We start from the raw sequence: 70,775 nt of genomic DNA on the forward strand, positions 1-70,775 counted from the left end.
AGATGTTGGCGAGGATGCAGGGAAAGGGGAACCCTCTTACACTGTTGGTGGGAATGCAAACTGGTGCAGCCACTCTAGGAAACAGTATGGAGTTTCCCAAAAAAAAAGTTAAAAATAGAGCTACTCTATGACCCAGCAATTGCACCACTAGGTGTTTACCCAAAGGATAATTAACCCGAACAGTGATTCAAACGGGCACAAGCACCTCAATGTTTATAGCAACAATATCCACAACCAGGGAAAGAGCCCTGATGTCCATCAGCAGATGAGTGGATAAAGAAGATGTGGTATATACATCAAAGAAGAATGAAATCTTCTCATTTGCAAGCTAAGTGAAATAAATCAAAGAAAGACAAGTACCATATGATTCCACTCATATGTGGAATTTAAGAAACAAAACAGATGAACATAGGGGTAGGGAAGGAAAAATAAAATAAGATGAAAAGAGAGAGGGAGTCAAACCGTAAGAGACTCTTAACTACAGGAAACAAACTGAGGCTTATGGAGGGGAGGTGGGGAGGAAATGGGGTAACTGGGTAACAGGCATTAAAGATGGCACTTGATGGAATGAGCACTGAGTGTTCTATGCAACTGAAGCATCACTAAATTCTACGCCTGAAACTAATACTACACTTTTTGTGAACTAACTTGAATTTAAATTCAAAATTTTTTTAAAAAGAATGATCCTTTCATATTACTGTCCAAGCTCAGTCATTTTCATATGCATACATTCTACACTTTGAGCCCCAGGATGGATGACAAATGTGCCAAGTGCCCCCCAACACACACACACACACACACACACACACACACCCTACTTTGCCTCTTATGTCCTGTTAACTTGCTGGGATCTGGGACTTGGTCAACAGGTAAGGCTTCCATCTTCATGACTTGCACATGACCCTGGCCAGGCAAAGGCTTCCCTGGAAGCTCCCACCCTCTCTGTTCTTTTTTAAAGGCAGGCAGAGTAGCCAGCATTGCAGACAGGCTGAGACCAATCCAGAAACCCCTAGCTGGCACACAGAAGCTGGCATCCTCACTCTCCTATATGCAGCACTCCTGCACCGCCTTCAGCACCTCAGCCGCCTTCAGCACCCAGATGCTTGCCCAGCCAGGCAAGCCCCTCTCTCCCTTATGGAAAAGCTGACCACGCCCAGAACTATCAGATCAGCAAGAATCTGTAAAGACTTGCTGCAAGCCCTGCATTATAAAAGTGGGAAAAAAACAAGTCCCATGAGTGGACAAGATGTGCCCTGATCTCATGATCAGTGAAGAGCCAGAGCTAGAAATCCAGGCCACTGAGGCTAGTCCCCACATTCTTTCCTGACAGGAGTATTGCGAAAGGTGCTTTGTGCATCCATGATCCGACTGCTCTTGGAGTGCTCAGGGGTGGCGCCCCCAAAAGAATGACCCTCTCTTACTGTGGCAGAGAGCACATTTTTGTCAGTAGCGGAGGGAAAAAATTATTTTGATTGTAGACTCAAAATGTTTACTGAACCCTAAGACAGCTTTCACAAGCAATGGTTAGAAGAGGGGAAGGAGGGCAGCCTTGATGGCTCAGTGGTTTAGCGCCGCCTTCCACCCAGGGTGTGATCCTAGAGACCCGGGATCGCGTCCCAGGTCAGGCACCTGGCATGGAGCCTGCTTCTCCCTCTGCCTGTGTCTCTGCCTCTCTCTCTCTCTCTCTCTGTGTGTGTGTGTGTGTGTCTCTCATGAATAAATAAATAAAATCTTTGAAAAACAAAAGAGGGGAAGGAGGTCCTAGTGGAATCTCAGGGTGACATATTTTGACTCTGTTCAGGAAAATGGCCTAGGTGTTTGTATCACAAATCATTTTTCCATCCTGTGATGACTTAGATTTCTTGTACCTGTCAGTCCAAATAAGATAATGCATGCTACGGTAGCAAACTGTTATTGGTGGCTTAAAACAACAAAGGTTAGTGTCTCACTGTACTAAATAGCTATAGCATATTGGCTAGAGTGTTAGCCTCATATACTCGGGATTCTAGATTGAGAGCAGTTGCCCTAGGGAATATTGCTGCTTACTGTGATAAAGGAAAAAGAAAGTTCTCCTGAGTTTTTCATGGACAGTTACAAACTCTGGCTCAGAAATGACCCCTACCACTTTTTTTTTTCTCATTTATTAGCCAAAACTAGTTAATGGTTCCAACCAACAAAAAGTGACCAAGAAATGCAAGTCTGCCAAGTGTCCAGAAGGCAGAGAATGGAGAGTATTTGGTGAACAATACTATGACTATCACGTAGCCACATAGCTCCTCATAATGACAGAACTAGAGCTTATTGCCTTGACCAAGATTTTCCCATATCGTTGCTGGTGGGGATGGACCCCAGCTGGGGACAATGAATCAAAGGCAGAGACACAGGACCTCAGAGCAGATGAATTCCACCTGCATCCCTTACATTTTCTTACCTTCTCTGAAATATTCTTCTTCTCTTGCAAAGTCATGCTTTCAAATATCTACATGTCATCAGTGGCTCATTCTTTCTTTCTATTTCTCTGCACAACCTTCCCCCACAATTCAGCTTCTTTCCCAACCATCTGCTACTTTAGTGTGGCCAGTAGGAAGTTCTCCATTCAGTGACCATAGAACTACACAATAATCACCAGTAGCAGAGAGCTGTGATATAAAGTAGAAAACCCCACTCTCTCCCCGTTCCAAAATTCATTTCTCAGCCGCAAAAGTACAAAGATCGTGTCAAAGTTATTCGGACTCATGGACTCCGAGAATTCTATCTCTATAACCCAATCCATGAATTTTCACAACAGAAAATTTTCACTCCTAGTTCCCTGCCTGGAGGCTTGTTCAGTTTACACTAGTTTCTCTGAGTCATGAGCAAGGATGGCTTTACTGAGCCATCAAGAGGGCAAGCTAACCCCCAGATTCCTCTTCTTTCTCTGTCCCCTTCCTCCTCTCCCATGGCAACCCTGTCCCATGGCAGATGGTCCTGAAAGGTTTAGAGCTAGATGAACACAATTTTTGAAGAGGTTCTCTCTCATTGTTCTCCCTCTCTCTCACCAAACAGGCCAAGGAAGTGGTCCCAGGGAGAAATATGTCTAGGATGCCATGAAGTACTTGGCTCAAGACTCCAAACTTCAAAACCATAAATATTCACCTTTTTGAAGCCAAACCAGAGCCTGAGAAATGCTTGATTCATTTTCCCTGGTCCCCCTAAGATTCATTCCATGATAATCTAATCACCATTTCAAAGGGAATAGCTTTTGTTTAATCATTTTAATGAAACACATTGCATTTAAGCTACTGACATTTTAAAACTTCTCTGCCATAAATATCAGTCATTTTTAAAATATAAAGCTTTGGTCAGCTCCCTCCTCCTCTGTGAGCCCCAACTTAATCCTTACAAAGTATGAGTAATGTGACTTCTTTCCTCCCTACCTCCCTAAAATCTTGTATAAGTCCTGGCGAGGATCATCCATATGAAGATGTTTTGTATTTTTAAGAAAACACCACTCTTATAAACCAAGGATATGATTCATAAAATTAAATTAAAGTAAATGTTATTTTAGGAATACAAAAAGATAGGTATTTTTCATTACAGTCAGCAATTATAATATTTGTGGAGAATCTATATTGAGCTGAGAGGGAGAAAGGTGGAAGTAGGGGTGAGTAATATGGTTATGGGGTTGGGAGGACTGTCCCCCAAAAGGGACTGGCCTTTTGGATCAGCTGGTCTTCAATGAAATTCAGGGTAAAACTGATAGGGTAAGACACACCCTTTCCATCCCTCTGACTGTGGTCCCCAAGACTGATTTCCCAGACTCCAAGTACTTGAGCCACTTATTCAGCAGGACCCTCCTCACAATGCCTTCCTTAGCCAACCTCACACTTGTCCCGAGCCCCTCCAGTGGCCCATTGCTGCAACCTGTGACATTCTCTCTGTGCCTGAGCTTCCTCTCATCACCCCCCAGCCCCAAATACACAGATAAAACAAACATTGGGAAACCAGAGTAAGGCTAGATGGCTCTTGGCAAGAGGTTTATTGAGACTTAGGATTTACAGGCACTGAGAGAGGCTTTGTCCTGGGACTTAAGCCAGGTCTTGATGGATGGACAAGTGCAGGGATTTTTTTTAAATATTTATTTAAAGGGTATTTCAGGCTGTTAGGTGTTAGGGTCAGGGTATGTGTAGAGCACTGGGGGAATTTGGGAAGGAAGATTGAAGCCAGTATAGGAAGATGAAGGGTTTGAGCTCCATTCATATAGTAATAACATGAATATGTCATATAAACATGTAATTTGTATCACCCAAATTAGGACACTTTTGAGAGTAAAAGGAAGCACCATTAAAAATTATGCTGGGTCAACATATGTAAATTAACACTGTCCCAAAGCATCTGGTCACCCTAGCAGAAAAGGGCGATAGGTACCCTCCTGCTGTAACTTCACATGATCTGAGGCTGCCAATCTGGAGGGCCAATGGCCCACTCCATCGTGCTCCAGTAGAGTCACTGCATTGCGTAGCTCCGAAGGGCGCCATTCACACCAAAGTCAACCTTGGGCCACTATGTATCACTACTCTCTTTCAGACTGAGCCTTTCTCAGAAGCTTCTCTATGAGAGCCTCAGGCACAAGCATGTACCCCAGGAGCGAGTAGAAAGGTTCAAGGGACTACTGCATTCAACGTAATCACTGGACCTCACTTCAGGTACTACAAGCCTTCCTGCCTTTCTGGCAATCTAGCAGACTTCAGCCCCAAACTCCAACCAGGGAGGCACCTCCCAATGTCAGCATGTCCAGGAGGGAGGCTCCAGTGGACTGCCAGTGGCATGGCCATAGGACAGCTCACTAGAGTCAGCAGACCCACTGATGCCAGACAAATCTTAAAGAGGATATCAAGAAGGGAGAGCAGGTGGGAAGAAGTACCTTCCATTTGTGAAAGACTAAATAGAATTTGCTCACATCCTTGATGCCAAACCCTCTATCTATTCTTTCAAGGAATCCTAAACCCAACTCATTTCTAACTGGGCACAGCATCACCTACCACTTGAGTATGAAAGTGTGGGCACAAAGCATTGGGGATCTTTAATTCTTCTGATGGCACACAGATGCCCAACCCAGAACCAGAGATGTCAGCAAATGGTTTCTCTGGAGAACAAACTCTTTGATGACAGCTGTCACACAGACTGTACTAGAAGGTATAGCAAGCAGGACCCAACAGAGAGAATCTGTATTGTAGAGGTCATTATGCAGGTCTTGGCCAATCCCACAGGGATCTTTAGAACTGGGATATCCCAAATGGGCAAGAGGACCCAGGCTTTTATAGCCCATATTAATCTGTTATTGAGGCAGGCTGCTCTCAGAAAAGGGCATGAGTCCAGGGAATACAGCTCTCATCAGCCAAGGGCAGTTCCTACAAGGAAACAGCTTAGCGCATTTGGCTGCCAACATGCTCAGTAGTGGGGAAAGGAGCACACCAGTCCTGGGTGGGAGGATCTGGCAACCCACCAGGGAATCCACCACGCCCCAGCCTTTGTACTGTGCATCCATTCAGTCATACAATAGGTCCTAGAAAACTCCTCTGGGAATCTGATGAAACTCTTCTTCTCATGAAACTTGTAAGAGGGAGGCTAGTAAGGGCGAACTAGCACCCCTCCTCATTGCTGCAGCAGGTCTTGAGGCTGTAAATAATACTGTGATATTGTGATTTATAATAAAAAATATACATCTGATGCTCAACTCTATTTTTGGCACAGAGCTCCTAAAACCCTCAGAATTTCCTGTAATGAGAACTATAAAGGTGTCCTTTGCTTTGTTAATGAGCAGGCTTTTGGAAACCACCCAAGAATGGGTTGCTAGAGGAACCAACCATGTGATTAGAAGGTTAGAACTTTTAGTTCCAACCCAGAACCCTCCAAGAAAGGGAGAAGGGATGGAAATTGATTGAGGCATCACCAATGGCCAGTGACTTCATCAATTATGACTATGTAATGAAGCCTCCATAAAACCTCAGAAGGACAGGGTTCACAGAGCGTCTGGTTGTTGAACACGTTGAGATTTGGGGAGAATGGTGCCCTACAAGACATCATGAAGCCCCATGCCTTTTCCCCATACCCTGCCCTATGACTGTCTTCCATCTTGCTGTTCCTGAATGAAATCCTTTTATAATAAACCAGTAATCTCATAAGTAAAATGTTTATCTGACTTCTGTGAGGGGCTCTAGCAAGTTAATCAAATCTGAGGAGGGAGTGGTTGGAATCTCTGGTCTACAGCCAGTCAGTCAGAAGCATAGGTGACAAACCTGGACTTGAAATTGGTGTCTGAAGTGTTGGGTTGGGGAGGGTGGGTGGTGTGTGCAGTCTTGTAGGACTGAGCGCTTAACCTGTGAAATCTAATGCCAGAAGACATTGGTAGACAAAGTCAGAAGTGAGTTGAATTGTAGGACACCAAGGTAAGTGTTGGAGAACTGCGTGGAACATGCACACACACACACACACACACATTGAAATTAAGATCAGAATCTTAGATATTTATTACTCTTTCCTCAAACACTCATTCTAGGTTTCCTTCAACCTCAATCAATACCTCCACTGGTCTAGGTACCTTGACTCCAGGGTTGACTCAGACCCTCCTTCCTAAGGAGTTCAGTCCCTTGTCATCATGCCGTTTTCAGGCTGTGACACCAACAAAATTGGGTGAAGGTATACCAAGAGGTATCCAAGTGGATCACCTGATAGCCAAACATAGTTTTCTCTGCCCCCTTCAGGTAAAAGCAGCTCCACCTCCTCTTTTTTTTTAATATTCTATTTATTTATTCATAGAGAAGGGGGGTGGGGGGCAGAGACACAGGCAGAAGGAGAAGCAAGCTCCATGTAGGGACTCGATCCCGGAACTCCAGGATCAGGCCCTGGACAGAAGGCAGGCGCTAAACCACTGAGCCATCCAGGCTGCCCCTCACCTTCTCTTGATGGCCTGGGTTAATTGCGCCACCAAGATGGTGATGCCTCTCTCTCTTTGCTGTGGATCTCTCAACCAGCAAGTCTAAAGAGACAGAGGGTAGCCACAGCTTGACGTTTAACAAGACTCTTGCTATAAATCTTGGTTTTTCTTTTTTAGGAAACTGGGACTTCTGAACCCACAGAGCTCTCAGTTGCAGGAATGGGAAACACGAAGTCCCCCAAGTGGGTCATTGGAAATGATGGTAAGTAGGGTCATTCCTACTTCCACTACTTGATACCTGGATCTGTGACTTTTACCTATTGGGCATATTGCAGTATTTATTAGTTGATTTAGAGTATATATCTTCCCCAAAGACTCTAGTTCAATGTGTTAAGAGTCAGGGGCAGGTGGACCTGGGGCCCCTATTCTACTCCCTAGACTTGCTTCAGCTCTGGTTTGCCCTGGACTGGCTATGTATTCTCTGGCAAATTGCTTGATCTTGCTGCTAAAGTGGAGACTGACACACTTGCTACTGGGTAAAGAGCACCAAAGGCATGTGGGTGTGTGTTCAGCATAGTTCAAAGGAATGTCTGCACAGAGGCAGCTCTCACTTTCACAAGCTTTGCCCCACATGAGGAAAGCATTTAGCTTCTCTAAGCCTCCGTTCTTTTATCTATATAATGAGCATCGTAAGAGCACTTATCTCAGATGCTGATCAGGAGGATTAAATTAGAGAACACACACACACACACTCCACAGTCCCTGGCATGGAGCACAAATGCACCAGAAACAGCCATCATTGTTGACTGTTTGCCACACGGCAGTTGCAGTGCTGAACTCTGCAGGAAAATGAGTTTGTAGAATGTTTCTTCCAAGCAGTTTCAAGCAACTTTGGGAACGGCTGGGAGCAAACGTCAGCTGGTTCTCCTCTGTACAGCGAGAACAGAGGCCCTGGGATGGAGAGAGCACAATGCAGCAGAAGACGTGGGCTCTGGGATGCAGAGGCCTCTCATGCCCTGTGTGGCCTGAGGATTTCATTTCTATCTTTGGGCCTCGATTTTTCCATCTGAGAAAGGAGAGAGTGGAAGACATGTTCTCAGGACCTATTTAATTTTTCCTCTGTTTATGTGGTCTCAGAGGAAAGCTGGGAGTCTGGATTCCCAGGTAGCACATCCACCTAATCATTCTTGCTCCTTAGGGACCAGACAGGGAGCCAGGAGTTCTGTTTCCACAGAGGACGGGGGATTCATCTCCTGCCAGAGTCATTCCTGATCACAGACTTCCATCCAAGCAACCTGCAACAGTGGGAATTTTATCTGCCTTAGGTGAGTCCTGGCCAAGAGGTCGATGAGGGAGAACACAGAAGAAAGCTAGACAGCTCCTCCTCACGTCATAAGGCAGCTGAGCCAGATGGAACAGCTGCCAACCCCAGATGGTTGGACGGATGGGGTTAACATTTCACACAGAATCTCCCCAGAAAGCATAGAGCTGGTCTTGGGGGGGATGCCATGAAATGAAAATAACAGGTAGACCGACTGCCTGGCATCACTGAACACTGGCCCAGCTGTGACGCTGGCATCATTCCTTCATCCCCAGACCCTCTAGGACCCCCTCCCCCTCCCTGGCATTCCTCGTGGTTCCTTTTCCACAACACAGGCATTCCTGGAAAACCTTGCCCACAGCAACATGTCTCACTTTGCAACCATGAGTCAGTTGATAGGGAGGAATTATGAAAATTCCTTTATCTTACACTTTGAGTCCCTTCCCACAAACGCCTTCTGAAGTCTCTAAAAGTCATGACTGATAAACTTATCAAGAACCTACTTGGGGCACCTGAGTGGTTTGATGGGTTAATCACCTGACTCCTGGGTTTGGCTCAGGTCATGATCTCAGGGTTCTGGGATCCAGCCGCATGCCAGGGTCCATGCTCAGCGGGGAGTCTGCTTGAGATTCTCTCTCTCCTCTCTTGCTGCCCCTCTCCCCGCTCTCTCTCTCTCTCTCATAAATAAATAAATAAATAAATAAATAAATAAATAAATAAATCTTAAAAAGGAAGGGGGCATCTGGATGGCTCAGTTGTTGAGTGTCTGCCTTGGGTTCAGGGTGTGATCCAGAGATCAAGTCCCACACCTGGCTCCTTGCAGTGAGCCTGCTTCTCCCTCTGCCTGTGTCTCTGTCTCTCTGTGTGTCTCTCATGAATAAATACATAAAATCTTAAAAAAAAAAAAAACTTACTCTCCCTCCACACATACATAATGTGGTGGAGAAGCCTATACTCACAGCTGGGTGGCGAACACAGCCCAGCCTGGCTTTTAGGGTCTGAGGATTGGCCCCCTCTAGTGGATGGTCAGAGCAGACGCGGGAAACGGTGTATGATAGAAGTCTCTCTTTAAAACACTTTTCATGCATCAATCCATTTAACCCTCAGAATTTGTATTAGCCTCATCTCCAGAAGGGGAATCTGAGCTCCAGCTTCTTACTCCTCATCCTTTCTTACATCCCATGGTTGAGGAGCACAAGCTTTTATCTAGTAGACACAGTAGGCATTTCCCCTGGTCCCAGGACAGGAGCGCCCTGGGCCTTCACCTTGAGGAAGCTCCTAGAAGGAAGGGGCTGCATTATTTGAAGACCATAACCCTTGACCTATTGATGTGACATCCACAAGAGGTGTCCAGTCCCCTCTACGCAGAGCCCCTTTGCAGTTTCCACATCCATGTGGCATTCATAGATCTCTGATGAAGACTGTCCACTGGGGCAGAGGAACCCCTAGTCAAAAGCAGAAATGAGCACAGAATGCAGGGGCATCTGGACAAATGTCCCTACAATGCTCCGGAGCCAGTATTTGCAGTGGTGCTCTGGTACCCTGGAGCAATTTCCCGCGTCTGCACAACGGTCCACTAGAGGGAACCAAGCCTCAGCACCTGGAAAGCATGTGGGGCTGTCTTCACAGTTGGTCCATCACAGGGGCCTCCTAAACCGTGACTTGGTGTGCATGCCGGGGAAGAGGAGTTTAACTGGATCAGCTCATCTCACACGTGCAGCTCGCTGGAGCACTGGGTGTGAGGGACAGGGACCTCCAACTTCTGCATCCTACAGATGGCCCTACTTGCCCTGGCTGATGGATTGGGGCTCCCCCTACAGTCTCACCTGGGGAAAGACTTTGTCAGCTACACCCAGGTTGGAAAACCACAGTACTCCAAAATCTGTCTGCCACCCAGCTCCATGTCCTCTGATGCTAGGATCCAAGACCCTTATAACTGCAGGATTTCTGGAGTCCTTCATCCAGCCAAAGTTCTAACTGATATCGTCCCTGAGTTCTATGAGAGTCGTCAGCAGGGTTTAGGAACATACAGGTATCTTGCACCTCTGGTTGGGATCCTGCCTCAGCATTGAGCACCTGCCAGGATGCTGCCAGAAGGTGGAAACAGGAGTGGCTCCTCTCTCCTGTGACCATTTTCCCCTCTTCTTCTTTTCTGTAGCAGAGGCTTTCAGTGAAGAGGAAGTGGAACCCTGATGATGAGCCAACACCACACATCTCCTGTTCTTAGATTGGTCCTGACTACACCCTCCTTTCTATCACACCCCTGACACTGGGTGGAAAATGTGCTGCGTCCCAGCCCACTGCTTCCCTTTCTTGCATCCTGAAGCCATCCCAGGGCCCAGAGCCTACTCTGCAGATTTCAGATCTCATTTCATCATTCCATGACTGTGACTCGGCCAAGAGAAAGGCTTCCCCTTCTTCCCTCTAACTCTCCCCTTCTTATAAAATAATGGATTGCAACTCTATAAAAAATGGTCAGAGCAGCCAGAGGAGCGGAGAGGCTGAGATAAACCCAGACACCTTCACAGGCTTAGGAAGTGGGGGCCATGCTCTGATGAGTGGCCTTGTGACTTGGCTGGTCTCCACACAGGCTCAAGACAGGCAGGGCTGTTCTGGCACCAGGGTTCCAATGCCCAGCACCAGCTCGTACCCATCCCTTCCTTTGGCTACTGGCCACTTCATCCTCCTGCCAGAGAAAGTGTCCCACTCAATCAACTGCAATAGTCTTCGGAATGTCCTCCTTACCTCGAGCCCTCCCACCCATCCATCCTCAGCCCTGAAGAAATGCTGATCTGCAAACTGAGACTCAGAGGATGACTAAAGGACAATAGACTTAATAATCAAGTGACACGGGACACCTGGGTGGCTCAGTTGGTTAAGCGTCTGCCTTTGGCTCAGGTAATGATCTCGAGGTCCTGGGATGGAGCCCTGTATTGGGCTTCCTGCTCAGTGGGGAGTCTGTTTCTCCCTCTGCCCCTCCCCCAGCTCTCCTCTCTCTTGCTTCACTCTCTCTCTCTTTCAAATAAATAAATAAAATCTTTCAAAAAAAATCAAGTGACACTTTTCACTGAAAAAGAGGGGATAGCAGGATCTGCCTTAACGAAGGGATGAGGTGAGAGGAGAATGTTCTTCAGCATTGGCTCAGGATGGACAATGAGAAGAGGAGATGAGAAGCAGAATTTGGCTGGGATTTGGTCCAGGAGTAGGAGAAAGCTCTAGAAAGTTTAGGATGCAAGCTTGGAGTCCTGTTTTAGAGGATCTTGAAAGTCAAGATGGACAGTTTGGGCGCAATTCTGCAAGTGGGAGGAAAAGTGTTCCACCAGCAGGGAAGGGAAATGCTGTAATCAGAAGTGTATCTGATCAAGAGGAAGTGGCGGTGGCTGTGGGCAGGATGGAGTAGGGAAAGGAGGGCCCAATTCAGGCAAGAAGTACTGGGAGGGTGGGAGAGAGGAGGCAGTTTTAGGAAGGATTGGATACTTACTGAAGACATTTAGTAGGGAACGGACAGAGGGAAAGCTAGGGGCTCAGGTCCTAGAACCTGCTCCCCAATATCATAAAGTGCTCTTTAGGAGCATGCTCACCTAAGACCCAAATTTCTTCCATCACTATACCCTGGACCCCAACTACAGAAGTTTAGGGACATGCATTTTAAGAGACAGAGTCTGCCTTTCTGGGATGGCGCCCTAGATTCCATTGTAGTACATGAGCTTTGCCAACTCTTATTTCCAGAATGGGACCTGCTTGTATGGACGCCTTCTCACCAAAGGTAAAGACCAACTAGTAGGACTCATGCCTGCCAGTCTCAGGGAGAGATGGTTGCTGTGGGTAACAGCACACTCAGAAGCCTGGGGCACTGGAAAAGTCCAGGCCTGAGAGGCAGGACACCTCGGTGCTGATTACGGAAGCAGCACTGACTCCCCCCGACTTAAGCATATCAGGTTCTCCTTCCAGGGCTCAGTTTCCCTCTCCATTAAATGGGAATGATATTGTGTCACAGGCAGGAAGTTAGGGAATCTGGCGGATGATTTTACAAGCTCTGAAAACCATGTCTCTTGGCAGAACATTATCACGTGCATTTGCTGGGGAAGAGATGGAAGAAAGAGTGTTTCAAATGTATTCTCAGGGCCTGGGTCACCCATTCCCAACTCAGCCATTGCCAGCCCAGACAGAGTTTTTATCAAAGCCCCCCAAAGACACCCAAAGTCCTGGGAGCATTTAGTAACTAGACAACTTCTTTCATCCTCACACCAGGTCCAGTAGTCCTGTGTGCCTTCTGCCACCAAGATTTCAACTTTGAATGCCAATCAAGAGGGACCTTGAAGCTGCAAATGTAGGAGCACACAGTGAGTTGAAATACAAATGACTAAGATGTCACCATGTGTACTGATACTCAGAAATCACTCTGGCCTTGGGCAGAAGGTAAGGCATGGTAAGGGTGGGGAGCTGTGAGCTGGGCTCCGTGTGCACAACTGCAAACAGAATTCACATGCATCCCCCCTTGTAAAGCCAGGCCTCTTCATTTGGAAATAGTCCTCAGCCCACTGTCCTCCTGCTCCTGTTCATGAACCTGTAAACTCAATGTATTGGGGATGTTGGGGCCTCTGATAGAGCAGAGCTCCTACCAGGTAGCAGGGACCAAACATGAATGCATGGCCCGTAATTGAACATTGAAACCTCGGCTTTTCCTATATATGGTGTCCCTGCACTTAACTGCCAGGTGAGCTTGTACAAATCATTTTCCTTCCACAAGACTCAACTTACCAAGACATTACTGAGCTTTTGCTCTAGATTGATGGCTTCCAAATTGGCTATAAATCAGAACGGCTGGGATTACTTCTAAAAACACAGATTTCCGGGCCTTACTCCAAGATCCCGAGTCAGGACACGGGCTTATGGAAAAGTGCTTCTTTCAGGCTTTTAATCAGTTTAACCTGCGGCACAGACTGGTCTGGGACAAGGCACTGGATGCTCTCTGAGGTTCCTCTGTCCTGTCACCTTTCAATCCTGCCTGCTGCGTGTTGAACTTGCACCCAAGTCTTTGTAATGAACTGCTTGACTCTCCCATATGTCACTGGTCATTGCTGCTCCTGACTCACCATGGGCCGGCTAGCTTTGTAATCTGCCGGAAGGTACTTCACCTTTTTCTTTTAACTCCCCTCCCCATTGTTTTTATGATGTGACCTCAGGATAAATCTGGGGTAAAGCTGTAAAACGGTAGCCAGGGCCTTAATTCCAGGATGCTCTTCCACCTGACCCTGTCCCTGACGTTCCTTGGGAGTCACGTAAGAAGATGGGGATGAGCTTCCAGTGTAGGATACTCCTGTCTTTCCTACGCTCATCTGTCCCTGTCTGCTACTGCCCTACTGTCTGGACCGCAGTCTCCCCGTCCAACTTCTAGGGTACAAGCATGTGGCTGTGCATGCTTCTGCTAACTACAAAATAGGAGGACAGAGAGGAAGGACCTCCCTGGGAACAGGGCAGCTGCAGAACTTGGGAAATCCTGAGTTTCATTTTAGCTTTTCACACTAAGATTTCCCAAATCCAAATTAAAAACCAAACCCAAGGAGGAAAATTGCGAAGTCAAAGGGATTTACTGTTCGCAGTCTTTGATGTCTCAGTGGCTATGGTGACTCTCGGTGTCTGTGCTACCTGGGGATCCATCTCCCATTCCTTCTGTATCCAGAGCATTCTGTGCTTCTGGTTCATGTGAGGACCCAGGGCCCTCATTCTTCCCTGCAACTGGGAAACACGTTATTGCCTCATCAATAGCACAGGTCTTGCTGAGGGTCTGCTTCTGCCACCTGTCCTCATCAGAAAACATGAAAAGAGCAAAGGGAACACTCCTGTCTGGTAGTCCAGCCCGAGGCCCCTCCTCTGATCACTGCACCCACTTGTTATGAATATGCATAACAGCTAACTTATTGAATACCTACCATATGCTAACAAGTCACTATGCAATGCTCTTTTCCTGTGTCAACTTGCTTAACTCAAACTCATCTTACTGATGAGGAAACTGAGACACAGAGGTGGAAATAAGCATCCAACATCTGTCAGTCTGGCTGCAGAGTTCATTACCTTAACCACTATCCTGCTGGTCCTTGAGCAAAGCAGCAAAGAACTCTTTCCAGCCAATATCCAGGTCTCAGGCTGGACTCAATTCAAGAAGATAATCATGGAAGAATAAAATAGAGGGGAGCATAGGTATCCCCTGGCCTAGAAATGGACCACATGTAATCAAGCTGGGGTCTTCCAGCCCAGGGAGGACTTGCAGTAAAGAAATCATGTCACTATTTCTCATAGAGCAGGGTGAGACCTCACTGTTTTTCCAACTGCCCTCTTGGGTTGACACTTGAAACTCTTTGCCATCCCTGATCTTGTGCATCCCCACATTTTATAGATGTGTCACAGTGGGCCTACCATAATCTAGTTGGGTCACATAGCTACTTAGCAGGCAGGCCAGGATTATGCCTGCTTGACATCAACCCCTTGCATTTCTACAGACTCACTTGCCATCCTCATAATGGACTTTCACTCTCTCTGTTTCTATTTCTTGCTTCCAGATACACCTTTTGTATCAAACCACATCACTGGAGAATAAATACATCGGGACTTTTTCAGTGGAACAGTGACCTTGCGTGTTCAGTGTGGGCTAGTGCTGTGTGATGCAATCGGCAGGGACTGTCCCAGAAGCTTAAAAAAGCTGCCCTCTCAGAAGGACTCAAGTTCCGTCTTCTTCGAAAAGGAAATCCTGAGGTCAGGGATATATGTCCAGTTCTAGAACTTCTGTATCATTGAGAGGTGATACTGTGTTTACAACACATGGAGTACACAAAAGGTAGAAGTTTTCCTTTCTCGTATAAATAAATAAAATAATCGAACTAAACTAAGAAGACTATCAGGTAATTTACAAGGTAAGAACATAAGCCACTGAACATGCGCATAAGCATACCAACTAATAATAAACATTTGAACAACCAGACACTGAAATGGTTCCTTTTCACTTCCTTCTTACCGAAATAATACTTTCCTACCATAAAACTCAATAAAGTTAAGTCAATTTTGCACATGCAGATACTCCACATATCCACCACCCAGATCAACATTTGTACAACTTTTCCAAACTCCAGTGTCTTCCCTGTGCCCTCCTGCCCCTGCCTGTTCATATCCACAGAAGGAAACCCCTAGGCTGAATCTTATCACTGTAGGTTAGTTTTGCCTATATCCACAATAATATTTTACTAACAAAATCTCATACATTAAAAAAAAATAAGGTATTAGTTTTCTATTACCGTCACTATACAGTAGCACAAAAGTAGCGGATTGCACAACATAAAATTATCTTATAGCACTAGAGGTCAGAGGTGGGTTGTGGGTCTCATCACACAAAACTCCAGATGTTGGCAGAGCTGTGCTGCTTTCCAGAAGCTCTAGAGAAGGATCAGTTTTTCTGATCATTTGCGTTATTGGCAGAATTCAGTTCCTTTGGGTCATTAGACTGAGATCCTTGTTTTCTTGATGGCTGTCAGGTAAGGGCTATTTCCAGCTTCTAGAAGCTGTTATAATCCTTCCTCCATCTTCGAAGCTAGCAATGTGGGCCAAGCTCCCCCCAATATGAATCTCTTCTTCCATTTTCCTATCACTGAAGCAGCAGGAAAGGGTGTCCACACTTTTTAAGGACTCGTGTGAGTAGACCAGGCCCAGGTGGAGAATGCAGGGTACTCTTTCACCTCCCAGGTCCATACTCTGATGCACATCTGCAAAGATTCTTTTGCTATGTAAGGTGACATATTCCCAGGTTCCAAAGAATTGCAAGGGAGAGGAAGGCAGAGTCCCTTGTTCTGCTTACTTATAATACTTACTTACTTACAAATAATAAATGCTATCCAGGGTAAAACATTCTAGAAAGTGATTTGACAATATGCAAATCTTTGGCATTTCATACCTTGTGATATATTAATTCCACAGCTATAGAAATAAATAAAGACATGGGTCAAGATTTTTACACTGACCTTTTCATCATAATGTTAATTAAAAATTTTTTAAAGATTTTATTCATTTATTCATGAAAGACAGAAGAGAGAGAGAGACACAGGCAGAGGGAGAAGCAGGCTCCATGCAGGAAGCCTGAAGTGGGACTCGATCCAGATTCCAGGATCACACCCTGAGTCAAAGGCAGACGCTCAACTGCTGAGCCACCCAGGTGTCCCTAAAATTATTTTAAAAGTGAAAACATATATAATATATATACCTAACTATAATGAAATGCTTTATTACATATACGTTGCACACACACACACACACACACACACATATGACCAGTATGAAGTCTTTAAAATTTCTTTTTTTTTGTATATTTTTTAATTGGAGTTCGATTTGCCAACATATAGTATAACACCCAGTGCTCATACCCATCAAGTGCCCCCCTCAGTGCCCATCACCCAGTCACCCCAGCCCCCAGCCCACCTCCCCTTCCACCACCCCCTCTTTTTTTCCCAGAGTTAGGAGTCTCTCCTGTTCTGTCACCCTCACTGGTATTTCCCACTCATTTTCTCTCCTTTCCCCTTTATATTCCCTTTCACTATTTTTTTATATTCCCCGAATGAATGAGACCATATAATATTTGTCTTTCTCCGATTGACCTACTTCACTCAGCATAATACCCTCCAGTTCCATCCACGTTGAAGCAAATGGTGGGTATTTGTCATTTCTAATGGCTGAGTAATATTCCATTTGTATACATAAACCACATCTTTATCCATTTATTTTTTGATGGACACAGAGGCTCCTTCCACAGTTTGGCTATTGTGGACATTGCTGCTAGAAACATTGGGGTGCAGGTGTCCTGCCGTTTCACTGCATCTGTATCTTTGGGGTAAATCCCCAGCAGTGCAATTGCTGGGTCGTAGGGCAGCTCTATTTTTAACTCTTTGAGGAACCTCCACACAGTTTTCCAGAGTGGCTGTACCAGTTCACATTTCCACCAACAGTACAAGACGGTTCCCCCTTCTCCACATGCTCTCCAACATTTGTTGTTTCCTGTCTTGTTAATTTTCCCCATTCTCACTGGTATCTCATTGTGGTTTTGATTTGTATTTCCCTGATGGCAAAGGATGCAGAGCATTTCCTCATGTGCTTGTTGGCCATGTCTATGTCTTCTTTGGTGAAATTTCTGTTCATGTTTTTTGCCCATTTCATGATTGGATTGTTTGTTTCTTTGCTGTTGAGTTTAACAAGTTCTTTATAGATCTTGGATACTAGCCATTTGTCTGATAGGTCATTTGCAAATATCTTCTTCCATTCTGTATATTGTCTTTTAGTTTTGTTGACTGTTTCTTTTGCTGTGCAGAAGCTTCTTATCTTGATGAAGTCCCAATAGTTCAATTTTGCTTTTGTTTCTCTCGCCTTCATAGATGTATCTTGCAAGAAGTTGTTGTGGCCAAGTTCAAAAAGGGTGTTGCCTGTGTTCTCCTCTATGATTTTGATGGATTCTTGTCTCACATTTAGATCTTTCATCCATTTTGAGTTATCTTTGTGTATGGTGTAAGAGAATGGTCCAGTTTCATTCTTCTGCATGTGGCTGTCCAATTTTCCCAGCACCATTTATTGAAGAGACTGTCCTTTTTCCAATGGATAGTCTTTCCTGCTTTGTCAAATATTAGTTGACCATACAGTAGAGGGCCCATTTCTGGGTTCTCTATTCTGTTCCATTGATCTATGTGTCTGTTTTTATGCCAGTACCACACTGTCTTGATGACCACAGCTTTGTAGTACAACTTGAAATCTGGCATTGTGATGCCCCCAGCTCTGTTTTTCTTTTTTAATATTTCCCTGACTATTCAGGGTCTTTTCTGATTCCACACAAATCTTAAGATGATTTGTTCCATCTCTCTGAAGAAAGTCCATAGTATTTTGATAGGGATTGCATTCAATGTGTAAATTGCCCTGGGTAGCATAGACATTTTCACAGTATAAATTCTTCCAATCCATGAGCATGGAATATTTTTCCATCTCTTTGTGTCTTCCTCGATTTCTTTCAGAAGTGTTCTGTAGTTTTTAGGGTATAGATCCTTTACCTCTTTGGTTAGGTTTATTCCTAGGTATCTTATGCTTTTGGATGCAACTGTAAATGGAATTGATTCCCTAATTTCTCTTTCTTCAGTTTCATTGTTAGTGTATAGAAATGCCACTGATTTCTGGACATTGATTTTGTATCCGGCCACACTACCGAATAGCTGTATGAGTTCTAGCAATCTTGGGGTGGAGTCTTTTGGGTTTTCTATGTAAAGTATCATGTCATCTGCAAAGAGGGAGAGTTTGACTTCTTCTTTGCCAATTTGAATGCCTTTTATTTCTTTTCATTCTGATTGCTGAGGCTAGGACTTCTAGTACTATGTTGAATAGCACTGGTGAGAGTGGACATCCCTGTTGTGTTCCTGATCTTAGGGGAAAGGCTCCCAGTGCTTCCCCATTGAGAATGATATTGGCTGTGGGCTTTTCGTAGATGGCTTTTAAGATGTTGAGGAATGTTCCCTCTATCCCTATACTCTGAAGAGTTTTGATCAGGAATGGATGCTGTGTTTTGTCAAATGCTTTCTCCGCATCTATTGAGAGGATCCTATGGTTCTTGTTTTTTCTCTTGTTGATATGATCTATCACATTGATTGCTTTACGAATGTTGAACCAGCCTTGCATCCCAGGGATAAATCTCACTTGCTCATGGTGAATAATCTTCTTAATGTACTGTTGGATCCTATTGGCTAGTATCTTGTTGAGAATTTTTGCATCTGTGTTCATCAGGGATATTGGCCTATAATTCTCCTTTTTGGTAGGGTCTTTGTCTGGTTTTGGAATTAAGGTGATGCTGGCCTCATAAAATGAGTTTGGAAGTATTCCATCCCTTTCTATCTTTTGGAACAGCTTTAGTAGAATAGGTATTGTTTCTTCTTTAAACGTTTGATAGAATTCCCCTGGGAAGCCATCTGACTCTGGACTTTTGTGTCTACGAAGGTTTTTGATGACTGCTTCAATTTCCTCCCTGGTTACTGTCCTGTTTGGTTTTCTATTTCTTCCTGTTCCAGTTTTGGTAGTTTGTGGTTTTCCAGAAACGCGTCCATTTCTTCTAGACTGCGTAATTTATTGGCGTATAGCTGCTCAAAATATGTTTTAAAATCATTTGTATTTCCTTGGTATTGGTTGTGATCTCTCTCCTTTTTCATTCGTAATTTTATTAATTTGAGTCTTTTCTCTTTTGTTTTTAATAAGTCTGGCTAATGGTTTATCTATCTTATTAATTCTTTCACAAAGAACCAACTCCTGGTTTTGTTGATCTGTTCTACAGTTCTTTTGGTCTCTATTTCATTGAGTTCTGGTCAAATCTTTGTTAACTCTCTTCTGCTTGGTGTAGGTTTTATTTGCTGTTCTTTCTCCAGTTCCTTTAGGTGCAAGGTTAGCTTGTGTATTTGAGTTTTTCCCAGTTTTTTGAGGGATGCTTGTATTGCAATGTATTTCACTCTTAGGACTGCTTTTGCTGGATCCCAAAGATTTTGAATGGTTGTATCTTCATTTTCATTAGTTTCCATGAATTTTTAAAATTCTTCTCTAATATCCTGGTTGACCCTTTCATCTTTTAGCAGGATACTCTTTAAGCTCCACGTGTTTGAGTTTCTTCCAAATTTCTTCTTGTGATTGAGTTCAACTTTCAAAATATTATGGTATTGGTTAAGACCTGATTTGTGGCGCAGTATGTGGTCTATTCTGGAGAAAGTTCCATGTGCGCTTGAGAATGTGTATTCAGTTGCATTTAGATGTAAAGTTCTGTAAATATCTGTGAAATCCATCTGGTCCAGTGTATCACTTAAAGCTCTTGTTTCTTTGGAGATTTTGTGCTTAGAATATCTGTCATTTGCAGAAAGTGCCATGTTGAAGTCTCCCAGGATTAGTGTATTATTATCTAAGTATGTCTTTACTTTGGTTATTAATTGATTGATATAATTGGCAGCTCCCACATTACGGGCATAAATATTCATGATTGTTAGGTCCTCTTGTTGGATAGACACTTTAAGTATGATATAGTGTGCCTCTTCATCTCTTACTACAGTCTTTGGGATAAACTTTAACTAATCTGATATGAGGATTGCTACCCTAGCTTTCTTTTGAGGACCATTTGAATGGTAAATGGTTCTCCAACCTTTCATTTTCAGGCTGTAGGTGTCGTTAGGTCTAAAATGAGTCTCTTGTAGACAGCAAATAGATGGGTCTTGCTTTTTTATCCAATCTGAAACCCTGTGTCTTTTGATGAGATCATTAAACCCATTCACGTTCAGAGTTACTATTGAAAGATATGAATTTAGTGTCATCATGATACCTATTCAGTCCCTGTTTTTGTGGATTATTTCTTTGGGCTTCCTCTTTCTTTTACAGAGTCCCTCTTAATATTTCTTGCAGAGCTAGTTTGGTGATCACATATTCTTTCAGTTTCTGCCTATCTTGGAAACTCTTTATCTCTCCTATTCTGAATGAGAGCCCTGCTGGATAAAGTATTCTTGGCTGCATGTTCTTCTCATTTAGGATCCTGAATATATCCTGCCAGCCCTTTCTGGCCTGCCAGGTCTCTGTGGAGAGGTCTGCTGTTAATCTAATATTTTTTCCCATATAAGTTAGGGATCTCTTGTCTCTTGCTGCTTTAAGGATTTTCTCTTTATCTTTGGAATTTGCAAGTTTCACTATTAAATGTCGAGGTGTTGAGCAGTTTTTATTGATTTTAGGGGGTAATCTCTCTATCTCCTGGATCTGAATGCCGGTTCCCCTCCCCAAATTAGGGAAGTTCTCAGCTATGATTTGTTCAAATATGCTTTCTGGTTCTCTATCCCTTTCAGCACCCTCTGGAACCCCAATTACATGTAGATTTTTCCTTCTGAGGCTGTCATTTATTTCCCTTAACCTTTCCTCATGGTCTTTCGTTTTTTTTTTCTTTTTTCCTCAGCTTCCTTCCTTGCCATCAACTTGTCTTCTATGTCACTCACTCTTTCTCCTACCTCATTAACCCTTGTTGTTAGGCCCTCCAGTTTGGATTGCATCTCATTTAATTCATTTTTAATTTTGACCTGATTAGATCTAAATTCTGCAGTCATGAAGTCTCTTGAATCCTTTATGCTTTTTTCCAGAGCCACTAGTAGCTTTATATTTGTGCTTCTGAATTGGCTTTCTGACATTGTAATCCAAATTCTGTAACTCTGTGGCAGAGAGTATTGTTTCTGATTCCTTCTTTTGTTGTGAGTTCTTCTTTCTAGATATTTTGCTCAGTGCAGAGTGGCTGTATGAGTGGGCTGCATCAAGAATATCAACCACAACCTAAGTAAATTTCTCCCTAAATGATTCTGCTGAGGTCAGAGACCAGAAATTGAAAACAAAGATCAGAATGAAATAAAGCAAAAAGACCATTAAAGTGAAAAACAAATTTTAAAACAAAGTAGTAAAAAATAAAAGGCCAGGAATCCTAAAGAAGAAGGGGGGGGGGGAAGAAAAGAAAAAAAAGGAGGGGGGACTGAGAGATGGTGATTGTGAAGAAGTTGTAGTGGAGGGAGAATGTAGTCTACCTGAGGGGTTCTATAGGGAGATCCTCTTGTTTCTGAGTATATTAAGTTCTGTATATAAGAAGATGCTTAGTCCCAAATTTATATAAACCAGAAATACTTGTAGAGGGCTCCAACATTGACCACCAAAACATAAATGAGATAAAAGAAGGGGGCAGAATGGGAATGAGGAATCTCACAGAATGAACCAGCATGGTATACCACTTGGTTCTGGGTGCATGCTGGTCATGTTTTAGAAGGTATTAACTTCCGCCATTGTAGAACAAAATGAGGCAGAGAAAACAAAAAACACAAAACAAAAAAACGTATCTTGTATATCTCCCAAAATAGTTGAGTATGTTGAAAGGAATCGAGAAGTGGAAAATATATCTAGGACCTGGGATTGGAGAAATATGAAAGTCAAAAAGGAAGAATCTTAAAAATGAAGAGGTGGTAAAATTCTGTAGTTAAGGTGGGAAAAGAGAAAAAAATGGAAATTTACAGTATGATATAAAAATGAGTTGTACTGTAAAAAGGAAGGAAAAAAAAAAGGAAGAGTACCCTCTGGTTCTATATACTGTAAATCCCTCGACTTCCCCTGGGCCTTTCCAGCGCTGCTCCATCAAGAACTTGCTCTTCCCCTGTCCTTCTAGCTGGTTTTCTGGGGGAGAAGCCTGCTGTGCTGATTTTCAGGTGTGTGCACCTGGGGGAGCTGCCCCACCCCCTGCCAGGTGCATGGCTCAGTGGGAACTGTTTGCCCCCTGAGGCCTCTGTCCCCTGGAGGCCCCGCCTCTCCCAGACACAGGGTGACACAAGGAGGAACAACAACACTGGTGGCGGCCAGCTGTCCAGCTCTGGAGTCAGCTCCCCCAGTAACTACCGCAGTCTCCCAGTCTGTAGTGGCCTGGATGCTCCCCGGGGGTGCATGGTGCTGATCTGCACAGCTTGGGGACACCCAGCAGCAGGAGAGTCCTCTCTGTGCTGTGCCCTCCCAGCCTCCGCCTCTCCCGGGGGGAGTGCAGGATCCTGGGCTGTGTCCCCCGGCGCCCTGGAATCCGGGGCCTGGGCTGCTGGAATCGTGCTCCCGGGGCCGGGGCTCCCCAAGGCAGCAGGGCGCAGCCCCCTCCATCCAGAGCCCCGCCTGACCCACCGGCTTCTCCTGAGGCCCTGCCAGGTGCGCGCTCCATCCTTTTACTGAGATCCGCCCACAGTCTGTGGCTCTCTCCCCCGGGTGCACCTCCTCTGTTAGTGACCCCGGGAGACAGGAGGCTCCACTGCCCCTCCTGGGATCCCACCCGAGTTCCCTGTTAAGCGCCTTTCCGTCCGGGAAAAATCCGGGGCGGATTTTTAAAGTTCCTGCTTCTCCGGGACTGAGCTTTCCTGTCCCGGGAGGCTTTTGCCCCCCTCCCCCCCCCGGCCTTAGCCAGGCTTCTCTGGGGGGGGCCCTTCCCAACTTGATTCTTTTTTATTTTTTCCCACCTTCCTACCCTGTTAGAAGCAAAAACTCTTCTCTCTGCAGCATTCCAGCTGTTTTCTCTTTAAATTTCAGGTTGAATTTGTAGCTTTTCAGGATGACTTGAAAGTTATCTAGGTAAGTTGGTGGGGACAGGTGACTTAGGGACCCTACTCCTCCGCCATCTTGCCCCCCCCAAAGTATTTAAAATTTAAGCAAGTGTAGGATATCTAGTGTCTTAGAAGAGTAGATGACCAATTTTAAGTGAAAAATAGTTGTGAATATCATATGTGCATTATGCCTGTATACGTGTGCATGGGTATATGGATATATAGGTGTGTGTAAACATACAAAAACACATGTACATACATTTACATATGTATATGCACACACAGTAAAATGTAGAGAGAAGAAAGGAATAAACAAAAGTATCAGTCCAATCTTAGTATTTTTAAAACACAAATGGGGGGCACCTGGGTGGCTCAATTGGTCAAGTGTCTGACTCTCTGTTTCAGTTTAGGTCATGATCTCAGGGTGATGAGATCAAGCCTGGCATTGGGTTCCGTGCTCAGCTGGGAGTGTGCTTGAGATTGTCTCTCCTCTGCCTCTTCCCCACGTGGACATGCTCTCTCTCTCTCTCTCTCTCTCTCTCTCTCTCAAATAAATAAATAAGTCTTTAAAAAATACATGCACACAAATAGGGTAACCAACTGTGCCTCCTGAGACGACACTGAGGGATTTCCAAGAACACTGGATATGTAGTGCTAAAAACAAGAAATTGAAAACCAAACCAGGACAAGCTGGTCACCCTAAATGCAGATACATTCTGTTCTCTCTTTTAGGCACTTCTGTTTATTTTTTGTTTCCTACAAAGAGTGTGCAATTATTAAAAACCATTAAAAGCCTTTTGGTGTCTTACTCTGAGTTGAGGAGAATGTCAGAGTCTGGGCCTACGAAACATTCCAGAAGACGTTCTTATAAGTGTTACAAGTCCTAGCAAGGTTGGAGATGAGGGGGAAAAATGTGCTACCATCCACAAATGACAGACCTGACTTGCAAGGGCAGCTTCTGGAGGAAGTACCATACTCCCATGGATGGTGGCAGGACCAGGAAAAAGTCAGAGTTACATCAGAACCTTGTAATTCTGGATGGTGAGTGCAACCTCAGAGATGGGGATGGGAAAAACAATTAGATTAAAAATCACAAAGCTAAGCTTGAAAACCTGGGACCTCTAAATTGCAAGAAAAATTTCTTACTGGCGATCCCTAGTATGGAGGGAGGCCAGCACCCTATTCCAGGCAGACATCTGCTGGTGTGCTTCCAGGATGAGGCTAACACCACCACCGCCCACTGCCAAGCCCTGGTGTTGGCAGATGCCTTGAGAGGGATGGTTTACATTTGCAATTCTTTCGTGCGGTGGAATACATCAGTGTGTATCACAGGACCGGAAGTTCCTACAATTGACTTAATGTTCTGCATTCTTATCTTTAAAAAATAAAGACCAGTTGTTATGTTTGACATATAGATCATAAAACATTTGTGGTCCAGAACATGTGGATATAATATATATTATTAAGTCAGGTAGACTGTGGAGTCCACTTTAAAAAAAATACTAATATAAACAAAACGGTGACTATTTTGTATGTGTTGTGGAACATGTTATGGCACAATGCCTCCTTCATGGTGCTTAATAGTTATTAAATGTAGAAGTTCTTAGGCTTCATAAGTTTAATTGTGATCTTCATAAATAATGAAATAAAAATATTGCCCTAAGGACCAATTGACACCTGTATCCATTAAGGACTCTGTAATAATTTCCCACTTTATAGAGTTGATGTGGATAACTTGGTGTGGTATCATTAGTACAGTTCCCTGATATTTAGATAAAAGTCAGTGTTGGGGGAGGGACTAAAATAATACATCATATTAATTTGGAATGCTATAAGGTTCACTAAAAATGATGAAACTAGACTCACGAATCTGACTCAAATTAAATTTTCTTAAAAAAATTTATTTTAAGAGTGGACTGTTTTTTGGGATGCCTTGGTGACTCAGTGGTTGAGTGTCTGCCTTTAGCTTAGATTGTGATCCCAGTGTCCTGGGATTGAATCCTGCATCAGGCTCCCTGCAGGGAGCCTGCTTCTCCCTCTGCCTATGTCTCTGCCCTCTCTTTGTGTCTCTCATGAATAAATAAATAAAATCTTCAAAAAAAAAGAGTGGTCTATTTTGAGTGTGAAGTAATAGAAATTGTTTGGTCGAGGAATATCACACAGAACAATCACTTCTTTATGAAGTTTCGCAGTTAATAAACGGATGTGGATACAATGGAGCATGTGGTGGTGACTAGATATAGCCCCTAAAATTTTCAGTTCTTGTTCTTGTGTCCCATGGTAGGATTAAAATTCCATGCCATCTCAAAAACAGGCAAGCTGGATGACCCACTTTGATCAGTAAAATGTAAGTAAAAGTGATATGTGTCACTCCAGGCAGAGGCCTTTAAGAGCTTCTATAAGAATCTTCACGTCTCTGACCTGCCACAGTGACCAGGGTATTCTTGGTGACAAAGACTTCAACAGCCGAGTGAGGAAAGACTAGAGCAGTACCACAGGCTTCCCCTCATTTACTTGTGAAGAGGGTACTGGAAACTGGGTAAGCAGCACCCCATGTGATGCTGTGCTGTGCTGGATCACACTGTTCCATGACCACCAGTGGAGGAGACAGAGTAGGGGTGAGGCAGTACCTAGAATCCATACTATCAAGCCCACCGAGAAACCTGGATCACAGCAAATGCCCCCGCCCCCCACATAACTGGTAGAGCAGGCCCAGAGACTTCTATCCACATCCCAGTGGCTCCCTGCAAAGACCCAAGAGCTACTGAACACCTCATTATTTTTAAGACAATGTTCTAGTTCCCATAATAGCACAGTCTTGCCCTCATAGTAAGCTCAACAACCCTGCTTACCTCTCTTCCTCACACCCAGCCCTTATCCTAAACACCGTTCAGGAGTTTGTTTTTCTTTAATAAATTTATTTTTTATTGGTGTTCAATTTACCAACATACAGAATAACACCCAGTGCTCATCCCGTCAAGTGCCCCCCTCAGTGCCCGTCACCCATTCACCCCCACCCCCGGCCCTCCTCCCCTTCCACCACCCCTAGTTCGTTTCCCAGAGTTAGGAGTCTTTATGTTCTGTCTCCCTTTCTGATATTTCCCACACATTTCTTCTCCCTTCCCTTATATTCCCTTTCACTATTATTTATATTCCCCAAATGAATGAGAACCTATAATGTTTGTCCTTCTCCAACTGACTTACTTCACTCAGCATAATACCCTCCAGTTCCATCCACGTTAAAGCAAATGGTGGGTATTTGTCCTAAAATTCCAGTCAATTCCAAGGAGTTTATTGAGTCTCAGAAGATCCTCTGTGCCAAGCAAATCTTAGGCATCGAGTGGAAATGAAAATGTCAAGGGTGGGATGTGCTACATATACTCAAGCCCAAACAGAATCTGTTCATGCTGCTCTTGTTAAGACCTATCAAGTAATCCTCCCTGAAATCGTTGACATCCCAGATGAATTCATAGTTGCTGATCCCAGCAAAATGAACTAACAGACACAAAACATTGGAGATCCTGGGCCTCTGCTAAAATAAAACCCTGCCTGTCCCAGGGACCAAACAAAGAGGTTCAGTGCATAATGAGGCATGGTGACTGCATCTCTGAGTTCTGGTATTGGTTCTTTACTAAATTGTCCAAGTGACTCTTGGCAAATCATTTGCCCACCCTATGCCTCAGTTTGTACATCTGTAAATGAGACATTTGAGCTAGGTTAATGGTGCCCAAACTATGGCTATAAATCACTTAGAGCACTTCAAAAACAGAATTCTAGACCTCCTCTCCCAAGGTTCTGAGCCATTATATTGAAGTGGTTATTTTATTAACAATTGCCCAGAACATCCTGATATTACTGGCAGATTGGGGGACCAGGATATGAGATGGTCCCTGGGGTCTCTGGGCTCCTCACTGCAATTTTCTGCCTTGTCCTTGTCTTCTAACTTTGAATTGCATAACAGCTTTTGTTCAGACATGCTTACTCACAGGTCTTGGTGTGTCATATTGTAACCATACAACCCATGACAAATCATTTCACTTCTATAATTCTTTCTCTTACTGTAAAGGAGAAAAGTGGACTAAATTCCATGTGAATGGCTCTTCCAATGCCTTCTATAATTTTGTGACCACTGGAGACACTTCAGACAGAACTGAAAAATGGAGACAGCAATTCTGACTCCCAGGATGCTCTCCCATCTTATCACATCCCTTGAGAACTGCCTAAGAATTCAGATCTCTTTCCATAGCAAGGTACTCATTTCCTGCCTGCTATTTGCAGGTAGAGGTTTCTTTCTTTCTTTTTTTTTTTTTTTTTTTGCAGGTAGAGGTTTCTGATTCCAGGTTCCCCTTCACAGCCACTGAGCAGTAGGTGGGTTGTCAAAAAATGCTTTTTAAGAATATGCTCACTGTGAAAGCACCATGGAGAAACAGAAAGAAAAAAAGCAGAATGTCCATTTCCTTGAACAACACAGCCAAGTTGCTGGAGTTTGCATGGCCTAAAGTTTCGTTTTAACTTTTTTGTTGGAATTACTTGAATTCAATTTAAAAACAAAACAAGAAAGGGAAATTGCATAATCAAAGTGACTTACTGGTTAAGATCTCTGAAATCCCTGTAGAATTAAGACCTTGGTGACTTTTGGCATGTCAACACTGGGATCTGACCTCCATCTCCTCTAAGACCCACAACATTCTTTTCTTCTGGTTCATAATAGGACCCTAAAACCTCACTTCTATTTTATTTTCAAGACACTCCTTTCTTTCTTCATCTACAGCATACACATTCCCAGAAGCCTGTCCCTACCACATATCTTTGTTTGGAAGCAATTTTAGGGAGAACTTGTGCAAGAGACCAAGAACTACACTCTGAGTCCCTTCCTAGCTTGTTCTAGACATGACACCCATTTTATTTGATTGTTGCTAACAGCTAGCTTATTGAACTCTTATCATATGCCACTCACTCTGCAAAGTAAGTTTTTGGTGTCAGTTGATTTAATAGCAGCCGTAAACACCATTTCCACATAAGAAAAACAAAGAATAGGTGAGGAATTTAAACTATAAAGAAATTACATTACTTGTGTCTTCTCTGACACAGTTATTACCTAGCAATCCTAGCATACAAATCCAGATTTTAACTACCATGCTATTCTGCTTTTCCTAAGGCTGACAGTTGGAAATACTTCTCTGCTAGGTCCTGTCATCCTAGCCTCCCTGGTCTCTGATTGGACCCTTTGCAGATAATCATAGACAAATTAAGTTACAGAAGAGCTTAAATATTATTTAACCCAGGAATAGAAATTATGTTGCATATGAAGTGCCACTTCTAGTTTCTGTACCCATGGCAGACATCAATAATCAATCAGGGCTTTACATTCAATAGCTCAAATTAATGCCTCAGGGTTTGTTGGTTGGTTGGTTTTTCCAACAAAGCTTTCTGGTCTTCCACCAATAAATCTATCAAGCTAATATATGTTTGAAAACTATTTACCATTCTTAACTTGTCAAAACCCCATACTTTGTAGATAAGGACAATGAATCTCAGAGTCAAGGTTTGTCCATAGTCACATTGGACAAGTCATTGGCTAGTTATTGGCTAAATTAGAATGAGACTCAGGACATGACACTTAATTCCTTTCATTTGATTAACACTTTTTGATCCATAAGAACTGATTTTCACTACTATTTCTGTCATCTGTGCATAGATGCACTTTCCATATTAAGGCAGCTCAGAGGAGAAATTAACGAGATCTTGAGTGTATTTTGTAAAAAGTGACTTTAGTTCCAAGTAAAAAAATATATGCAAACTTGACCTGTTAGCCAACACAGGACCACAGAGATCAGTGCTACATGGTATACCTGGCAGGGGAACTGTCACCAAAGTAATAGAAAAAGCTGCCATCCTCAAAGAACCAACAGAAAACTACAGACAAATCTCATGAACATAGATGCAAAAATCTATCACAAAGTATTAGCAAATAGAATTCAATAATGTGTGTAAAGCATTATACAACACAACCAACTGGGATTTATTCCAAACACATAACTGCTTCAATATTTGAAAATCAATTCATATAATCAATATCATCAACAGACTAAAGAAGAAAGAAATCTTATGATGATATCAATATAATGATACCAAGGCACCTGGGTGGCTCAGTGTTAAGCATCTACCTTTGGCTCAGGTTGTGATCCCAGGATCCTGGGATTGAGTCCCCACATCAGGCTCTCTGTGGAGTGTCTGCTTCTCCTTCTATGTCTCTGCCTCTCTCTGTATGTCTCTCATGAATAAATAAATAAAATCTTTTTAAAAAAGAAAAAATAATATGATGATGCCAATAGAAAGCATTCGATAAAATCCAACACTCATCCATGAAAAAACTTTTAGCGAACTATGAATAGAGAGGTACTTCCTCAACTTAATAAAGAACATCTATAAAATGCCTACAGCTGACATCATATTTACTGATGTTGAAACAATGAAATGATGTTCTTAATCATGAAAAAAATGCTTTTCCCCTGGTAAAGCAACATCATACTGGAAGTCCTAGCTAATGGACTAAGACAAGACAAGGAAATAAAAAGATATACAGATTGAGAAGAAACAAATAAAATTGTCTTTGCAGAAAACATAATTATCCATGTAGAAAAAAAATCATACACACACACTCACACACAAATACACACAACCCTCCTACAACTAAAAAGCAATTATAGTAAGGTACCAGGCTACAAAGTTAATGTATAAAACTTGATTATTTCTCCATATACCAAAAATGAACAATAGCAATTTGAAATTAATAACTCAATACTATTTATATTAGCACAAAAAGAAAGTATTTAGGAATGAATCTAAGAAAAATATGCACAAAATCAACATGTGGAAGACCACAAAATTCTAATGAAAGATTAAAGAAGTAAATAAATGGAGAGATATCCCATGTTCATGGATAAAAAGAATCAATATTGAATCAGTCAAGGTAATTCATTAGAAAAGGAAGTCTTCAACAAATGGTTCTGGACATCTACATAAAAAAAAAACAGAATCTAGATATTTTACACTTTTCATAAAAATTAACTCAAAATGGATCATAGGCCCAATGTAAAATTCAAATCTATGTAACTTTTAGAAGATAACAGAAAAAGATTGAGATGACTTTGGGTTTGGTGATGACTTCATAGATATAACATGAAAAACCTGACCCATGAAATTAATAATTCATAAGTTGGACTTTGTTACCATAAAAAAACTTCTGTTTTTCACACAATTAAGAGAGTGAGAAGACAGGCTACAGACTGGAAGAAAACCTTTGTGAAACACATATCCACAAAGGACTTGTGTCCAAAATATACAAAGAACTCTTAAAACTCAATAATTAAACTCAATCCTGATTTTAAAAATAGATGAAAGATTTCACCAAAGACACCTCACCAAAAGAAGATATGCAAATGGAAAATTGCATGCAAAAATATGTTTAACATGTCACTAGGGAATTGCAAATTAAAACACTAAGATACCATTATCCACCCAGTTGAATGGCTAAGGTTCAAAATACTCACAATAGCAAATGCTGGCAAAGATGTGAAACAACAGGAACTCTCATTCACGTCCACTTTGGAAGACCCTTTGGCAGCTTCTTATGAAGCTAGACATAATCTTACCATGTGATCTAGCAATCACACTCCACATGAGTTGAAAATTTATGTCCACAAAGGAGTCTGCACAAAAACATTTATAGCAGCTTTATTCATAATTACCCCAAACTCGAAGCAACAAAGGTATCAATAGATGAAAAGATAAACTGATGCATATATACAATGGAATATTATTCAGCAATAAAAAGAAATGAGCTGCCAAACTACGAAAAGACACAAAGGAATCTTAAATGCATATTTCTAAGTGAAAGCAGTCACTTTGAAAAGGCAACATACCATGTGATTCCAACTACATGACATTTTTAAAAAGCAAACATACAGAGACAGTAAAAAGATTGGTGGTAGCCAGAGATTTGAGGGGAGGAACACGGGGGATTTTGAGGGCAATGGCATTTCCACATGATACCGTAATGGCAGACACATGAATGAAGAAGAATATAAGAGGTCGGTGGTTTGCAAAGTTAGCTCCTTTCCTTCACTCCCACCCCTGCCCCCACTGTGTGTAAACAAAGAGAACTGAAAGCCTTTCTCAAACAGACCCATTCTACCTAAATCCTTATGAAATATCAGGCTTCTCTCTATGATTTTCACTTGGAAAGAGACTTTAGTGTCTAAAATATTTGTAAACCCCCACCCTCCAAGATCAGTATGTGTTGTCCAGTTCTCACACTCCATAAGAATCTGGGGCATTATAACTTGAATATTTTCCTAGATTCCACCATTCTGCCAGGGTTCCATCAGGCCACCTCTGGGGTGTTCTAAAAGAGCCCAATGAGTTTAAGGTGCCAGGGACCTGAGTCTGATAGAAGTACAGGTAAAGACTTAAGGCCCCATCCTAGGCCTCCTATGCCCCAGAGAGGGCCAGGCCTTTTATTGTCTTTATTCCATTCTGACCTCAGCTTCTGTTCTTCCTTTCCAAAAGATCATTTTCCATTTCAAAGAAATCATAGCCCTTAATAGTCCAGTGAGGTCACTTCCTACACTTTGTAAGGCACAACCACATTCTCTTCCACCTCTGTTCCACATAGTCTAAGCAACAATAGAAACTGTTCAGCTTCCTTTTTCCAGTGTTAGGAAATCACCCCAAGGATCTGGTGCCTACTCAGCACATTCCAAGTCTTATTTCAGGGCCCTGCCCATGCTCACTGCTCTCCATAAAAATCAGGCAGGGTGACCAGAGGAGCCAGAGGAGCAGAGAGGCTGAGACCAACACAGGAACTTCCAGCACTCACACCTAAGCTCCCGTGCTCACCTCCACTATGAAGTTCTCCACAGCGCTTCTATGCCTTCTGCTCACAGCTGCCAGCTTCAGCACCTTTGTCCTTGCTCAGCCAGGTAAGGGCCTCTCTTCCTAAGGCTTACCATTTCAACTATTATAGGTACTTATCGTCCCAGCCTGAGTTATCCCATGCTTGCTACATTAGCCTACATTACAAAGATGGAGAAAGTGAAACCAACAAGGGCAATAAGAAGAACGGTCATGGCACAGTTAGCCAGAGCCACAACCAGATACCCAGGTCAATGAGTCCAGTTCCCATGGTCCTTCCTGACACGAGCTTGGGGAAGAGACACTAAATGAAACCAATACCTCAATGGTCCTCACACTGTTTGAGGATGTGGCATGGAAGGAAGGATCGTTTCTCATTGTGGATGTGAAGGACATTTCAGGCAGTAGTGGAGAGGGAAATAAAACTATTGCTTGGGCTTCAAATTTTGGATTACAGCCTGTTTGCCAGGGGCCATGTAAGGAGGAAAAGGACCCAGAGGCATGTCAGCATGTGACACAGGTGGGCTTTAGAGCCCGTGGGGACAGAAAGCTGGGGAGCAAGGTATTAGAACTTATCTATTTGGTGTCAGAGGTTTTGGGTTAGTAGAACCTCCTAATGACAAAACAAGATGAGTGTCTTTTCCCCATTCCCAGTTGACAGTGAGGAGCCCCATAGTTCCATAAAAGAAATAGACTTCCAGGCACCATTTTATCTGTGGAATGTGGACTAAGGCACTGAACTTGGGAGTATTCATTCTTAGGTAGAACTTGTGTTTGTTTTGTCTTTCCCTACCTTCATCTGCCCTTTCAAAATTATACTTATGATGCATTATAACTCTCATTCTTTGCAAAATGTTTTTTAGATTCAGTTTCCATCCCAATTACCTGCTGCTTCAGCATGGTCAAAAGGAAGATCCCCATGCAGAAGCTGGAGAGCTACATGAGGATCACCAACAGCCAGTGTCCCCAGGAAGCTGTGATGTAAGAGAACCATGCCCTGGCACCCTCTGACGAAAGTTCTACTGGAGTTCTATACAAGGGAAAGAAATCAGGATCCATGCCCAAATAAGTCAGATAAATATGCCATGTAATCTGAGGGGACCTTTACCCCACAGAGAAATTGAGCCCTCAGGAAGGAATCCATATTCCCCCCAGGCTCCCCTTCTAGGATCTTGGTCAGATCACCCAAGTTCCTTCGGTCAGGAGACTGAGGGTTTCCCCTGGGATAGCATAAGCAGTTTTCGTTTGAGGGCTCTTTCTTCCTCCAATCCTTCCCCTTCCTCGTAACTCCATCCAGCCTCCTCATCCAGAGAGCAAGAGGTCCTTAGGTGTAGGGGCCAACAGGCCACATGTCTGGAAAAAATCCTTAGATGCTCCATCTAACTGCCCTCTCTCCCCACAACAGCTTCAAGACCAAAGCATCCAGGGAGATCTGTGCTGACCCCAAGCAGAAGTGGGTCCAGGATTACATGAATCACCTGGACCAAAAGTCCCAAGCCCAGAAGCCTTGAACCTTCATGTATGGACTGAGAGACAGACCCTGAGGAAAATCTTATTTATTTTTCCCCAACCTTCCCCAAGTACAGAGTGATATTATTTTATTACAATGCCCAACAAGAGGCACTTTATACAATAATTTAAAGCACATTTCTTAAATAATATTTAATTTTACTTAAGTTATTAACATTTTTACTTTATGTGCTATAAATCCTAATGAATGTAAAGTACAAAATCCAGTGGCACATTTTCTTTTCTGTGAGCTCAGTCAAGTTTGTAGCAGGATATCATTTGTCTCCCTCCAATGTGTCTGTAGTATTGTGAGGTCCTTCCATGGATCATCAGAGTGAAAGACATCTGTATTCTTATGAAGTTGGTGCTCCTGTAAGTCAAATGTCTTCTGTGTAATGTGGTTGAAATTCATGTTATGCGATGACTATGGAATTTTCAAAGAAAAAAATATATGACTTTAAACTACTTGGTCTTATTTTTCATGGGGTAACATTTAGCTGGGAGGCAGAAAATGGCAACAATGACTGGCAACTTGGGGTCTAGGGGGCCATTTTCTAAGAAATATTTTAGACTCCACTGAGGTTCATAGTGTTCCAGCCTCTCAGCTCCAGTCTCTAACATCACCTGCCCATTTCTTTTCTTGTCACACCTCCCTTCTCCTGTTCTCTCTCTTGCCTCAAGCTTTTCTCCATAAAGCCAACTATTATCCACCTAATTAATCCTCAAACCCCGACTATTATCTTAAAAAGAGTAAAACTAGAGGAAACTAGATGTCTACAACCTAGAAGCCCTTCTAAGGCTTTTCCTTGAAGAATCTTCAACAGGACTGGTCTTGAAGGATGGTATGCAATGAGAAATGAAAAGGTTTTTCAGAACCAGTACAGGATGGGGAGCAAGAGCATGGAGTTTCCATACTTTCAAACATCTGGCTGGACTCTGGAAAAACAAGATGCACTAAAAGTTTCAAAAAAAGAAGAGAGAAAAGTGTCATGCAAGGTGTGCATGAGGAAGAGTAACCTGGTATCTGAGGCTAGGGTAGAGTGTGAGAGGGAGGGTCTGACGGCAGGCCACCATAATGGTGTAGGAGAGGCGAATGAACCAGGCTGGTAGTAGGGGTGATGTTAGATAGAATGGGCAAGATGGAGTGGAATGTCAAATGTTGGGGAGGGAAAGCATTTGACCCAGGATTTAGACTTTCTCTTACAATCTCACAAAGCAACTATTTAGAGAACTGGTGCCCTTGAGACACAGAATGAAGTTAACTCCAGCCCCAATCCCTCAAATTTGCAAGCTTCTGTATGAAGGTATGGGAACTTCTTTCCTTAATAGCCTCTTAAGGTCAAGATTCCTTTGTACTATGTAAGCACAGCTGGCTCCATTTTCAGGTATGAGGCCCACCATAGTAAGTCACAAAGACCAGACCCCTCATTGAGGGAAAGAGGACTATTTTCTTGATGGCCCAGCTCTGCAGGGTCTGTCATTCACTGATGGTCATGTGGAAAGATGCCACAATCTCAGTATACCTAGAAGCATGGCACTTGGGTTCTGGTCCCAGAACTGACCCTGACTCTGTGTCACTTAGGGCAAGTCAATGTCAATCTCTCTCTCTCTGGCATTAAGATGCCCCATACAAAAGTAGAGGTCATATTGTGCCACAGGGAGGAAGTGAGAGAACATGGCAGATGACCTCACAAGCCCCTTCCAGTTCTAGGAGCCACGTCTCTTGGAAACTTGGTCAAGCCTATTGGCTAGAGTAGAATGGTAAAGTAAATCCCATTCTAGATTAAAATCACTGAACCAGTCAGGAGCCCTGCCTATTGGCAAACTGCAAGTCAGATATATCACCTATCTGAAGACAAGCTTTCCACTAAAGTCCAGCGTAGCACATCCAAGCCCCAGGAGCAAAAAGACATCTGGGTGTCAGCTGAATAAAAGGAGTACTTTCTGCCATGAAGGCTCCATCCAGTTCCAAACTCTCTTCTACAGCCTCAAGGACAAGCTGACTAATGAGGTCTGGGACTAGAGTTTCATGAAATAGCTTAACCAAAATTCAAAATTTCAAAGGCAAAAAAATTCCACCTAAACTGACACCCAGGCCACAGTTAAGACATAATCCATTTATTTTTCCCAAGCTTTGCCCAGCTAGCTGCGCTCCAGGATTGTGTCATTATATTTAACTCACAATGAACTTTGTTAACACCATTAAACATAATTATCTTAAGTAATGTGTCATCTCATTTAAGTTACTGATGTTTTACATGGCCTAACTTGAATATTAGTGCTTTCAAAATCCACATCCTTATATTGAGTGATTAATATTTGTGAACCCATTTATTCCCTTGTCAACCAGGGGTGAAGACTTGGAAAGTCACTTGAAGATGACATGCATCCTCTTCAGCACACCTCCGATTTCACCCTGGGCTCACAATTTGCTGCAGGCTGTGATTCACTTCACTTTTTCAACATCTGCCTCCAATGTCCTCCTCAATTTTTGTTTCCTGCCCACAGGCTCCTCTTTGGGTGCCTTTTCAGGTCAAGAGTTGGTTCAGCCTACACATTTGCCCAAGGCTCAGAAGTGTGGGGGAAGGAACACTCTGGGTGACAACCTTCTGCCAACAAACGGTGGAGGCAGATGTTTCAAACACTTCTGCCACCCTTCTCTCCAGAGGTTGATTCTGGAGCCATTCCATAGTCTTCTCAGGTAATCCCAAGAGAATCAGACCCCATTGCCCATGATGCTGATCTGAATTATGCATACTTGTGTTGACTTCTCCTCCTTCTCCATCTTTGCTGCTTACGCAGTCCTGGTCCCTGGGATCACTTCCAAATGAACTATCTGTACACAGGTCCTCATCTCAGGCCCTGCTTTATTGAGTCATGGTTTCATACAATCAATATTTGTTCTCCTTCCCTTTGGCCTTGTTTGGACCTCAACAGACAAGTTCACTGCATCAGGGCCAGAGAATGAGCTGGGCATTTGGTTGGTGTGCTCACCAGGGCTGAGGCTAGGAGCGGAATCGGGGACTTGCTCAGTGTGTTCTTTGGGACAAAAGCAGGGGCAAGACCATGGACTCAACTAGCAGATTGGGCAGGACTGGGTCCAAGAGGGTGGCCTCCAAGTCAAGGTCAACAAGATTGGGACTAAGTTAGCCATATAACTAGGAGAATGTTGACAGAGAGAGGGATTTAGCAAAAAAGTAAGTGTATTGATGACCATGGAAGTCAAGGCACTTACTATTGGAGAAGTTTCCATAGACAAAATATAAGAATATCAGAAGACTAGAAAAAAACAAAACAAAAAAGTGTTGTATTGACCTGAAATTGGAGATATTGGTGCAAACTCAAGGATTTACAGGTAGATAATAGAGAGATGATGATGAGATAGATAGATAGATATGTAAATGATAGGTGATTGACAGAAATACACACATAGATCATAGGATATGTATATATTAAACATATGTTCAACCACCAAACCCTTTTCCAAATACTGCTAAATATTTTTCCAACCTATCATGTCAATTTATATCCACTCCCACCAGCAATGTATGAGGGCTAGATTTGTTCCACATTTGGCATTGCAACACTTCTCTCTGTCAATTCTTTTTAAGTTAGCCACTCTGCTTATAATTCCTCATAATCCACATGGTTGTGGTTTAAATTTCCATCTTACTTGTGACTAATGAGGTTGAGCATCTATTCAAATGTTTGCTGGATATCTTCTTTCATGAAGTTCCAGGCCATGTCTTTTGTCTATTTTTTAGATTGCTTAGATTTAAATTTTGTCCATTTGTAGATTGTCTTTTCATTATGAATTAGTAGAGGTGTGTTTTCTGTATCCTGAACAGGAATCCTTTGCCAGATGTGCAAATCTAAATATCTTCTCATAACTGTGGTTTTCCTTTCGACTCCCTGAAAGATGCCTTCCATGAAAACAGCTTCCTAAGTTTAAGATGGTCCGTTTATCAGTGTGTTCCTTTATACTTTGTCCTTCTGTTTTCTGTTTAAGAAAACTTTTTAAACCTTCTATTTCAGAGAAAGTTTTGGTCCCCTGTGAAATCTGTGTGGGCTGGAAGCCTTCACAGACCAGACACAATTTAATCCAGGCCTCAAATGATTCCTGTTGGAGCCAGATGGAAAGAAGAATGCTGCAGGTGGGTGGGAGATTATAAGTGAATACAGAGATAGGAGAGAAGGAGGTGTGAAGAAAGGAGTAAGGAAGCAGTCCTACACTGTTTTTGGGAGTGGTGGAGGGACTTCCCTTCTCCAGTGCCACAAGGGTGATATTCTCTTCGTTTCCAGGCTTACCTTCTCTGGAGAGAGCCAGCCTGGGGGGCAGAGAGTGACAGTTAGTGTTGGCTCACTCCCTTTTCATTAGCTTTGCCAACAACAGTCAGAGATCTGTTCTGTAGAGTGGAAAGGTTGTATTACCTCAATATTCCTTAGAGCTTTAACGAGTGAAATGAAATGGACAGGGAGAAGGCTAAGTACAGGGTGCCTCAGCTCTGCTTCTCTGGGCAGTTTTAGTTTTAAGCTTTAATAGATGACGGCTTTCCAATAAGTTATTTCAGAGAACAAACTTCGGTGGGTAAACAAGCATCTTAAAACCACAACATTGTGTAATGAAGCCAACTTTGGTATGTTCTGCTCTAAGAAGGCAGGACGCTAAGACTGCCCAGAGCTATTGCAGGCAGCTTGCATGCCTGGATGCTAAGATGCTACAGCAACAAAATAATTTTAAAATTACAGAGTGTATAGTTCTGGGAGACTTATATTGTATAAAGATCAATGAGCTGGAAAAGAGCTAGCTGAACATCTGCTCTAAACATAATTGAGTAGCTGGCGGAGGATCTCCATAAGTTCCCACTCTGACCAGTGGGTCTGAGTGGATTTTCAGTTCTCCAGAGAATAGCATCCATTTGGAGCCAGCATCAAATAATCCCAGAAGGTCTCAGTATTTATTTCCCCAGTGCAGTCACCCTGGTTATATGGCAGCCAGCTCCTCTGGGGAAGGCTTAGTGGAGATTTATAGTATAGACCTATGAGTTTTCTGATTTAGCAAAAATATTGCCAAGGGCAAAGTTATGTGATAAAATTACTCATTGTTTATCTGAAACTCAAATAACCAACAATCCTGTATTTCACCTGGCAATCTGGCAGTGCAGGGCCTTTCCTAGTTTTCCTAGTGTGGGGATTCTAGGTCTATGAACCAGCTTAAATGTGATAACTGGGCAAGAGGCCATGAACCTCTCCTACAAGGACTTATATTGGATTTCTGGCCATTAAACCTAGAATTTTCTGCCCAAAGTCAAGCAGCATCTTAGTAAGTTTTCATGTCTAAGGATCCCATAATTGCTACCACAGATCCCTGTTGGCCAAAACACTGATTGCCACTCCAGGCTGGGGCTCCTTGGCATATCTGTACCTGACTTGTCTCTACTGCTCAATAAGCAGCACTGTCTAGCCTCTGCCATCCTGGATCCCACTCCTCCCACCAAGATCCAAACTCCGATTAATTACAGCATGGCGGGATCCCTGGGTGGCGCAGCGGTTTAGCGCCTGCCTTTGGTCCAGGGCGCGATCCTCCAGACTCAGGATCGAATCCCACGTCGGGCTCCCGGTGCATGGAGCCTGCTTCTCCCTCTGCCTATGTCTCTGCCTCTCTCTCTCTCTCTGTGTGTGACTATCATAAATAAATAAAAATTTAAAAAAAAGACTTGCAGTTGTCTAAAAAATAAAAAATAAAAAAAAATAATAATTACAGCATGGCTGCCCCAACATGGACCCCAGACCAGAGGCACAAGCATCACCTGGTTACCAGTTAAAAATGGGGGTTATTGGCACAATGCTGAGCACATTCCATGTATTATCTTATTCAACTCTGACATCAAAACGAGATAATAATTAACCATCAGTTTCCTCTTAGAGGTTCAGAGAGGTAAGCAATTTGCTCCAGATCATATAACTAGTAAATGATGGACTAGGTACTCACTTTCCACAAGCCATTTCTGGTTGGCTCCAGATCCCAGGCTCCTAAACACACTCTTCTATGAGATCTCAGGTTCTAAAGCAGAAGAAAGGACAGACAGGAATCCTTATAGCCAGGTGGGTTTGGATGTCCCTTCACCCACTCAGTTTGGAGGAAAGTTCAGGGTGCACGTGTAGGAGTGGCTACTAGTGGGAATGACACCCAAGGCTCAATCAATCTAATTCATTGATATAGGTGTACTTGTTGAAAATTTGGGATTTATTGTGTTGGCACAAGTACCTGGAAGTGATGTTAATGCTCAGGTGGATTGGCTGATTGGAGTCGAAGCTTAAAAAGAAGGCTGCAGTCAATGAGGTTGTAATGCTGGGACTTCCCAGGAGTATTAGGAAGGAGTCCAAAGGCTCAGGGAAATGGACCTGTTGAAATGGATCTATATGCTCAAGCTGCTCAGCCATTCCAACTGCACTCCCAGGGAAGGCCCAGAGACACTTCCTTTGTCAGGGCTCTCTGGTGGCTTTACTATAGGCCAGAGATGGCCATGTGATATGCTTATAACTCCATGGTTCTCAAACTTGAGTGAACACCAGAACCACCTGCTGGCTTGTTAGAACACAATTGGCCACACAACTTCCTGTGATGATTCAAGTAATCATGATGCCAGCAGATGCTTTCATGGTGTTTCTTCTTTTTTCTTTTTTCATTTATTCGTGAGAGACAGAGAGAGAGAGAGAGAGAGAGAGAGAGGCAGAGACACAGGCAGAGGGAGAAGAAGGCTCCATGCAAGAAGCCTGACACAGGACTCAATCCTGGATCTCCAGGATCACACCCTGGGCTGGAGGCGGCGCTAAACCACTAAGCCACCAGGGCTGCCTTCATGTTGCTTCTAAAATAAATGAGCACCCCAATCCCAGAATCCTGTATGGACAGACCATTTCCAGGAGCGGATCCTGGTCCTGGATCCATACCTATGCCAGTCAGGGTCTTAGTAAGGAATAGATTACACTTAAATTTGAATGACCTGGGAACGGATTAATAAAGAGGCTATTTAGCAAGATGTGGGCTGAGTGTGGAGAAACAATAAGGGTGCTTTAGCACTCTGAGGCTAGCAACAGTGTGGGGACTCCCCCTAGACACAAGGTTGAAAGGACGGGTTATACTTTCCCCACCTCACCCCAGGAGAGAAATGAAAGCCATTGGTTGAGGACTGCATCTGGGCTGAGGCCCAGGAGAGGCAGCAAAGAGAGCAGCTCCTCACTTTACTCTTCTCCCTCTCCTGCACCCCAAGGAGCTCCCTAGTGTGCAAGTCCAACCCAAAGTCAGAAAACCTACAGTCCCACTGATGTCATCACACAGGTTGGCTTCCCATGACAAAGAAGAAGATGGACAAGAATGGAATGTGTTTCTGGAGGGACAAGCTAGCCTTCTCATGTCGTTCTTAACAAGTGCTTGTGTCAAACTTACGCAAAACTCAAAACATGAGCTGGAGTGTACACTCTTCTGATATTCCCCGGAACAAATTGTGTAAGATTGGAATTATTCGTTCTCGGAATGTTTGAAGGGACTAGCTGTTAAAGCCCTTGTAGCGGGAGGGTGTTTTGTGGAAGGATTTTCAATGCTTGATTCCATTTTTCAAGTAGTTTTAGAATTACTCTTTTTTTTTTCATTTTTCTTTAGCAGTCTGGGTAAGTTATATTTTTTTAGGAACTCATCCATTTCATTGAAGTTAAATTTGTTGGCATAAGGGTCCAATTTCCTTCTGGCATCTACAGATTCCATGATGACACCCTCTTCCTTAACTCCTGCTGTGGCAGTCTGTGCCTTTTTGCTTTTTTCATGGTCAGTCTCAGGACAGCATTATAGGCTTGTCGAAGAACTGACTTTGAGCTTCATCAGTTCCTTCTAGTACATATGATTTTTATTTCACTAATCTTAGCTTTTTATTTCTGTGTTTTTAACCTCACTGGACTTGTTTTGCCAGAGTGGAAAGACCTGCTAACATAGAAAGCCAAGGGGATAGTATTCCAGGCAGGTGCAAAAAGTAAGCAAAGTCTGGAAGCCAGGAGGGAGCACAGGGAATGGATCAGAGCAAGCCAAGTGCCTTGTCAGGGGGTCTCCTGCAGCCCAAGGCTGTTCCCCCTCCCACCAGGCCCCCGGGGACACCTACCCCAAGTTCCAACTCAACCACACGCTCCTGCAAGAGGGGAGCCAGACACAAAAGCAAAGAGCCTGCTTTGCTCTATTCTGCAACTCCCTTCCTGCAACCACTCTAGAAACTCCATAGTCCTTCCTGGACAAATCAGTGGACTTCCAACCATATCCTTCTGGGCCTGAGGGGCAGAAAGGGACACTAACGTGTGACAAGAGGAGCCCTTGTCATTGGCAGCTGACTTTGATTCGTCTTAGTTATGAGACTTCCACCTAAAACTGCTGGGAGAAAGTCTTCTGCACTAGAGGCACAGTGAATGGCTGGGGTGATCCTACGTAAAGATCAGCTTTGTCTCCCGGCACCACTACTCACTTTCCACAAGGCTTTGGGCCTTCACATCTTCATCCGTGAGTGGCCATGATGATCATAGTATACACCTTGTCAGGGCGTGTAGAGCCCTCACATGGCACCCTCTCTCTGGTTTTGGAGCAAGCAAGGCCATGGAACAGCTCCTCAGATCACTCCTATGGTGAATGGTGGCACATGTGTGCTCCTGCTTCCTCTATGGCCTGGGCAGCTGGAAGGAACTAGTGCCTGCCCTTCTGCAGCCCACAGCTTCCTTCTTGAAATTCCTGGAAAACTCTGGTAGCCAACCTCCAGCTCAGCAGATTCAGGAGTGCTCTGCATCTCAACTTGACCATGACTCTGCCCAGGCAAACAGCTCTCTGGGAACTTCTATTCTCTCTGGTTCCTATAAAAGGCAGGCAGGGCCACCGGCATTGCAGAGAGGCTGAGACCAGGCCGGAAACATGAAGGTCTCTGCAGCGCTCCTGGGCCTGCTGCTCACAGCCGCCATCCTCACCACCCAGGTGCCCGCTCAGCCAGGTAAACCCCCCCTCTCCTTCTTTCCTGTCCTCCCTCCTTTATATTTTCCTGTCTTTATAGAAAGCCCTAAGCTGCAATGCCCCACTTCTGAGCCTATCAGAGCACTGGGAATCCTCGGAGCTTCCCTTGAACGTCTAATTTTAAAAACAGAAAGCCAAAGGCCACGTTGGGGACAGGCGGGGTCCCAGCCACCCACCTCCAGGCGTTGCAGAGCCAGGGTAAAACCGTAGCTGCTCACTCCAGACCCAGGGTCTTTTCTTTGACCCTGGCTGATCTTCCTAAACTCTGCACACTGAGGACCGTAGCCAGGACCTGTCACACTGGCCTGTCCTGAACAGCAATGATGCAGCCCCACCACGAGGCTGAGAGAATCCTGAACCACATGTTCCAGGTCTCCCCCATCTCAGGTCTCCAGACAGCAGCACTGGACCTAAGGTGGATGAGATGCACTTCTACCTCTTTCCTTCCTTCTCCTACAGCTGCTTCCTGCTCTATCCAAGCTGATAATAACCTAGTACCTCCTAAAAGGCTTTTCCTTTGTGACCTTATTTCTAGATGCACTCAGTGCCCTATTCACTTGCTGCTTCACATTTAACAATAAGAAGATCCCCTTGCAGAGGCTGGAGAGCTATCGAATCACCAGCAGCCACTGTCCCCGGAAAGCTGTCATGTAGGTGGAAAAACCCTGCTCACCCCTGACCTGACCCCACCCTACCCCATTCTCACATCCCCTGATCCAAACTCCCACCCCAGAGCACAGGCATTAGGCCAATTTGGGATCTTATACTAAGGGGTAAGTTTTTGCCAGACTGGGATTATATCATAAACAGGCCCAGAGAGGGCCAGTTCCCATCCCGGCTCCCTGAATGGGTGCTAGCTCACAGTTTCGAGGTTGCTCTGGCTGAGGCCTGGCCAGCCTCTCTGGGGCCTCCAAGAAGAGTGACTACCTCTAGAGTCCTGTTCTTTCCATACCCCTACTTTCTCCGGTCCCAGGGGGGGGATCCCTCTCCTGCCACAGGTGGACCAAGCAGGTTTGAGAGGCTGGTGAGGCATCTCTTGGGTAAAACCCCCACCTCCACCTAACTGTGCAGCCCTCTTTCATCCACAGCTTCAGTACGAAACTGGCCAAGGCTATCTGTGCCGACCCAAAGGAGAAATGGGTCCAGGATTATGTGAAACACCTGGATCAAAGAACTCAAACGCCGAAGACTTGAACTCTTCCGGCCATGCTAAGACCCGAGCAAAGCATGAGAAAGGAACCCCTGTTTATTCTCCTTCCTCCTTTCCAGCTATACCCTGGACTAGTTTGACTATAGTTTCAAATGGGGTGCTTTCTGTGTTGTGATGCAAAAAGGTACTATGTCTTAAGTAATATTTAGCGTTATTTGAACTGTTGCGGATTTGGGGGTTTATTTCGAATATTGGTGACCTTTTTTCTAAAGCAAGGCCTTGAGCCAGTTGCTTTCTACCATAAGCCCCAGTTCCGACTCTTGTAAGCTGCAGGCAGCAGGTCTGTCTCCTGCCTAACTCCCCAGCTGATGCTCGTGCCTACAAATCCTGGCAATGAAGGGCTACTGCCATCTGGGGAGGGGAGGTGAATGTGAGGTGCAGCTAAGTATGTTATTACAGAAAGGAGAATGCTATTCGTAAGATTGTTGACTTTTTGCAGAAAATACATCTTGTTTGAAATCTCTCGTGGTGGTGTTTTCTTACTCAGCCAGTAGGGGGCGCTCCGAGGGGCACAGGGCGCTGGAGGACCGCAGCCGTGGGGAGGACCTCACAGTGGCTGGTGGCTGACCTGGGCTTATCTGACTGTCGTAGAGGGCCTGACTCAGCCGCCCAGCTTCTCACTGGTCTCTGCCTCCCCGTTCCAAGCAGTCCTTGGAGGCATACAGACACTACTCGCACCTGACCTCCAGGGGAAACCAGATGACATGGTTCTCATCAGCATCCACCCTGGAGGATGCCGAGCACAGTCATAGCAAGGATTCTTCTAGAGGAGGCACAGGATGGAAAGGGAGAGGGCCGGGAGAGACTATCCCTGTATGGTCAGAGTTTGGGTTCTGGAACAGAAAAGGTAGTGGTTTAGGAAGGAAGGTGGAGGGAGGTGGTGGTGATAGAGGAAGTGGAATATCAATGTGCAGAGTTTGGAGTCAGTTCCGAAGGCAGGAGGGAGGGACCGTCGGAGGGTGGAGGGCGGCGGCATGCCAGGCAGAGTGGCTTCTGGCCGTGGGCAGGATGGAGCTGGCACGGGAGAGCTGGGAGCAGTGAGCTGCCCTCCAAAGGCCCCAGCAAGAGGGAAGAGCAGGAAGCAGGGCAGTCGTCGGGGCAGAAGGGAGGAGGCAGTTTCAGAAGAATGGACCAGATCTGTGACCGGTGCAATGCTGGGGAAATGGGAGAAGCCTGTCTTACTTAGCACAGGACATGAGAACTTCTCCCCTAAAGCCACTGAGCTGGCCTTCAAAAAGGTGCCAATCCTGAGACCCGGAAGCCACTTCCCTCCCTTGCTGTTCTCTCTGAGTGCCCAGGTACACAAGTCTGAGCTTGCGATTACCCCTTTCATGGGGATGGGACCTCCACTTCCCAGACGTTGGCTTTCCCCGAGACTGCCTCCCACCTCCAGGTGAGCTGTGCTGGCATCTCTGTAAGACCTAAGATCTACTCAGGCCTGGACATCCCCAGCCACCCCCCAGAGGAGGTCCTGCTAACCAATTCTGCAGGATCTGCCCTGAAGGACAGAGGGTTCCCCTACTGCGCCGTGTCAGGCAGTCACTTGGCAACTCGGGACACAGGAGAGAGTTCTGGCCTGGGAGGCAGGAGCCCTGGGCTCCAATACCCAATCTGACACTGACTTGCTCTGTATCCTGAGGCCTGTCTCTGTCCCTCTCCACCAGTCCACCTCATCTCTAAGATGGGACCAGCAACATTTTACGGGCAAATGACCTCACTAGATCCCCTCCATCTAGGGCAGCTGTGACCTTTGGGACTCCAACCCGGGGTTCCCGCTTCCTGCTTCACCATGCCTTCCCCTGCTGCCAAGGGAAGCAAAGAATCTACATCATGACCCTGATTCAATGTCCCCTGCCCGTCCCAAAGACAAAGTCAGTCAGCTGAGACGTGTATGCCATTTATTGGCTCTTGTTGTTCTTTTGGCAACAGTTCCAACTTGTCTTTCCCCAACCCCAACCCCCCAGCCCCCTACTCCAGCTTCTCAATGCCAATCAAGTTTGTACCCTGAAATCCTGTGGGATCCAAGAAGCCCAGGGAGGCAGGAATGGAAGTTTATAGCATTTAAATATATAAAGTGCAACAACATAGCTTATCAGGAGTAAGCAGACCTTCCGTGACCTGGCAAAGCTGGGTGGAAGGACAGGCATGGGCTGAGGGTGGGGGGCTTGGGGGGGGCAGTTGAAGCCACACCATCTTCAGAGTCCAGGGTGGAAAGAAATCCTCTTGCGTTCACATCAGCAGGCATGGTTTCATAGTTTTAAAATAATCCTTAATCCATTGGGCTGTCTGTAAGACGCATGTCTCTCTACCTTTCTTCATCTTGAGTCTGTGGACAAAGAACAAAGTAGGAGCTGAGTCATGTGATTTGTCCCCCTGGGTGCCACACACAAGTCCCATCTCCCCCGCCTCGCTGCTGGATAGCCCCCTAACTGCTCACTCTGGGCCTGTAAAGTGACTTTGTTACAGAAGACCTGCAGCTGGCACGCTGGAAGGAACACCCAAGCTTCAAGAAGAGCTTGGTGAATTGAGTTTCTCCCTTTTCTGGAGAGTGTGACTCATTGTATTAGGGTAGGGTAAAGCCTGCAGACACTCTGAGGATTAGCTAGTATGGAAATTCCCCCTAGAATATCTCTGAGGGGGCTTGACCCATCTTTTCATGTGTCTGTGTCCATCTGGAACCCTCCGTCATTGCTTTAGATTCATTGTCAGTGTGTGTGTGTGTGTGTGTGTGTGTGTGTATTTATTTTCTGAACTCCTCACCTCTTCAACTTGGCTTCTGTCCAACCAAACTATAAACCAATTCTAACTTTAATTATCCAGGTGACCTCAGACAAATCTGCCTACTTCCCTGAACTTCAGTGTTCATGATAATGAAAATGTGTGCCCCAGGAGGGTTAGCCAAGATAATATACGCGAATGCTTTATAGATACTGAGTCGTGATGGTAAGCCACCTCGGTCTAATTTTGTAATGCCCCCGTGATGCAGCCATCATCATCTTCACTCCACTCCACGGATAAGGATTGCAGAGGAGTACTCAGATAACCCAGGTGCAAAAGAATTACCTGCCCGAGGTCATCCAAGACTATAGGTTGGCACATCTGGAAGCAGGAACTAATTGTGAGCCCCCTTACTCTTCCCACTACACAGTAATTCCTAGATGTTTTAAGCAATTCCTTCTGGGCATGAAATATTAGGATATAATACTTGGCGCCTTGGGGTTCCAAGAAACACAGGTCACTGCAGGAGCATGGGGGGACACCCTTCCCGCACCTGCTAAGCAGCGCTGCGCTCACCCCAGAGTCCATGCGGGGCTCTGCACCCGGATTTTGGGGCCTCTGCGCGGGTTTAGAAACCTGAACCTGGGGGAGCATCGCCATCTAGCGTCTGCCGTTGTAAGTCCAGGCGGGCTGGCTCCTGCGCTCTGGAGGAGGGGGCTCAGGAATTGACCAGGGTAGGGACACTCACATTAGACCCCTCCGGGAGCAGGTGGAGCTGGTGTGTTTGTAACACCGGATTCTCTGCGGGGCGATCCTCTTCTCTGAAAAGTTGAAGCAACAGTTGGAGGACGACACGTGCACTAGAAGAGAAACACAGAAATGGTTTGCATCTGTTTCTTAACCTGGACTTCGTTCCTCTCATCCAACTGGCTTTAAAAAGAAAAAAGAAAAAAGAAAAAAAAAAAACCCTCTCTGGGACAGTCTCCGGGGCATGGAGACCGCATCCAGCCCAGTCACCTAGTTCTGTATGTGGGCAGAGGGTTGGAATTCTGGGGCTCAGCTCCCCACAAACCAGCCGTGTGGCCTTGATCAAGGTGAGCCCTCACCTGGGCCCCAGACCTCCCATCTGTCAAACAGGACCTTTTATTTCTAAAGGGGCTTCCAGTTCTGACATCCCACCACGAGTGCACGGTTTTGGTCCAATATTTGGGTTCAAGGGCTCTGGACCCCACACTCTGGGGGCCCAGTGAGTCTGGTGTGTGCAGGACAATGATGGTCTGTGGCTTTGGGGCAGGATTAGGAACTAATCCTTGGAGTAATTGGAACTAATCAAGGAGTTCCAATTGATGGAATGACAGGGAAAGAGCCTCCAGAACTCAAAGGCTTCCCACCCTCTGTCTAGAATGCCCTCTACCGAGGCCCACAGCTCTGTCTGGGTTCCGGTGCCCTCCCTGCCGGTTTGCACACTCTCTCCTACAACCCACCCCCAAGTGATTCGAATGCCAATCCTGGTTCCTTCCTCCTAGTTTTGTTTTTTTCCTTCCTCCTAGTTTTACTGTTGACACAACATCTTTCACGTGCCTGGAATTAGGTCAGTCTTCTCTCGAAAGCCCTGAGGTCAGGCACTATCCACCCCATTTTATCGACAGAGAATGCACAGTTTGAGAGCTAAAGTGACTTGTCCAAGTCACTGGCCCAACACTTGCCCCACAGTGACTAGCCCAGTCCTGACTTCAGGCTCTACCTCTTATCTGTTACCAGGAGGAGACAGCACCCAGCCCCCTCCTCTGCACCTCAGGTCTCCCAGTTTGGCCTCAAGAGCTTCAGAGCTCCCTGGATGAGGCAGGGCCTCCATTTGCTGCAGCTAGCAGCTCAGCCACTGTGCTTGCCCAGACACCTTCTCCCCCATCCCCACCCCAGCCAAGTTGTCCATTCACCCTCCTTAGGAGGACTTCTTCCCAGAGGAGGCGAGACACAGGCATTGAGTTCAGGGAGAGCCCTGCCCGCAAGCCCAGAGTGCCTGCCTGGGTTTCTGCCCTCCCCACAGAGGAGCAAGGTGACTCCAGCCACACTCACTGCTCCTGCCGTCCACATCATGCAGCCACATTCCAGCCAGCAGCAGGCACGCCAGGGCCACGGTGATAAGCTTCATTCTGTGCAGTCTAGCTCAGACCTCCTTGCCGTGGTCTCGATGTGTCTGGTGAAGCGAAGAGCTTGTCCCTGGCCCATCTTGAAGTGCCCGGAGCTTTTATTAGAAGACTTGAGTGGGGTTTCCCAGACCCTGGTGCAGAGGTGGGGGAGTCACAGGGAGGAGAGATAATTACACCAAATGACCACATGGAACACTCCTTCCCCCATCTTTCCTGGGTGGTGTGAGAGGGATGAGGAAACTTCCCCCGAGTGCAGTAGCAGATAAAAATCTTGAGAGAATGAGTAGGAGTTGTCCCGGTTGAGTGGGAAGAGGAGATAGGTGAGGGAAAGAAAGTTGCCTGTGGCTCCTCTGACCCCACCCATTTCCGTCCTAGGCTGGAGCTGCTGGCCCTGAACATGATGGAGAGGAGGACCAGGGCTGAGGCACACCTGTGCTCTATCCCAGGTCTGCAGATCAGCGGTTGCACAAACTCATGTAGCCCCAGTCACATAGACTGCAAGACGGAAATAGTGACGCATGTCCCAAAGAGACACCACGATGGAAGTTAAATGAGAGCCACTAGGTCAATTGCCCAGCCCAGATCATTGCTCTTGCTATTTTTTCAATCACTCTACTTCTCAACAGCTTGCTCTGCTCTGGATCCTCAGGGAGCCCCAGGAAAGACAGCTGCCATTACGAGGCAGTGCCCAATCTCGAGCCGCTGCCCTTCAATTCACAGGTTAACTAGTAAAAGCTGCACAGTGTAAGGTCAGCAGTGGATGTGCCATCTGGAGGGGACTGGGGAGGACCAGGAGCTGCCCAGGACCATCTGAGAGGTCTCCTGGGGGAATGCTCTTCAAGCAGAGCCTTCTGCAGAAGGGCTGAGGTGGGAAGGACATGCCACCAGAGTTAGGGGCTTGTATATGGGCAGGGAGGCATGGAAGGAGCATGCTCATTCAGAGATGCCAGAGGAGTAAAGAAAGTGAATTGGGTGGGGAAATGGTGGGAAAGAGGATGTGGCTGTACAGCTACGGAGCGGCCGTGTCATGAGGACATTGTGAGTAGTGCTTGGCATGGAGAATATCGTAGTAGGTGCTCCAGCAAAGGTAGCTGGGCTGAACCTGTGTATTAGAATCGTCAGGCATTATAAACCATAGAGGTTGACAAGACTGATCTACTTTGGTCATGCACTCTCCAGCTCAAAGGTCTGCATGGCTCCCCATTGTCAACTGGATGAAGCACAGGGTGCGCACCTGGACTTTCACGGCTCCTCGTGCTAGGTCTCCAAATTTGAATATTTGCAATTCCCTGAACCTGCCACAAGCTTTCCTACCGTTAGGATTTTGTTCCCGCTGTGACCTCCACCTGCAAGGTCCTCCTTACTGTCTCCCTCTGTGGGCTTTCTATCCTTTTCAAATACCACCGTCCCCCTTTAGAGACTTCTGCTGTCCCCAGCAGATGAGCACTCAGACTCTTTCAAAGCCCCCTGTGACCTAGATGTCCCACCAGAAAATCTTATATCCCTGCTGCCTCCCCCAGCCCAGCCCAGTGTATTCTCCAAACTAACACCTGGGCAGGAGAGAGTCCCGGCATATCAGAGTTGAACGGGTCCTCAAAGACCATAAGCAGCGCAGGCTTTTAAAGCTTCCTGGGAGAGCGTTTGAAAAAATGCTAATGCCTTAGCCCCATTTCAGAATCAGAATCAAAACTTATGTGCCTATACATGTTGAGGGGGAAAAAAAAACTCCAGGAAATTCAGGCACCAGAAGAATCACGTATCCAGTACGGTCTCTACATGTTACAGATGGGAAAAGAGGAGTCTCGGGAGGAAGAAATGGACTTACTCAAGGTTGTACTGAGAATTTGTCACGGAGATGGGACGGACAGTAGACTCTGAGACCATCTGATCATCTGAGCTCTGTGCGTAGCCACCTCTGAGAACACACCTCCAGCAAGGACCACAGCTATCGGCTGCTCTGCTTGTGTTCCCATTGATCCCACCAGCTGCTGCCTGCCACCCAAAAAGTACCTGAAGTCCTAGAAATCACTGATCCACTGTTGCTGCTCTGTTAGTCTCTTTGTCCTTGCAGACTGATGCTTCTGTATTCCTTTACTGTCATTTTAGCAGGCTGGGGGGAGAAGGGAGGTAACAGTACTGACTGTAACCATGTAGCCCTAGGGGCGCCTGGGTGGCTCAGTGGTTGACTGTCTGTCTGCCTTTGGCTTAGGTCATAATCCTGAGGTCCTGGGGTCGAGTCCCGCGTCGGGCTCCCTGCATGGAGCCTACTTGTCCCTCTGCCTCTCTCTGCGTGTCTCTCATGAATAAATAAATAAAATCTTTTTTAAAAAAATGTAGCCCTAGGGCTTTCAGACTCACTTGGGACGTGGAGAGAAGCAACATGGCCACTCAGAAAATTCCTCATTCTTGCCTTCCTCCCAGGCATGCTGCCTGGCCCACTCATGAAGGGGTCAGGGTGCTGCCCCTCCAGAAACTTACTTTTCCTCCTCCTTCTCACTGTGTCCACCACAAGCCCAGGATGGGAAAAGAGGAACAGAAAGATTTAGTCATTCTCTCACCTTCCCCTCAGAACTGGGTGGATCCAACTGGAGGATCTGATGACCTAGATGCCTGGAGCTCCACATGGGCATCGCCCATATTCCAACTTGACATCTTCTGCTGTAGGCCTGCATGAAGGCGAGTGCCAAGTAATAACTCGATAAAACATGCTGGCACTTGGGACGCCTGGGTGGCTCAGTAGTTGAGCATCTGCCTTCAGCTCAGGGCGTGGTCCCAGAGTCCTGGGATCCAGTCCTGCAGTGGGCTCCCCACAGGGAGCCTGCTTCTCCCTCTGCTTATGTCTCTGCCTCTCTCCCTGTGTCTCTCATAAATAAATAAATAAAATTTTAAAACAAAAAATAAACACCATTAAAAAAAACATGCTGGCACTTACCCAAGATGGGGCATGTTGGCATGGGATGGACTGATAGATGAGAAATACTCAGCACAAACACTGAACCTATTATTCATAGCCAGGTATAACCCTTTTCTTAGTTAGAGGTTTAAAAACCAAGAAGTGCCTGTAGGAGGGTTTTCTTACTAGTTAACTTCTACAAAGTAGTAAAAGATACTGACAGGATGGTTCCAGACTGGAAAGAACTCTGCTGGTGTAGATCCATCTCAAGGTCATTTCCTCCGGTGGTGGGGGTGTGTGTGTGCAAGAGTGGACTTGCACAGACTGGAGCCTGCTTGCTCTCCAGTTATATTTCAGCCTGATCCTTACCGACCAGGACACAGAAACCCATGGAGAAGGAGTCCTTTGCTCAGTATCACGACTACAGAAATTCTGGCCAAGCTTAGTCCATCTTGGGGACCAAGTTTTCCCAGTTCCCTCACTTAGAGAGGAAATATGTTACGTCTTCTAAGATAACCGGGTCAGATCGCAGCCCTACCTCTTGTTAGCTGTGTGACCTTGGGCAAGTAATTTAACGCTCCTGAATTTTAGTTCTATCATTATGAAATCCGCGGCCAGCTGGACTGGTGCAGGACTGTCCTCATTATTTTGAAGATAAGCTCCCAACACTTTAACCCAACTTTGTACTATTTGCAGGATTCCATGAGATTTCTCACCTGGTCTTAGAACAAGGGAGGAAGAAAGAAAGTGGGGGAGAGAAAGAAGGAGGAGGAAAGGAGACAGGGGAGAGGAAAAGAAAAGAAATTTGTATCATTCAAAATCATTGTGAGGCACCTGCTATACACTAGCTCCTGGGGATATGGTGGGCACAAGGTGGGCACCGGCCCTGCCCTCGTGGGGCTTACAGCGTCCCTCAGGGAGGCAGGTACTGAGAACCACCCTAAACTGTAAGTGCTCCAAAAGAGACAGAGCGTCCTGTGAGCTGCAGAGCACATGGAAGTACTTCCCCCGGGGCCTGACACATAGTGAAAGATGCTCACTGAAACTGCTCTCCTCTCCCCTTCGCCCCTCGATCCCGGAGCAGCTGACGCTTCATCACGTGACCTGGGGGCTGCCACCACCTCCCCACCCAGAGCTGGGACCACCCCACCTGGTCCCTTTCCCTTCTACCCAGTGCTGCCCAGGCACCCAGGCAAGCTTTCTGGGGTCGCCCACGTGAGCACAGGGCCCTCTCCGGCCCCCGGCCCTGCATGGGCCCTGGCTCCTCTCGTGAGCATGAGGCCAGCCCACAGCAAGGCCCCTCAGCACCCAAACACCTTGGAGTTCCAAGCCTTGTCTGGTATTTTCCTGCACTTCTCTCCCTCTGCCAAGACCCCATTGTCCTCTATTTCTAACATCCAACACTTTTGTTCTTTTCAGGGGGCTGCTCTTACTCATCAGTGACAACATGAAGGACACATCAGACTTCTCTCATAGCAGCAGGCAAACCTGGGTGCCCACACAATGCCACGGCAGGGACGGTCCCTGGCTTTTCAACGTGCATCCACAGCATTGAGCTACGGCGCTGACAGTAGCGAGCTCCGCTGTGCTGGGGTGAGGTACAGATGTCTTGGCTTGGCTTACAAAGTCCTGCATGATGTGGCTGACAGGACGCTGTCACTGTTCTGCACACGTGCCAGGACTCTATGCCCTTTTGCTTGGGCCATCTGTTCCATCCTGAGCAGGGTAACTGCCACGGCTGTCCCGGCCGAGCTCCCTGGGTGAACCAAGCTCGCTTCTCTTGCAGGCCACTCGCACTATTGTCACTGCCTGGTGACCCCCTTGCCCTGCCTTGTCTGGAAGCTCCCAGGGGGCAGGAGTCCCTCTGCTGTGGTCTGCATTTCATGCCCAAACACAGGGTGGGTGTCCAGTGACTGTTTGCTGAAGGAGGAAGGAAAGGTCTTATCACTATCATCGTCCCCGTGTCACAGATGAGAAATAGAAGCCCTGGACTTATAGGAGTCATGCTGGTAGTACGTGACAGAATGAGGGTGGGGAGCTCTGGCCCAAATCCTGTGCTTGTCTGTACTGCCCTGTACCGTCTCTCCTGCCTCACGCACATGGATGGACATCAGGCTGCTTGCAACGTCTAAGTGTGTTGATGGGCACCATTCCGGGTGCTGAGTCTGAGTTCCTTATGTGCTCATTCATTCATCTGTTCTTTCATTTACTCATTTGCTTGCCAGACATCTTCAGAGGGTCCACTGTCAGCTCCTGTGCAGGCAATCAGGTTTGAGAGCCCACCTGACTGCGAGAGCTGGAACTTAGAGAGGGAAACAGACACGAAAACCAGTAAGTGGCACAGACAAGGCAGGACTGCCATCATGTGCAGGCTGGAGGCTGTGCACGCCCCATCCGGTTGGGGCGCAGGGTGGCACCTCCACCGGGGGAAGGGAGGGTGAAGGGGTATTTTGCTGGGCGGGATGGGCTGGCTGGCTTGAGCTCTGGAGAGACGCCCAGCTTCCAGCTTCCCCAGCTCTACTAGGCATTCCTAGAATGATTGACTTCTACTTGTTGCTCAACCTTGAACCTCACGTCTAAATCGGGATAATAATAATAATACCTTTAACAGGCTTGTGTGAAAATAAACATGACATACTATTTAAGGAAAAATGAAGAGTTGCTTCACAGCATGTTGGTAGTCAGTGTATAGGCTGGTGTCTCTAGAGCTCAGGGCAAGCATCTGGGCTACCGGAGTGGCTGGAAGCGAGGCTGGGAGAACTATGGGACAGGTTTCTCAAGATCCTGTTTATGAGACTCTGGTCTTGGGACTCGACCCTACTGGCAGGAGACTGCCTTGTTTGTTTGTTTAAGATTTTTATTTATTTATTCATGAGAGACACGAAGAGACATAGACAGAGGGAGAAGCAGACTCCCTGCAGAGAGCCTGATGCGGGACTTGATCCCAGGACCCCGGGATCATGCCCTGAGCCAAAGGCAGACGCTCAACCACTGAGCCACCCAGGGCCCTGGCAGGAGACTGTCTTAAGCAATCTTTTGCTCGGTACAGGGGTGTGCAGCCAGATTTGTGATTTGGATTGAGAGCTTTTATTAGAGCTTGAAGGACAACTGTTTGAATGAGTCCAGAAGGGGTGACAGGTGAGGAGGTGGGGCTCAGTGTGAAAATCAGGATATGAGGTCTCTAAGCTCTCCTGCTTATTTTCTGTGGAACCTTGGGCAGGTTACTCCGTCTCTCTGGGCCTCAATTTATTCACCTAAAAAGTGAGAATGTTGGCCTAAATCAGGGATTCTTTCCCCGGAAATGGAATTTGTAATGAATTATTTGGGAAGCTTTCATCAAAAGACACATGCTAGAACCCCATCATGGGGGGTTGGGGAGAGTCTATTCTAAGTCCAGGGCAGTTGGAGGATCCCCAGATAACCCAATCCCACCACTTCACTCCATCCAAAGTCCCTGGGCTGGATGCCCACTGACTCCCTTTCTAGCTTGGCCTTTAATGACTCTCTGAGTCTCCAAGTTTGGGCAGACTCCTGCCCATGCCCTAAACATCCCCCACATCCATCCCCAGTGGAACTGGCCCTTGGATCAGACCTATTCCACTGAGGGGGACTGCTGGGAGGTCACCCTTCCCCTCCTGGTGAGAATCAAGGGCAGCAGAGCCTCACAGGGCTGATGCTAGCCTCTGAAAGCCACGTCAGTCCCTCCCCCCGACCCTAGGAGCCTTGGACCACATTTGAGATGCTTCATTTGGAACTTAGAAAGCACCCAGAAGTCAGAAGCTCAAAGAAACCTCCTAGGTTTCTAAGACATAGGTTTGGATTGAGAATGTGTCGTAGACTCAGTTTTGTGTTTCCTGAGCTGTTTGGCCCTGAATATGAAATATCTACCTTGCAGAGTCCCGGTAAGTATTCAAGGAGTTGGCAGGGATCCAGTGTGCACCACAGATAGTGGGCACCCAGCAGAACACCAGCCCTTTCGTCCTTTTCTCTGTGGGTCCCAACCCTCACAAAGCAGGAAGATCCCCTAGGAAGATTTGGGGTGGGTCATCTCACATGACAGATGAGGATCTGGGGTCCCAAAAGGCAAGGTGAGTTGCCACATGGGGACCCAGGGACAGAGCCCTGAAGACAGCCCCACCTCTTAACTCCCAGGTCAAGGTCTTCCTCTGTGATGTTCTGGCTTTGTGATCTTGTTCAAAGAGGTGTGCTGTGGCCAGAGAGAGAAAATGGGCATGATCAGGGCCCCTAAGATGCTGGAAAGCCCGCGGCCCACCTGGAGGCCAGGGCATGGTGCCAAATTTGCAGGGAGTGGTGGAAAAAAATGCCCCAGCATTTCCACCCTGCAGAGCAAAGATGCAGGGGCAGGAAGTGGCAGCAATTCAACCCTACTATATGCCCACCAAAATCAGCAAGGCCACTGGTGATTCAGGTGACACATCCACTAATTGCTGGGAAAGCCCCTTGGGGAGCCCTTCCTTTCTTATAATGGCAAGTGGACAGTCTGGGTCCCTCCACAGCCCACAGCCCAATTCCCAGTTCACCCTGTGCCCAAAGACCTACGAGCCCAGGTTGGCCTGGGCAAAAATGTCCTTTTGCCTATGTTCCTCCAGCTTGGCACCAGGGCTCAGCTCAGACCTGGCCATCCCCCAGAGATGCTTCCATCACCGGATCTGGCCCCATAAGCTCCCAAGTGCCCTGAACTGACTACAGATTGTTCACTGAGCTCAGACTCCACATCTCTCAAAATGGAAGCCTTAGATGTGCTAGCCAGCAGAGCTCCACATCAATCTTCTCCTGTCGTGGAAAGAGCACTGGACATGGGGTCCAGACCCCTGAATTTTATCCAGGTTTCCATTTACTAGCATCTGGTCAATTCTAATCATCTTCTTGAAGCTCTAAGTCATCATCTGTGAAACTGGGTTCATGGTGCTCTGTCTTAGGCAGTTAATGTGGACCTGTGTGCAAAGACCTCCAGCACAAAACCCCGCTCATCTATCGTGGTTTTTGAGAGTGCTCTGTATTTCCTCCCTTCCTGCCTGCTTTGTCTCAGGCACCTTCACAGCTGCTCTGAAGAGGTGATTCTAAACTGGCCAAGTCCTGTTTCTCAACCACCACAGGCTCGCCGAGCTTTATCATAGGTGGGTGAATTTCAGGAGCCAGGTTCACATGGGGAGCTTCCAAAGTCAGGGCTGCTGCCTGCCAGAGCCATCCAGGGTCCACAGTCTGTGTGTCCCATCACCTGCGCCCATGGCCACACTAGATCACATAATTTGCAGGATCCAGTGCAAAATAAGAGATCCTTATTTAAAAACTGAGCATGTCAAGATGGCCACCTCAGAGACTGCACGGGAAGTATGAACGAAAGCTGCCCTGCCCCTGTCAGCCCTCTGGGCATGCTTCTGTTTCATGTTGGATGAGCATCTGTTGATTTACTCTCTGGAAATTCCTCTAGCCCACTCTGGATCTCCTCTACTCTGGTTTGGAAGGTGACTTTCCAAAATCACATCTTTATGCTTTTATTGTTCCAAAGTTCTCAACATAAAGACATTTCCCAAACGAGCCAGAAGCATGCATTTCACTTCCCACCAGCATGCTCCAAGTGACACATGACCATCAAGTCATGCCTCCCAACTCCTCTGCAGCAGAGTCAAAGACCAGAGCTGCTGCCAGCCCAGCAGATCCAACATGGCAGGGGTTGTGGAGAAGAAGCCGATAGGAGAAATAGACAGTGTTCCTTCTGCTGATCGGAGGTCCTTGCTGTCTACCCTTTCCTGCTAGAGCTAGAAATCTCAACAAAGACTTCTCCTATCCTGATATGATGTGATTCAGTCAGATGGAGCATGTTGGGCACCCAGTGTATGTTAAGCGCTCATTATAGAAACCTGTCAGCATCTTCCTCCGTCACCTTCAGTGGATCGGTCCTTGGAGATCCAGGTGTGATAAAGCAAGTAGATGCCACTAAGCACCCCATGCCTTCTTGCCCACTTTCTTCTTGCACACAATCTCACCAGCATCTTGAAAAGGAAGAGGAAATGGGTAGCCCAGCTTTTGTTTCAGCTCTGTCACTCTTGATCTCTGCCTACATAAGTGTCTTTATTTAGAATTTATGGATCCTAATCTTGCCCCTGCGTAGCTGACCAGAGGTCATGAACCTCACGGGAGATAATGGTGGAGTAGAATGGGTGTTTGGCAATACAAATAGCTACCAACCCTCCATCTCTCTATCACTGTTGCTTCTTGCTACCAACCCTCCCATTCCTCTACCACTGTTGCTTCTTGCTTGCATCCCTCTCCAGCCAAACAGCTGAAATGTTTCACTCCACTGGCTCCAGTTCCTCCCCACTCACCTTTTCTCTGGACTCTGACCCAATGACATCACCAAAACTGCAGTGGGTAAAGACACCAGTACCTTCTAGATGCTAAATCCAATGCAATTTGGCTTTGCCTTGCCTGACCTCTTGGTACCCTTGACCCTGTTGACCCTTCTGGAAGCTTCCTCTTGCCCTGGCTTCTAAGGTAGATGGCCTTCCTGGTTTTCCTCCAAACTCTATGGCTGTTACTTCAGAGACTTGGTTAGAGGCTCCTTGCTCTCTGTTCATCCCGTAATCTTGGTGTCCCCTAGCCCTCCAAGGAATGACAGTAGTTAATAGCTATCTTTACTGTGTGCCAGGCACTACTCTAAGCACTCCATACATGTCAGGCTGTTTAATGTTCATCAACGCCATGGAAGTAAGGGGGCAACACCCCCATTTCACAGATAAGGAAATGGAAGTACAGAGAATCTGCCCAGGATTACTTACCTAATCATCAGGCAGGTGGGATACAAACACAGCAGTGTGGCTTCAGTTCTGAACCAGTGCTTTGTACTGTTCGTGGCAGAGACTCACTGCTGGGTGCTGCCCAAACAGCTTAGCTTATCCTGCGACATCCCTCCTAATCTGGCCATGACCGATACCACCTAGAGTCCCATATATACACTCTATGCCCCTCAACTGGATTCTGCACCCTGGTCTTTGCACATGCGCCTCTCTCTAAGGGAGTAGCCTTCGCCTGTTTCACCCCCTAGTCAGTGTCCACTCCTGTTCAAAAACGCCTGCTCTGCGAGGCCTTCTGTCTTCCTCCCAAGCCGTCCACTGCTCTGGATGTCTGGCACCATATGTTCCTCCCTGTACTTCCATGTACTGCTTTATAACTTGAGTCTTGTCATTCGGGTCCACGGTGCCATCATACGCATATGAACACGCACACACGCAAGCTCACTCCCTGGCTCGGAGTCCTCCCTGCAGCCCTAGCTTCCTCAAGCCGTTGTCCTGCTTCTGCGTGGCCTTCCGGGCATCTGAAAATCTTGCCTTTCCCAAAGTGCCTCAACCCAACCCTGAGACACTTGAGTTTTGCATTTTCTTCCATATTAGTCATTTCACAGGGTCCAACAGTTGCAGCCGGATCACTGAGACATGTCTCACGTACAGGGGACTGTCTCTAAGCAGGAAGGAGTGGCTACCAGTCACAACCATTGTCTTTATATGTTCACAGTGATTTGTGGCTTCCTTGGTCCGTTACACCATGTATGACTTTGAGCCTCACAATAAGCCTCACAACAATACGGAATCATTATTATAAACCTATTTTACAAATGAGGAAATAAAGGCGCATAGAGATTAATAACACACAGGTGCTCGCCTCAGCAAAGAGCAGGAGTCCTGGGAGGCCTGTGTCAAAGCAGCTTCATGCCAGCTGAACATGGGATTTCACAGCACACAAGAAGATGAGTTTTCTCCCAAGGGCTGCACACAGAGCATTCTTTGTGCCCCCACCCCCCGCCTCTGTGTATCCTGGGGCCAGCCCTGCTAACATCTGAACCGTGTCGTGAAGCAAGCAGGTAAGTTTAGCACAGCTTTGCGAACTTAGGTACATCATTAGAAAGGCAAGTTGAATTTAAGACTTATTAAATAAATGTGGTGTGTGTGTTTTTTTTTTTTTTTTTTTTTTTTACTTTCAACCATACATAATTCCTTCTAACAGTATTATTGAGCTGAGGTACTTGGAAGATATGCTTTAATGGAGAGTTTATCGGGATTTGTAATTAGCAGAGCAATTGTGAGCACTTTATAGTAGTTGGAAGCAGATTAAGCCCACAAAAGAGAATCAACCACTCAAACACACAATCACAATATTCATTTACCCACCAGCAATTGCTGTGTCAATTATAAATGCAGATACTCAAATAGCTACTGTAAATCTGACGCCTGATGCAGTATTTGACATACAGTCGCAACAAAAAGCACTCATTAACCAAGTCAACGAATCTTTAAAGGATGCCTACTATGTGCCAGATGTCCTATGTCCTGTGAACCAGGATACACAACCAGAATACACAAGGCACTTGCCCTTGTAGCACTAACACCCATCTGCAGAGACATTATTTTCAAGGCTCATTATATAAACAAGATAACTTCAAAAGAATAAATCACTTTAATAAAGGGCTTAAATAATTGTTAAAAAAAAAAAGAATAAATCACTAAAGAAACATAAGAGGGCACCTGGATGGCTCAGTGGTTGAGCATCTGCCTCAGCTCAGGTCGTGATTCCGGGGTCCTGGGATCAAGTCCTGCATTGGGCTCCCCGCAGGGAGCTTGCTTCTCCCTCTGCCTGTGTCTCTGCCCCTCTCTCTCTCTCTCTCTCTGTGTGTGTCTCTCATGAATAAATAAATAAAATCTTTAAAAAAAAAAAAAAAGAAGTGTAACAAAGGCACATGGCTAGAAAGGGATCAAAGGCTTGGCATTTGCGCTGAGACCCGAAGAAGAAAAGAAGATGGAGGAGTAGAAGGTTCTAGGCAGGGAGCATAGTGTGCCAAGGCCCAGTGCAGTGTCTTAGCTTACACTGGCCTCTGAATAAGACCAGAGACAAAGATTTAAGTGACAATAATTTATTTGGGAGGTGCAGGAAAGATGAGAAAGGGAGTGGGGTACAAAACAAAGATGAGGAAACACTAAATAAAGAATATCAGGTAGCTCCATTGTGGGTGACTAGAACTCAGCCTCCAGGCTGAGGTGGGAGACAGTGCAAAGCAAGCTCCTGGGTTATCCCGCAGGGAGCCAGAGAACAGGGGCAATGTACTCCAGCTCCCATCAGCCACTGGTGAAGGCTGCTCTCAGACACTTCAGTCCAGCCTGGCTCATGGGCAGAGTGGGCTTCCATGGCTGAAGTCAGCTGATGGGCACTGGCATGGAATGCCTAGTTGAGGGATGTGGGCAGGGTACTGATCCTTTGTGCTACATGCAGAGACCAGCCTGGAGTGTTCCAGAAAGAAAGTCAGTGAGGGTGGTATATGAAACCTGTGGGGTGGGGGTGGCAATGTAGGAAATGAAGTCAGAGGCAGGCAGGGAAACTGGTAGGCCATGAGGAGTCTGAATTATATCAAAGTACATTGGGAAGGCAGCTGAGAAATGTATTCAAGGAGAAGAACTAACTTTAAAAAAAATAATAATGGGCAGCCGGGTGGCTCAGTGCTTTTAGCGCTGCCTTCAGCCCAGGGCGTGATCCTGGAGACCCGGGATCGAGTCCCACATCGGGCTCCCTGCATGGAGCCTGCTTCTCCCTCTGCCTGTGTCTCTGCCTCTCTCTCTCTCATGAATAAATAAATAAAATATTTTAAAAAATAATATTTTTCTTCGTTGTGTGGAAAACAGATTTTTTTGGAGAGCAAGAGAGAATGTGGGAGGACCAGTCAGGAGGCAATGGCAGAAGTCCAGGTAAGAGGCGCTGGCAGCTTCCGAGGATAGGGGGTGGATGCTGAGTGGATGGGCCCAGGTGTGTGTAGCAGAGTGATGGAGAGCTTCCCATCTGGAGAGTCCAGAAGGAGGGAGCCTAGGCCAGGGCGTGTGACACAGGGGGACTACAGGGCAAGCAGGCTGGGCCAACCCACTCAGTAATTGGATGACTTGGGTCGCTCACTCCCCCACTCCGGCCTCTGTTTTCTCATCTGGAAAATAAAGAAGTAAAATGAACCAGTTTCTAAGGATGCTTTTAACTCTAATAGTCTATGATTTTAAGAAAACAATCAGAATAAACTTTTTAAAAGTTTCACATCTCTTTTTTCCCCCTGGGATGCAAATTCTTCAAATGGTTTCATTTTCTTCACATTTAGATCCTGATTAATGGATTTTATGAGGGGGAGGAGCAAGATGGCGGAGGAGTAGGGTCTCCAAATCACCTGTCTCCACCAAACTACCTAGAAAACCTTCAAATTATCCTGAAAATCTATGAATTCGGCCTGAGATTCAAAGAGAGACCAGCTGGAATGCTACAGTGAGAAGAGTTCGCGCATCTATCAAGGTAGGAAGACGGGGAAAAAGAAATAAAGGAACAAAGGCCTCCAAGGGGGAGGGGCCCCGCGAGGAGCCGGGCCGAGACCGGGGCGAGTGTCCCCAGGACAGGAGAGCCCCGTCCCGGAGACGCAGGAGCTGCACCGACCTTCCCGGGCGGAAAGGGGCTCGCGGGGAGTTGGAGCAGGACCCAGGAGGGCGGGGATGCCCTCGGGCTCCCGGGGACAGTAACAGCAACTGCGCGCCCAGGAGAGTGCGCCGAGCTCCCTAAGGGCTGCAGCGCGCACGGCGGGACCCGGCGGGACCCGGAGCAGCTGAAGGGGCTCGGGCGGCGGCTCCGCGGAGGGGGCTGCGGGGCCCCGGGAGCAGCTCGGAGGGGCTCGGGCACAGGAAGAGGCTCCGTGCGGAGGGGGCTGCGCGGTTCCAGGAGCAGCTCGGAGGGGCTCGGGCGGCAGCTCCGCGGAGGGGGTTGCGCGGCCCGGGAGCGCGAATCCACCAGCGCAGGCTCCGGAGCACAGGGCGCCGGGACACAGCCCAGGATCCGGCCTCCCCCGGGACAGGCAGAGGCTGGGAGGGCCCAGGACAGCAAGGACGCTCCTGCCCCAGCTGAGCAGATCAGCGGCCCCGCCCCGGAGCCTCCAGGCCCTGCAGACGGAGTTCCTGCCGGAGCTGAATCCAGGTTTCCAGAGCTGCCCCGCCACTGGGGCTGTTCCTCCTGCGGCCTCACGGGGTAAACAACCCCCACCGAGCCCTGCACCAGGCAGGGGGCAGAGCAGCTCCCCCAACTGCTAACACCTGAAAATCAGCACAGCAGGCCCCTCCCCCAGAACACCAGCTAGACGGACAACTTCCAGGAGAAGCCAAGGGACTTAAAGTACACAGAATCAGAAGATACTCCCCGGTGGTTCTTTTTTTGTTTGTTTTTGTTTTTGTTTTTGTTTTTGTTTTTGTTTTGTTTTGCTTTTTGATTTGTTTCCTTCCCCCACCCCCTTTTTTTCTCCTTTCTTTTTCTTTCTCTTTTTCTTCTTTTTTTTTTTTTTTCGTTTTTTTTTCTTTTTCTTCCCTTTTTTTTTCTCTTTCTCTTTTCTTTCCTTCTTTCTCTCCTCTCTTTTTCTCTTTTTCCCAATACAACTTGCTTTTGGCCACTCTGCACTGAGCAAAATGACTAGAAGGAAAACCTCACCTCAAAAAAAAGAATCAGAAACAGTCCTCTCTCCCACAGAGTTACAAAATCTGGATTACAATTCAATGTCAGAAAGCCAATTCAGAAGCACTATTATACAGCTACTGGTGGCTCTAGAAAAAAGTATAAAGGACTCAAGAGACTTCATGACTGCAGAATTTAGAGCTAATCAGGCAGAAATTAAAAACCAATTGAATGAGATGCAATCCAAACTAGAAGTCCTAACGACGAGGGTTAACGAGGTGGAAGAACGAGTGAGTGACCTAGAAGACAAGTTGACAGCAAAGAGGGAAACTGAGGAAAAAAGAGACAAACAATTAAAAGACCATGAAGATAGATTAAGGGAAATAAACGACAGCCTGAGGAAGAAAAACCTACGTTTAATTGGGGTTCCCGAGGGCGCCGAAAGGGACAGAGGGCCAGAATATGTATTTGAACAAATTCTAGCTGAAAACTTTCCTAATCTGGGAAGGGAAACAGGCATTCAGATCCAGGAAATAGAGAGATCCCCCCCTAAAATCAATAAAAACCGTTCAACACCTCGACATTTAATTGTGAAGCTTGCAAATTCCAAAGATAAGGAGAAGATCCTTAAAGCAGCAAGAGACAAGAAATCCCTGACTTTTATGGGGAGGAGTATTAGGGTAACAGCAGACCTCTCCACAGAGACCTGGCAGGCCAGAAAGGGCTGGCAGGATATATTCAGGGTCCTAAATGAGAAGAACATGCAGCCAAGAATACTTTATCCAGCAAGGCTCTCATTCAAAATGGAAGGAGAGATAAAGAGCTTCCAAGACAGGCAGCAACTAAAAGAATATGTGACCTCCAAACCAGCTCTGCAAGAAATTTTAAGGGGGCCTCTTAAAATTCCCCTTTAAGAAGAAGTTCAGTGGAACAGTCCACAAAAACAAAGACTGAATAGATATCATGATGACACTAAACTCATATCTCTCAATAGTAACTCTGAATGTGAACGGGCTTAATGACCCCATCAAAAGGCGCAGGGTTTCAGACTGGATAAAAAAGCAGGACCCATCTATTTGCTGTCTACAAGAGACTCATTTTAGACAGAAGGACACCTACAGCCTGAAAATAAAAGGTTGGAGAACCATTTACCATTCGAATGGTCCTCAAAAGAAAGCAGGGGTAGCCATCCTTATATCAGATAAACTAAAATTTACCCCAAAGACTGTAGTGAGAGATGAAGAGGGACACTATATCATACTTAAAGGATCTATTCAACAAGAGGACTTAACAATCCTCAATATATATGCTCCGAATGTGGGAGCTGCCAAATATATAAATCAATTATTAACCAAAGTGAAGAAATACTTAGATAATAATACACTTATACTTGGTGACTTCAATCTAGCTCTTTCTATACTTGATAGGTCTTCTAAGCAAAACATCTCCAAAGAAACGAGAGCTTTAAATGATACACTGGACCAGATGGATTTCACAGATATCTACAGAACTTTACATCCAAACTCAACTGAATACACATTCTTCTCAAGCGCACATGGAACTTTCTCCAGAATAGACCACATATTGGGTCACAAATCGGGTCTGAACCGATACCAAAAGATTGGGATTGTCCCCTGCATATTCTCGGACCATAATGCCTTGAAATTAGAACTAAATCACAACAAGAAGTTTGGAAGGACCTCAAACACATGGAGGTTAAGGACCATCCTGCTAAAAGATAAAAGGGTCAACCAGGAAATTAAGGAAGAATTAAAAAGATTCATGGAAACTAATGAGAATGAAGATACAACCGTTCAAAATCTTTGGGATGCAGCAAAAGCAGTCCTAAGGGGGAAATACATCGCAATACAAGCATCCATTCAAAAACTGGAAAGAACTCAAATACAAAAGCTAACCTTACACATAAAGGAGCTAGAGAAAAAACAGCAAATAGATCCTACACCCAAGAGAAGAAGGGAGCTAATAAAGATTCGAGCAGAACTCAACGAAATCGAGACCAGAAGAACTGTGGAACAGATCAACAGAACCAGGAGTTGGTTCTTTGAAAGAATTAATAAGATAGATAAACCATTAGCCAGCCTTATTAAAAAGAAGAGAGAGAAGACTCAAATTAATAAAATCATGAATGAGAAAGGAGAGATCACTACCAACACCAAGGAAATACAAACGATTTTAAAAACATATTATGAACAGCTATACGCCAATAAATTAGGCAATCTAGAAGAAATGGACGCATTCCTGGAAAGCCACAAACTACCAAAACTGGAACAGGAAGAAATAGAAAACCTGAACAGGCCAATAACCAGGGAGGAAATTGAAGCAGTCATCAAAAACCTCCCAAGACACAAGAGTCCAGGGCCAGATGGCTTCCCAGGAGAATTTTATCAAACGTTTAAAGAAGAAATCATACCTATTCTCCTAAAGCTGTTTGGAAAGATAGAAAGAGATGGAGTACTTCCAAATTCGTTCTATGAAGCCAGCATCACCTTAATTCCAAAGCCAGACAAAGACCCCGCCAAAAAGGAGAATTACAGACCAATATCCCTGATGAACATGGATGCAAAAATTCTCAACAAGATACTGGCCAATAGGATCCAACAGTACATTAAGAAAATTATTCACCATGACCAAGTAGGATTTATCCCTGGGACACAAGGCTGGTTCAACACCCGTAAAACAATCAATGTGATTCATCATATCAGCAAGAGAAAAACCAAGAACCATATGATCCTCTCATTGGATGCAGAGAAAGCATTTGACAAAATACAGCATCCATTCCTGATCAAAACTCTTCAGAGTGTAGGGATAGAGGGAACATTCCTCGACATCTTAAAAGCCATCTATGAAAAGCCCACAGCAAATATCATTCTCAATGGGGAAGCACTGGGAGCCTTTCCCCTAAGATCAGGAACAAGACAGGGATGTCCACTCTCACCACTGCTATTCAACATAGTACTGGAAGTCCTAGCCTCAGCAATCAGACAACAAAAAGACATTAAAGGCATTCAAATTGGCAAAGAAGAAGTCAAACTCTCCCTCTTCGCCGATGACATGATACTCTACATAGAAAACCCAAAAGTCTCCACCCCAAGATTGCTAGAACTCATACAGCAATTCGGTAGCGTGGCAGGATACAAAATCAATGCCCAGAAGTCAGTGGCATTTCTATACACTAACAATGAGACTGAAGAAAGAGAAATTAAGGAGTCAATCCCATTTACAATTGCACCCAAAAGCATAAGATACCTAGGAATAAACCTCACCAAAGATGTAAAGGATCTATACCCTCAAAACTATAGAACACTTCTGAAAGAAATTGAGGAAGACACAAAGAGATGGAAAAATATTCCATGCTCATGGATTGGCAGAATTAATATTGTGAAAATGTCAATGTTACCCAGGGCAATATACACGTTTAATGCAATCCCTATCAAAATACCATGGACTTTCTTCAGAGAGTTAGAACAAATTATTTTAAGATTTGTGTGGAATCAGAAAAGACCCCGAATAGCCAGGGGAATTTTAAAAAAGAAAACCATATCTGGGGGCATCACAATGCCAGATTTCAGGTTGTACTACAAAGCTGTGGTCATCAAGACAGTGTGGTACTGGCACAAAAACAGACGCATAGATCAGTGGAACAGAATAGAGAATCCAGAAGTGGACCCTGAACTTTATGGGCAACTAATATTCGATAAAGGAGGAAAGACTATCCATTGGAAGAAAGACAGTCTCTTCAATAAATGGTGCTGGGAAAATTGGACACCCACATGCAGAAGAATGAAACTAGACCACTCTCTTGCACCATACACAAAGATAAACTCTAAATGGATGAAAGATCTAAATGTGAGACAAGATTCCATCAAAATCCTAGAGAAGAACACAGGCAACACCCTTTTTGAACTCGGCCATAGTAACTTCTTGCAAGATACATCCACGAAGGCAAAAGAAACAAAAGCAAAAATGAACTATTGGGACTTCATCAAGATAAGAAGCTTTTGCACAGCAAAGGATACAGTCAACAAAACTCAAAGACAACCTACAGAATGGGAGAAGATATTTGCAAATGACATATCAGATAAAGGGCTAGTTTCCAAGATCTATAAAGAACTTTTTAAACTCAACACCAAAGAAACAAACAATCCAATCATGAAATGGGCAAAAGACATGAACAGAAATCTCACAGAAGAAGACATAGACATGGCCAACATGCACATGAGAAAATGCTCTGCATCACTTGCCATCAGGGAAATACAAATCAAAACCACAATGAGATACCACCTCACACCAGTGAGAATGGGAAAAATTAACAAGGCAGGAAACAACAAATGTTGGAGAGGATGTGGAGAAAAGGGAACCCTCTTACACTGTTGGTGGGAATGTGAACTGGTGCAGCCACTGTGGAAAACTGTGTGGAGGTTCCTCAAACAGTTAAAAATATACCTGCCCTACGACCCAGCAATTGCACTGTTGGGGATTTACCCCAAAGATACAAATGCAATGAAACGCTGGGACACCTGCACCCCGATGTTTCTAGCAGCAATGGCCACGATAGCCAAACTGTGGAAGGAGCCTCGGTGTCCAACGAAAGATGAATGGATAAAGAAGATGTGGTTTATGTATACAATGGAATATTACTCAGCTATTAGAAATGACAAATACCCACCATTTGCTTCAACGTGGATGGAACTGGAGGGTATTATGCTGAGTGAAGTAAGTCAGTCGGAGAAGGACAAACATTATATGTTCTCATTCATTTGGGGAATATAAATAATAGTGAAAGGGAAAATAAGGGAAGGGAGAAGAAATGTGTGGGAAATATCAGAAAGGGAGACAGAACATAAAGACTGCTAACTCTGGGAAACGAACTAGGGGTGGTAGAAGGGGAGGAGGGCGGGGGGTGGGAGTGAATGGGTGACGGGCACTGGGTGTTATTCTGTATGTTAGTAAATTGAACACCAATAAAAAAATAAAAATTAAAAAAAAAAAAAAAAAAAAAAAAAAAAAAAAAAAATGGATTTTATGAGCTCTGTGTGTTCCTCCTTGACCACGCCTCTCACCTAACCCCAAAAGTAACCATTATTCTGATTTTTAATTACACCATTCTCCTGATTTTCTTTATTGGTTTTACAACTTAAGTATCTTTAAACACTATATATATATTTTTTCAGTTTTGCACTTTATATAAATGGAATCACACAGTGTGTTCTCTTATATGATTTGCTTCCCTTTTTCTCAACAAGACATTTTTGAGACTCATGCATATTATATATGTAGTAGTTCATTAATTTTCTCTGAAGTTTAGTTTTCTGCTTATGATAGCACAATTTGTGCATTCTACTGTTGATGGACTTTTGTCTATTTCCAGTTTTCACTCTTTTTAAAAAATTTTATTTTAATTCCAGTTACTTACAGTTAACATACAGTGTTAGTTTTGGGTGTACAATATAGTGATCCAACGTTTCCATACAATACTCAGGGCTCATTGTGATAACTGTACTCTTAATTCCCCATCACCTTTTCCCCCACCCCCTCACCCAGGCCTCCCCTCTGGTAACCATCATTGTGTTCTTTGTAGTCAAGGGTCGGTTTTTAACACTTCTTTTTAATAATGCCATAAACCCAGGTAAACCACCACACAAAACAAAAGCTAGCACCTTATCAAAAACCTCCTTTCTACTATGTCTTCCTTCTACTCTAAGTCCTCCAACCCACAGCAACCAACACCTGAATTTCCTTGCCTTCCCTTTTCTATAGTTTTAATCTTTATAGGTTTCTAAGATGCATCTATTTTTACTTAGGTTAATTGTACTTTACTACAAAGGTATCATACTACTAATAATTGTAGGGACTTACTTTTTGCCATGCCCTATTTTGCCAGATGCATTCCTATTGTGGAGTATCATGGCAGTTCCTTTATTTGAACCACTGTATGATATTGCATTGGTTAAGTGTAGTCCTATTTACTCACCCACCTCCTCTTGATGGGCATTTGAGTTTTTCCAGATTTTTGCCACTGTAAAGAGTGTAGCTCTGAACATTTTTGTATATGCAAGGCTTCTATGAAGTGTATATATAAAAAGAGAATCACTGATCTAGAAAATTTACTGTTACAAGATTGTCCCAATCATTTTCCAAAGTAGCTGCATGAAAATACTAGCAAAGTGGATTATGTAGATCCACTTTCTCTCCAACACCTGGTACTATCTGAATTCTCAATTTTTGCTAACCAATTATTTTTGAGATACCTTTCTGTCTGGATTGCATTTCCTTGACCAACAGTGAGGTTAAACATTTATTTATCAGCCATAAGTGTTTCCTCTTCTGTGAAATGTGTGTTCCTGTTTTTTGACATTTTTCTTCTGAGTGTTTTTCATATCGATACCATCAGCCTGCTTCCTGCCTATAGAATGGGGCTCAAAATCATTTTATTGTTCTGAAGTCAGTTTTATTTAGTCTAGACCAGCAGCACTTTTGGCAATATAATTCTCAAAAACTTTATTAGAGTGTCAATAGCCAACCCCACAGTTCACTCTGAGCCACGCCTTTCTTTTTCTCTCTAGCTGTCATGTCAACTTCTTCGACACTATCAGGCTTTATAAGATCTAGTTTCTTTTCCATAAGTCTTGCCCTTGTTTTGGTGTTGACCTCAAGGCTGAGTGTTCATAACTATTCCTTTGTTTTTATTGTTGCTCCCAAAGCAACATTGTGAGAATATTTGACAACAGAAGACATTGGAAATGAGAGGTAATTGCACCTTCCAACTCTAGAAGCCCCAGAATTTCTGGACTTTCTGTGTTTCCTTTTAGTTCTGCTTGCAAATATGCCAATTGTTCTCTGCCGTCTTCTCTTTCAGGAACCTTGTAAGATGTAGCTAGTAATGACTGACTCCCGCGAACAACATTCTGTCTCAAAACTTCATCCAAAGCCATAAATTCAGTCGGTACATTTCCTGCCTTCCAAATGATCACATGTGATACTTTACCAAATATTTTACTACCAACTCATGTAGGTTACCATTTTTCCAGTTCCCTATAAGAATTCCTTTGCTGCTCGCCAGTGAGTCCCAAAGCCAAAACCACACATTTTATTCTTTGATGAGTGTAGTAACCCACTTCTAGGTACTAGTTTCTGTAATGATCAGCTTTTGCTGCAGTAACAAACAACTCCAGAACATCGGTGGCTTATAACAAGAAACATTTATTTTTTGCTCTCAAGTCCACAGGTCAGCTGAATCTCTGCTCTGAGCTATAGAACAATCCTTGTTCTATGCCTTCTCACTCCCAGGCCCATGCTGAAGGAACAACTCTTGCTTAGGACAAGTCATTTTTCTGGTAGAATGTTCAGGAAGTGGATCAGCAAAAACTTGCAACGCTCTTAATGCTTCTGGTAGGATATGGCACATGTCATACCTCTTCACGTTCTACTGGCTCAGAGAAGTTACATGGCCAAGCCCAAACAAAGCCAGTGATGTA

The 70,775-nt window shown here is 45.2% G+C and overlaps 3 protein-coding genes and 1 long non-coding RNA gene across 4 annotated transcripts; 3 read left to right on the forward strand and 1 right to left on the reverse strand.

Annotated features, from left to right (window-relative positions):
* Positions 1-32,170: 32,170 nt before the first annotated feature.
* LOC140607455 (C-C motif chemokine 8) lies at positions 32,171-34,261 on the forward strand. Its single transcript, XM_072782185.1, has 3 exons — positions 32,171-32,355; positions 33,151-33,268; positions 33,693-34,261. The coding sequence occupies exons 1-3, from the start codon at positions 32,280-32,282 to the stop codon at positions 33,796-33,798; spliced, it is 300 nt and encodes a 99-aa protein (XP_072638286.1). The 5' UTR covers positions 32,171-32,279; the 3' UTR covers positions 33,799-34,261.
* Positions 34,262-35,590: 1,329 nt separating this feature from the next.
* LOC140607456 (uncharacterized) lies at positions 35,591-37,944 on the forward strand. Its single transcript, XR_012009464.1, has 3 exons — positions 35,591-35,807; positions 36,147-36,497; positions 37,832-37,944. It is a non-coding gene; the product is annotated as an uncharacterized lncRNA (long non-coding RNA).
* Positions 37,945-42,655: 4,711 nt separating this feature from the next.
* LOC140607457 (C-C motif chemokine 13) lies at positions 42,656-44,510 on the forward strand. Its single transcript, XM_072782186.1, has 3 exons — positions 42,656-42,816; positions 43,372-43,486; positions 43,925-44,510. The coding sequence occupies exons 1-3, from the start codon at positions 42,741-42,743 to the stop codon at positions 44,028-44,030; spliced, it is 297 nt and encodes a 98-aa protein (XP_072638287.1). The 5' UTR covers positions 42,656-42,740; the 3' UTR covers positions 44,031-44,510.
* Positions 44,511-46,035: 1,525 nt separating this feature from the next.
* Positions 46,036-51,096, reverse strand: CCL1 (C-C motif chemokine ligand 1). The gene is made up of 4 exons (XM_072782187.1): positions 50,925-51,096; positions 48,841-49,045; positions 47,513-47,624; positions 46,036-46,372 (listed from the first exon to the last, which is right to left on the reverse strand). Exons 2-4 carry the CDS (start codon positions 48,914-48,916, stop codon positions 46,276-46,278), a joined length of 285 nt encoding a protein of 94 aa, XP_072638288.1. The 5' UTR covers positions 48,917-49,045; positions 50,925-51,096; the 3' UTR covers positions 46,036-46,275.
* Between the last annotated feature and the right edge of the window lie 19,679 nt (positions 51,097-70,775).

Source organism: Canis lupus, chromosome 16, assembly GCF_048164855.1.
Source record: "Canis lupus baileyi chromosome 16, mCanLup2.hap1, whole genome shotgun sequence".
Lineage (NCBI taxonomy): Eukaryota > Metazoa > Chordata > Mammalia > Carnivora > Canidae > Canis > Canis lupus.

What these genes read in the sequence shown, in the direction of transcription:
- LOC140607457 (XM_072782186.1), top strand. Translation starts at nt 42,741, where the DNA reads ATGAAGGTCTCTGCAGCGCTCCTGGGCCTGCTGCTCACAGCCGCCATC. An exon ending in CCAGGTGCCCGCTCAGCCAG is followed by an intron (nt 42,817 to 43,371) that starts GTAAACCCCCCC and finishes CCTTATTTCTAG; the next exon opens with ATGCACTCAGTGCCCTATTC. An exon ending in TGTCCCCGGAAAGCTGTCAT is followed by an intron (nt 43,487 to 43,924) that starts GTAGGTGGAAAA and finishes TTTCATCCACAG; the next exon opens with CTTCAGTACGAAACTGGCCA.
- CCL1 (XM_072782187.1), bottom strand. Translation starts at nt 48,916, where the DNA reads ATGAAGCTTATCACCGTGGCCCTGGCGTGCCTGCTGCTGGCTGGAATG. An exon ending in TGATGTGGACGGCAGGAGCA is followed by an intron (nt 47,625 to 48,840) that starts GTGAGTGTGGCT and finishes TTTCTCTTCTAG; the next exon opens with TGCACGTGTCGTCCTCCAAC. An exon ending in TGCTCCCGGAGGGGTCTAAT is followed by an intron (nt 46,373 to 47,512) that starts GTGAGTGTCCCT and finishes CTTTGTCCACAG; the next exon opens with ACTCAAGATGAAGAAAGGTA.
- LOC140607455 (XM_072782185.1), top strand. Translation starts at nt 32,280, where the DNA reads ATGAAGTTCTCCACAGCGCTTCTATGCCTTCTGCTCACAGCTGCCAGC. An exon ending in CTTTGTCCTTGCTCAGCCAG is followed by an intron (nt 32,356 to 33,150) that starts GTAAGGGCCTCT and finishes AATGTTTTTTAG; the next exon opens with ATTCAGTTTCCATCCCAATT. An exon ending in TGTCCCCAGGAAGCTGTGAT is followed by an intron (nt 33,269 to 33,692) that starts GTAAGAGAACCA and finishes TCCCCACAACAG; the next exon opens with CTTCAAGACCAAAGCATCCA.